We start from the raw sequence: 72,089 nt of genomic DNA on the forward strand, positions 1-72,089 counted from the left end.
AAGACGTCTATGGAAGTCTAAAATATGAACATTGTTGAAAAAATTCTCCATAGTAGGAATTGGATTTCTATCTAGGGATAAGTTATCCAAGATTCAGTCATAGTGGATTTGATGAGGGGCTTAGATAGTTGACATCCCCTACGTCTTTGTTGTAAGCAGCATGTAATGTTGTTCGATGCACTGAACCCGATGTTGCTTATATTTTTTGAGCATAACAACAGATGTCGAGTGTGCACTGATGAGGCAACATACAGCTGATGAAAGGTTATCTTTGATACCTGAATAAGAATGAAGAGGATCTCTTGACGCGCATTGATGGAGAATATATTCTGGATGGCTATAGCGTTAGTAGCTTTCAAGATCATATGAATAATATTTAATCTGAAAACGAACGTACATTAGAGATTTATGATAATGTGGTAATATTGGAAAAGTTCCAAATGGTATACCACAAGGAACCTTATCATGAAAAATTGAATGTATGGAAATTTTAAAGTTATAATTGGAAAACGGTTAGGAACGAAAAACAACACCCGATTGTTGGGTATGCTACCTAGCATAGCCGCACTAGCAGGCACCTTAGAGGATGACAACTACTCTACACACAAGATAAAAGGCCCGAGATCTCATCACAAGCCCAAGAAAAAAATCTTAGATACCATCATCTGCTTTGAGTAATGATAGGAAGATGTAATGTGCAGTTAGACCGCAGGAAATCGGCAGAAACAAAAAGTAGACCCATAAGACCTAGCCGATATCGCAGATTGCTCATAATCAATTTAATATGGAAACATGAGTAATTGGCTTTAAGATCACGTGGGAGATTGTTGGGATGGGTGACCAAAAGCCAATTGGATTTGTGGTTTTGAGAATTATTGAAGCAATCTTTATTTAAGTAATGTTTACCCGACGAATATGGTAACTATTCTTCGTCACACATACCTGTTGTGCTTACCAAATTACGTCAAGCACTGCTTTGATATCACAACAGATGCCCACTGACCACTTTAACAACCACGCAACAGTTGGACTGCGGATGGGATGGCAGTCATGAAACCAACTGCCAAGGGTTGGGTTTGAAATGTTCCAAGTCGAGGGCCTCGAGACTGGGCATCGAGATTCCTACTGAGACTTGCATTAAGAGTCGCATTCATTTGATGAGTGCCGTGTTTCATCAGCGACAAATGTGGGATGTTTATGCGATCTTAGTGGGTCGATTGGCTAGGTGTGGAATCGATTGAACTTACTCGTCGGGATCATTATAAGGAAGCCTTGAAGGCATGGTTGGTATTACTCGAATCCCCGACTTCGGTAGTACAAAAGTAGTCCTCAGACTTGAGAATCATGACAGTCACATGCATGCGATGATTGCATCTTTGTTTTGTTTGAGAAGTGATCGTGTCTCAGATATGGTCATCATAAGCCTTGTCTAGTGCAGTCAATGTATGTAGTGAGGATGGTGAGTTCCTTAGAAGAGGATCCGTTCCCTGTCAAAATGTGATAGAGGTATTTCCTATGCACTTGGAGATGCGTCTAAATTGTATAAAGCTATGGCCACAGTCGTTGCTCGAATAGGAAAAGAGGTTACTATATCGAGCAATTTGGCATAACGCGATCTCAAGTATTAAGCATAGACGCCTAGTATAGGATGGGAACCGACGCCCAATTTCATGCCATAAACTAAGGCCAGGAGATGGTAAACGGAAGGACCATAACTATATGGACTTGAGAGCCTAAGAATTCACATTGATATTCGCTTAGTCTCTAGTACCACAGACCGTTGCTAGACAGCCACCCATGGTCACGGGCTTTCTTGATCAAGGGTTGATCAAGAATTATTAATTAAATTGAATTTAATTAGTAATAGTGTTTGACACTGACCCAAATCTAGCTGAAAGGTGAACTAAAAAAGTCACACACGAATCACTTACAAGGGACGAGGAATTAATTGAGAATTAATTCCATAAGTAATTGGATTACATATAAATAAGACGAATCCATTAGATGGATAAGCCCAAGAATAAACTAATAGGAATAATTTATGATGAGCTTGCCTTTATTATTTATGAAGTTGGACTTATTAATTAATAAAGACTTATTGGGCTCATATATTCAATTGAATTAAATATATAATGGACTTAAGTAAGTGGGCTTTAATTAAATGAAATTTAATTAAAATTATTGGGCCTTGTATTTTAATTAATTAAAATCGATCCAAGCCCCTTAATTAAGTTGGTGGAAATGATTACAAAATAAAATTATTTACTAATAAATTAACTTTTGGAAAGTGCCATGTTAGTCATTATTTATTTTGAATAAAGGATTTTATTATCTTATAGATGATTAAATGAACCTACACATATTTTAATGCATCCATACAAGGTAAATATATGTGTATTAGTTATTTGGAATAATTAATGAAAAAATACATAATACACAAAACAATTTCCTACACCCTAACTCCACCTCTCGGCCGACCCTCTTGTACACACACTTGGTTTCTATTTTTCTCCCTAATATTTTTCTAGCAAAGAGGATTGAGGGATCCCAAATTTCGGTGGGTGTGGCCGCAACTTTAGAGGGCTTCTACACTGAAACCTTGCGTGAACGGGTCAAACAAAGGATATTCGAAATAAATCAAATCAAAAGTTAATTCTTGATTTACGATTTATGTATCTCTCATTTTTCATTCAATCATCGCCCCATTTATTTTATTGTTATATTTGCATAACTACATCTAACGCTCGGGAACTCCAAGGGTACACCCCTTGAAATTCTAGTTTTATTATGTTTCGTTTTAATTTATGTAATTTTATATTACCGCTTCCGCTCGCGCGTTCCCGGGCCGATCCAGTCGCATTTTTCACGGTGCTTTCAAATAGTGGTTGCGACAACTTTTCCCTGCCCTTCTTCCTCTTCCACCGTTCGACACTCTTGCCATTCGCTTTGGAGGTTGAAGCCTCTTCTACCAATACCGCCAACATAGACTTGTTGGTCATCACCTCATATTGGGCCAACATATTAATTAACTGATGAATAGACTTCTCAAGTCCGTTCATGTTGTAGTTAATAATAAATGGGTCCTAGGACAGAGGAAGCGACTGAAGGATCACGTCAATGTACGTGTCATTGTCAAGCCCAACTTTGAGGTCTTCGAGCTTCTCCACTAGGGATAGCATCTTAACCCCGTGACTTTGTACAAACGATCCTTCGGCTATCTTGGTCCCGGAGGATACTTTTGTGGCGCCATATATAATATGCCTATTAAGAACTACATAAACTTCCTTCATGTGAAGCATTATCGAGAGAACATCATCCAGCCTATCATATTGCTTTTAGATGTCACTAGACATCGAAGCTAGTATGATACTGCGGACCTTGCGGTTGTCATCAAGACACTTCTCGAACGTGACAGGTTCTTCGGGCGAGGATCCTTTTGGCAAGGCCGTCGGGAGTGGCTTGTCCAAGATATAGTCCTGGTTCACGAAATCTAGGACAATCCTCATATTTTGCAGCTAATCATTGTAGTTCATGACTTTGAATTTGTTAGTCTCCATTATCATGGTTAAAGGGTTCTTAGATATTTTCTAGAAAATAAAAAATTAAATAATAATCAGCAAATGATTGAAATATTATAAATTAAGGGCCTTCGCATTAATGTACAAAAAAGTCACATGATTCTCTCATGATCAGCTTCTGATTAGGAGGGACAGTTACCGATGAAGTATTTGGGACTTCCCCTTATATCGTTGCGACTTACTCTTTTGGACTGTATACCCCTGCTTGACAAACTTGATCAGCGTATCAAGGGTTGGAAAGGTACATTTTTATCATATGCGGGACGAGTACAACTTATTAAATCTATTCTTACTACTCTTGGTGTATATTGGGCCTCTGCTTTTATTTTGCCTAAGGGTGTCACTCGGGAGGTAGAAAAGCGACTGAGGGCTTTCCTATGGAAGGATTCAACTTCTCGTGAAAATGCGATGGTTGCTTGGGATTGTGTATGTCGACCTATTAATGAAGGTGGTCAAGGCTACCAAGACATCACTGCCCTCAACCGTGCTCTTATGGGAGTTAAACCGTGTCAAGTTATTTGGGGTAATAGGGCATATGTCTGGGTAGATTGGATCTATTACACGAGACTGTGAGATACTTCTATCTGGATGGTATCAGATCGAAGGGGTTCATGGGGCTGGCGAAAACTCCTCCATCTTTGGCCCCTCATTCGACCGTTTGTTGAGTATGTTATTGGAGATGGGGCTATGTGCTATTTATGGCAGGATCCTTGTCATGAGTTAGGCCCATTTATTCGACAGTTTCCAAATGTTCCTAGCCTCATGAATACATGGCTGACAGACAGAGTTGTTGCAGGTGATTCAACTCAAACTTCGCTTCCCTTGGCCGAACCGCTCGTGGCCTAGCCGATGGAGGGGCAAGCACCTGATATATGCGTCCTATCATGCCTTACTTGGTTCCTTGATTTATCACATCTAGCGTGAGCGTAATCTTCGACTTTTTTATGGGAGCTATCGTGATTCACGGACTTTGGGTATACTTATTCTTGACGATGTGCGATAGAGGATTCTTACTGTTCAACTGCCTTATGCTGTTGCACATGCACATTTTATCGTTTATGGAGGATTCCTTGGTTTGTCGAGGAATCTACCTAACTGATGCTTGTTGTATCTGTACTTATGTACCCCCTTTACTTAATGAAATTTACATTTACCGAAATATTATGAATTAAGCTTAAAGACTTGGTCTTTAGTCTTTCACTCTCCCACTATTTATACGAAAGCCCACCACTCTCAAGTTGGGTTTCAGGAATAACATTTCCTAATAAGCTTAGGATCCACAAGCGAATTTGCCATGCCCCACTTTTACGATTCAAATGTCAAAGGCCTCGTGGGAGGTATCCAATACCATTCTCATTCCATGAGATTCCCAAGATCCTTTACCTCACCTTTTCACATGATTCTGAGACTCCAAGTGAATCATGTTACTCGGTGTTAAGCCCCACCCATTAACCAAATCACATTTCATTCGTCGTCCCCCACGACTCGTGAGACAGGAAACGGTGAACATGTTCCTTTGTACACAATAATGGTGCAGCTTTCCTCTATCCCAAATGTATCACGACTCATGAGACCACACTTGGGTATCGGTAGCTTCCTCACCACATTGCTGTGGATGGAAGGCTTGGACGGATCAAAACCATTTCGATCGAAGTCCATTATAGGCCTAATATTTAACTTGGTTCAACCAAGTGAGAGTTAATATTAAGTTTTTAGACCGAGACCTTATCACATATTAACACTGCATGCACAAATATAAAATATTTAAAGCATTAAGAAAACGCATCGCATGCAATGAAACCTAGCAACCCCTGTTGGATGATCAAGAGCCCAACCTATGTGACTCACTGAGCCCGCAGTGAGTCTAAGGACTGTCTAAGGTCACCCTATGCTATTACAATAGTGATTTACCCATCAACATATAAATGGGCCTTCAAACTCCTTCCTTCTTCGCGGGCCTTTATCTCCATAGGCTTGCCTTTACATAGAAATTATATAACCTCACCGAAAACCAATGTTATTATCATTACAATTGAAATAAGAAATCCCGATCAAAAATCGGGGAAGTACATAGGGGGATGAGAGCAAGCCATATTGTTCCAAGGCATAAAAAGAGAGAGAGGAGAAAATAAATCACAAGGATACACAGACCCACCCAACAAAATAAAAAGCCATACATGCAGTCTAAGGCTCCGTGATCATCCACTAACATTCAACTACCACATAATCACAATTCATCATGCTAGATAAAAAAAAAATGAACATCCCAAGAAAAACAACATGCTATCCAATATCAAGACAAATAATTTTATGCAGAAAACAACAAGTTTAATACTTGCAATTTAAAAGGATCACAAAGTTTCATGCATCCAAGGTATGCAAACCAACCAAATTAATTAAAGAAATTTATTTTTAGAGAAAATCTAATATTATCCAAAATTAAACTAGAAAAAATAAATATCTTTAAGAAAATAGATAATCCAATTTTTCGAAAGACCCGGACGTGCGAACAAACGGATGGCATTAGTCGGGCTAACTCACTGGTAGCCCCTGCCAACGTGGGCACGTCTTTCCGACCTGCAGTAGACGCTTGCCGTGCATTAGGTCATTGGCTGCCGACGTTCAGGGCCGGGAGCCAAGGACGACGGCCGTTTTCACTGGGCTGTCGGGATCATTTTCGGGGACGCGGACGGCGAGCAAGGCAACGGCCGCTGACGACGGACACGGACGACACGTGTTAGGTTTTCGTTGTATCACGCACGGCACCATCCCTTTCCCGTGGCGGCGGGACTTGGTGCGGCGCGTGGATGCTCGTCGGGCACACGTCCTGTGGGGGCGCGCGCACACTCGCCCTGTGGGGGTCGGGCGTCGAGCCAGATTTGATTCGGGACTTGTCCATTTTTTTGGGACACGAGCGAAATAAGACACACGAGCTGCGGGTGCGGGTGCTCGCGCTTTGGTAGCCTCTGAGCCGTTACGGACAAAAGAAGGAGGACCGAAAAAATTATAAAATCCAATTTTTCGGAAGAAACGGTAAAAAACGGCCTAGCAAAAAATGGAATACGGAAGAAACGGTAAAAAAAGGTAAAATATTTTTTTATTTCTACACATTATACTAAAAATAAAAGTAAATATTTTACCAGAAAATTCAATTTTCTTAAAATACTTAAATCATCCAAAAAATTACAAAATTGAAAAAGTTAATTTTCTCATATAATTATACAAGAATAGGCAAAATAAATAACATGCTTCAAAAGCAATAAAATCATGTTATAATGCTTATTCACATCGAACCGAGCAATGATACCACTTGAAAGCAACAAAAATCCGAGTGGATAGGCCCGTAATGCGCAAGCGAAAGCCGTAAATAAAAATTGACAAATTAAAAATCAAATTAAATAAAATCATGCTTCCAAGGGTGTACCCTTGGATTTCCTTGGCATTCGATGTAGTTAATTAAGTAAACAATAAACTAAAATAGTGCTTATGGTAAAATTAGAACTAGAAGATGCAAGAAACGTAAATCAAGGATTACCTTTGCTTGATTTACTTCGAACTTTCTTTCGTTGAAGCTCTCTAAAGACACGTCCACACCACACCGGAATATGGAATCTCTTAATTCAATTTGCTGGAAAAGAATAAGGGAGAAAAGATCACACCAAGTGTGTAGAAAAAGGGAGAAGCCGATTCGGAGCTCTAGGGAAGGAAATTTGTGTTGTGTTGTGTTATGTAATTAGTTATTCAAAATAACTAATATATATACCTTGTATGAATGTACTAAAATATGTCGAGGTTCATTCTACAATCCAAAAGGTAATATATTCTTTATTCCAAATAAAGAATGGCTAACATAGCACTTTCCAAAAGTGATAATTGCTAGTCAATTTTTCAACAAGCTTAATTAGGGTGTCTGGTCGATTTTATTAAGATAAAAATACAAGGCCCAATTAATTTTAATTAAATCCAATTTAATTAAAATCTACCTAATTAAGTTCATCATATATTTAATTCAATTAAATACATGAGCCCAATAAGCCTTTATTAATTTATATGTTTGACTTATTAAATAATAAAGGCAAGCCCAATATAAATTAATCCTAGTAATTTATCCTTGGGCTCCATCCAATGGATCTCTGTTATTTGTAAGTAATCCAATTACTTATTGAATTAATTCCTCGTTCCTTCTTGGTATTTTGTGTGTCTCTTTAGGTTCACCTTTCAGCTAGGCTTGGGCTAGTGTCAAACACTATTATTAATTAAATCTAATTTATTTAATAATTCTCGATCAACCCTTGATCAAGAAAGCCCGTCACCATGGATGGCCGTCTAGCAACAGTCCATAGCACTAGAGACTAGGCGAATATCCATGTGAACTTTTAGGCTCTCAAGTCCATACGGGTATGGTCCTTCCGTCTATCATCTCCCGGCATTATTCTAGGGCATGGAATTTGGTGTAGGCTCCCATTCTGGACTAGGTGTCTACGCTTAATATTTGAGATCGCGTTACGCCAAATTGCTCGACATAGGAACCCCTTTTCCTATTTGACCAATAAGTGTGGCCACAGGTTTATAGAGCGTGAACACATCTCCAAGTGCATAGAAGATACCTCTATCGTATACTAACAAGGGACGGATCCTCTTCTTGGAATTCACTGTCCTCGCTACATACCTCGACTGCACTGGTTAAGAGTTATGATGATCGTGTCTGTGACATAGTCACCTCTCGTACAAACCCAAGATATAGTCATTATATGCACGTGACTATCGTGATTCCTCAAGTCTGAGGACTACTCCCGCACTATCGGAGCCGGGATTCGAGCCATACTGACCAAACCTGCAAGGCTTCCATATGAAGACCCCGCGAGTCAGTTCAGTCGATTCGACACCTAGCCAATCGACCCATTAAGGTCGCATAAACATCCAACGTCTGTCATCGATGAAACATGACACTCATCAAATGAATGCGACTCTTAACGCAAGTCTCCATAGGACACTCGATGCTCATTCTCGAGGTCCTCGACTTGGAACATTTCATACTCAACCCTTGGCAGTCGGTTTTAGGACTGCTATCGAATGCGTAATCCAACTGTTGCACGATTGTTAAAATGGTCTGTGGGCTTTGTTGTGATGCTTTAAACAAATGCAAACATATATGTAATGAGCATAAAAAATGAAATGCCAACAGCGAATACTTATTTTATTCACTGAACAGTATTACATAGAATCGAGTTATTATCAGAATGAATTACAAGTATGCCAATCTAATTGGCTTTCAGGTCACCTATTCTAATATTTGTTGTTTGCCATTCGCCAATCTTTATCAAATAATATTAAATTGATCAATATGGTAAGTCTATCAAGTAGGCATTGTGTTTCGTTTTGCTTACCACTGATATAGAACAGGATTTCAATGTCACAACGAAATATCCACACACTGAAAGGTGAAACCCGTGGAGTTAGGTTGTGCATAGCTTTGGCACCTATAAACCAACTCCAAAGGGTCAGTGTGAAACATTCAAAGTCGAGGATCTCAAGATCCTACAGAGACTTGCACTAAGTACTACAGCCGTGTTTCGTCAGTAGAAGACATAAGTCGTTTGTGTAGTTTTAGTAGGTAAGTTGATAAGGTAGTCGGCGGACTGATTTGACTCACTGAAATTGTCATATGGAAGCCTCTTAAGACTTGGTCGGTATGACTGGGATTCTCGATTACGATAGTACAAGATTAGTCCTCGGACTTGAGAAATCACTGTAGTCACGTGCATACTAAGATTATATCTTGGATATGATGAGCGGTGGCCATGTTGTGAGGCATGGTCACTATAGGATTTATCCAGTGCAATCAGAGTTGGTTCAAGGACGGTGGATTCCAAGAGAGGATCTGTCTCTTGTTAGTGTCCGACAGAGAGTCTCCTATTCGCTCTAAGATGGTTTGAAATGTAAAAGTCTTTTGCCAAACCGATTGATCGATCATGGATAGGTTTCCTAGATCAGATCAGTAGATGAAACACGTCTCGCGTATCAAGCATAGTTGTCTAGTCAAAGATGGGAACCGACGCCCAATTCCATGCTCTAGACTAAGGTCGAAAGACGGTTGACAATAGGACCGTACTTGTATGAATTCAGAGCATAAATGTTTATGCCATGTTTCACCTAGTCTAAGTGCCAAGACTGTTGCTAGACGGCCACCCATTGTCACAGGCTATTTCTAATTATGGGATAACCAGAGATAATTTATTAAAATTGATTTAATTATTTGTATTGGTCACACACACCCAATTCTAGCTGAGGGTGAACCTAAAGTGTCACACCCTACCACTATAATGGATGGAATTAATTCCAGAAGAGTCGGATTAATAAATTAATTTTGGAAGAGAATAAATTATTGGATCGTTTATTTAGACCAATGCAACGGATGAATGACATGAAGTTTAATTAATTGGATTAATTAAAATTTAAAGTTAGCCATTAAAATTAATTGGATTAATTTTATTGGGCTTGGTCCGATTTGAAAATTGGATTTATAAATTAAAAGAGAGATAATAAAAGGCTTGGATCCTTTACTTGGATTAAATGATATTTTAATGTTGAGCTTATAAATTAAACTAGGTTTGATATAAAATTCATAAGATGTGGTCTTGATTTAATTTTAATTAGTCAAGCCCGGTTCTTTAAAATGCAAGCCCTAGGCCTTGGTTAGACCATGGCTAGGTTAACTCCTCCTTGGGTGTGGTGTGGACAAATTGGTGCTTTCAGGTGCATCAAAATCAGTCACAAGGTGGCTTAAAAGTATTACATGATTGTTAGAGTCTTGCTAGGTCAAGACTCCATGGTGTAGTGTGACTAGGTCACATATAAAACACTTAAAATCAACCCTAGCCGTCTAAGAAGCTGCATGTAGACCTCACCCATGAAATTTTACTCTCTCCCTCTCTAAAAACTCTCTCATGATCTTAGAGATCGAAACAGAAACAAGGATCAAACGTTAATCAATAATGTTATTGATTCTTGTGCTTCTGTGGTGGTTTTGCTAGTACAAAATCCCCACATCCTTTTAGTGGTCATCTGTTATTCTTTGGAGGATCTCCAGATCGAGATCTTGCCATGGACGGATCCAAAAATAGAAGCAGAGGAATCAGCGCATGTCGCCGAACAAGAAGGACAACGAGGGTAAATTCCATTTACTTTTATGCTTCTCGTTTTTGTTATATTTTTCTATGGTCCTTGTTTTCTATTTTACACCGAACGCTCGGTAAAAGATCAACGGTACACCTCATTATTGGGATTTAATTGTTTGCTTTAATCATAATTATTTTACTTTTTTGCGCTTCCGCGGCGCTTCCTGGGCCGATGCACTCCCTTCAACGTTAGGGACCTTCTAAATTGACAAAGGCCTCCATTCTAAAAAAATTACTATATAGGGCTTGCCAGGAGACTTTCTGAAGTAGTATTATTAGAAGCTTATTGAAGAGATTGTACCATTATTTATTTGGCTAAATACCCGAGGTATCCAAGATACTTTTATATTTATTGACAACAACAAGCATTCTTCACTAACAGAAGCACTACTTTGTCTGCTGGGACACAGTATGTCACTATTTCAATTTTTGTATGTGCGGCCACTGCGTGCCGTAGATCATATTTTAGATGAAGGGTGTACGTAAAATTCTAGAACCTACCAACACGTATAAGTATTGGCTCTCCCGCATCAGGTACAATTTTTGCTACCTAAAATCTTAACACTCGTTCTCTATGGGACCTTGAGCCCCATATTAACTTGAACGTTGGAGAGCCATCATTGGAACCCATGTTGATTGGCCTTAACACTCTCTTGTTTTGCAGAATTTAGCACACCTCTGAAAGCATATTTCGAGTATTAGGAGTAGTATAGACCTTAAACATTCAATATAGTGATATACTTATAGCAGATACCTTACTAAATGTTCTATGTATAATAATATTTTATATATATGCATATAATTTTATATAAATGTATATATATACATACACACTGACACACATATATTGCTATTTTCTCCAGTTCTTTCTCTAACATATTTTATATTTATATCATATATAAATAGAGTAATGTGTATCCAATTTTGACGTGAATAGATTATCCTTCTCATATATAATGCTGTTCTTAGGGATAAGAACGTTAGACAGATAATATACTTGAACCTAAAATTGAAAAAAAATTATCGATCATCCTCACTTATATATATATATATAAATAACCAATAAAAGACATATTAGAGATCAAGGTAGAAAATGCAGATGTCTATATATATATATATAAATTTGCTTATATGTGTATGGTATGTATATATTATACATGTGTATGTATAATAGATATAAATGTATTTCGTATTAATTTTTTTACAAAAATTATATATATCAAAAAATATCTTTAAAAAAGTAATTAAGAGTGACCATTCTAAAAGTGAAAATTTTTGTAGTTCAACAAACTTATAACATATTACTGGATAATAAAATTTAAGTAATGTGATCGTAGAGTAATTTTATTAACTCAAAGTAATATATCAATCATCAAAATTTAAATTTAATGACACAATTAATTAATTTATGTACATAATAAGTAATATTAATATACACTTTAGTAAAATAAAATAATATAAAAATACATTTATGTTTTTATGATAAACTAGAAATTTTCATGTTTCTTCTTGATGTAAGAAATTAAGTCACAGAGTAAACATTTGACGAATCAACAAAAAAACTTGAAGGAAATACAAAATATTTCTTTTTAGAGTGTTCAATCTAAATCTTTCGAGATCTTTTAACGCTAAATTAGGCTGGTTGGACAAGCATTTAAAGAAGTATGGTACGCAAGTAAAGAAACATTACCTATAGTTCAAAAGCAAGTTTATAGCTTCTACCATTTTGGTGGGAATAATAGTTGTAAAAACGTTGTAAGTTTAGTTCTTCAAAATTGAAAGTATTTGAAGCAAAATTTAAAAGTGAAAAAAAAAAAAAACAGTTGAAATTGGACTATTTTGATAAACAACTTTACACTTATATTTTTTTCAAATAAATTGCAGAAGTTGGAAGGGATCGCTAGTTATACATTCGGACGTAAATCAACTTAATTTTTAAATAGTACAAAATAAAAATTTCTAAAGTATTTTTTCAACGAATTTTCAGCAATATACTAATAAAAATTTATTTTATGCTCTTGCAAACACCTTATGTATATTGAGGCAATCCAATATGAACACATACATATGCATTTTTTTCCTATATATGCACTGTTGGCAAAATTGTATTTTTAGTTAGGAATCAATACTTTTAGTCCTTTAAATTAAATAAATATTAAAATGATTCCAAAATTCACAAAGTCGGGCATATTTAGTCCACTGCTTTATGGAATTTTTAAAAATAGTATCAAAATGGAAAAATCTAGATACATTTAGTCCTCTACTTTATGAGATTTGTGGGAATAAATGTGTCATGTTTTCCCAATTTTTCGACCATTTTGAGAATTTCGTAAAGTATATGACTAAATTTGTCGGGTTTTCCAAATTTTATAAGCATTTTAAAAATTCTGTAAGATAGAGAATTTAAAGTGTTGAACTCCTATCCTATGGAACTAAAACTGTAATTTGGGCATGCACTATTTTGTAATTCAAGAAAAGAGAGACTAAAACATTCCATCATAGCTTAGTTGAATTTTGTAGAAATTTCAAGTTAGAAGACAACATCTCCATTCTCAAATCAGTATGGAGAAGGATTAATCATCATTCGTCAACAAGAAAAATATAATGGAAGCTAGTGTATAAATACAAGAGAAAGGAATCTAGCTAACAAACTAATAACCAACCAAATCTAGGAATAACAGAAAAACTCTAACAAATAGATTAATAATATAGAAAAGGACAAAAGAGCAAAACTGTAAAGAAAAGACAAAAAAAAGGACGTAGCTAGCGACCTACAGGCTGAGGTCGTAAGTGACCTGAAGAGCAGCGATGCAACCTCGAGGACTTCCACATTCTTCACAGCCCCCCCCCCCCCCCCCCAAGCTGGAGCCAAGGAAGAGAGGCCCAGCTTGGGAAGGAAGCGAGCAAAATCTGCAGCAGTGAGGTGATTTAGTAAAGAGATCGGCGACCTGAGCAGAACCGGGAATGTGAGAGGGAGCAATGAAGCCAAGTTTGAACTGATTGTAAACGAGGTGGCAGTCGATCTCTAGATGTTTGGTGCGCTCGTGAAAAACAGGGTTGGCCGTAATGTGAAGGACAACCTTGTTGTCACACCAGAATGGGATCGGGAGCAAACTAGGAATGTCGAGGTTGCGGAGTAGGAAAGTGATCGAACGGAGCTCGCTCACGGTGGAAGCCATGCTACGATACTCCACTTCGGCATAGGACCTCGAGACCGTGGCCTGCTTCTTAGTCTTCCAGGAGATGAGAGATGACCCAAAGAAGATACAAAAACCAGTGATGGAAAGGCGAGAATCCAAGCACGACACCCAGGATGCATCAAAGTAACCACAAGTGGTTCTGAGCCAGAGGAAGGGAAGAAGAGACCAGTGGGGGATGTACCTTTAAGATATCGAAGGATGTGAAGCGTAGCAGAACAGTGAGAGGTGCTAGGTGATTGTGGGAACTGACTGAGCTGTTGAACAGTGAAAAACATATCAGCAATTTGTTGGTGAGCGCAATGTTCCACTGAATTAAAGCTTGCTTGATTCCTTATAAAGACCTCTATAATATGTAGACATAGCCAGGCGCACATCAGGTAAGCCCTCAGGTGAATCCATGTACACATCCTCATCCAGAAATCCATGAAGGAAGGCATTGTTTATATCCATTTGGCACATGAGCCATGAGCGGGAGGCTGTCAAAGATAAGAAAATTCGGACAGTAACGGATTTGGCAACAGGAGAAAAAGAATCAAGATAGTCAACTCCGTCAATTTCCCTATAACCTTTGGCCACATGGCGGGCCTTGTAGCGATCTAGCGATCTATCTGGGTTCAAATTTAATTTGTGCACCTAACGCGACCCGATAGGTCGCTTCCCCGGAGGCAATGGTGCAAGAGTCCAAGTGTGGTTAGCAGCCAAGGCCGCATGCTCCTGGTTCATGGCATCCACCCAGTTCGAATCCTTGCACACCTGAAGATAAGTCTTTAGCTCCTGTAAAACAGATAAGTTGGCAAGAAAATGTATATGTGCAGCATTAAAGGATGTGGGATGGCAGGTAGAGTGAATTGAAGAACAATGACACACATAATCCTGAGGCCAAGATGGATTAGAGGTGACTCTCTGCGACCTGCGAGGTTGACCAGGGGAAACAGGAGCTATCGATGTATGTAGTTGAGGAGTGTGGGAGATGGAGGAAGAACGACTTGGACTGCGACCCAAATCAGGAATGGAGGAGGAATCCCAGTAGCGAATAGAGACGGGAGGTTTTGTTTGGAAAGGAAATGAGAGTTCATAGAAAATCACATCTCTAGAAGTGGACAATGTTTTTCAACCGATATCATAGACCTTGAATGACCTTTTTTAGTGACAATATCCAAGGAAAACGCATCTAGTAGCTTGCTCATCGAATTTGTATTTGTAAGGTCGAATCTTGGTTGCATACCACAAACACCCGAACACCTTTAGCTGAGAAAGGTCAGGTGATTTGTTATAGAGAACCTCAAATGGTGACTTCCAATTGAGTATCGGTGTAGGTAGTCTATTTATGAGGTAGGTCGCTATGAGGATAGATTCTCCACAGAAGTGTCTAGGCAAGTGTGACTGGAAGAGTAAGGGGCGAGCTACTGCGATGAGAGGTGTGACTGGAAGAGTAAGTGTCTAGGCACGTTTGTGCTTACGTTCAACCACCCCATTCTGTTGTGGTGTGTATGGATAAGAGGTTTTATGTATTATACCATGTGACCGGAAGAGAGATTGACAATGAGAATTGACGAACTCAGTCCCACTGTCCTAAATGATGACCTGAATGGATTTTTGGAACTGAGTTTGCACCATTACGAGGAAGTTATATAAGACTTAAGGTGTTTGTGATTTATATTTAACAAGAAAGGTCCACGTTGCTCAACTATAGTCATCTACCAGGGTGAGGAAATAATGGCAACCAGTGAGCGAGCTAATGCGATAAGGCCCCCACAAGTCAATGTGTAATAGTTCGAAAGGGGAAGATGATCTGGTAGTGCTAATCGAAAAAGGCAATCTTTGCTGCTTTGACAAAGGACAAATGTCGCAATCATGATTAAAAGAAACTGAACAATGTTTTATTTCAGGAACATGGATATGTTTGATTGCAATGGGTGACGGATGACCCAACCTTTTTGTGCCACAAAAAGCAATCACTATTGTTGAAATACAGAGCAAGTAGTGTGAACAAAATGACGAATGACATTAGGATCGAAGTAGGTCGCATCTAAGCGATATAGATTTCTAACTTGCTTGCCTATCGCTATGACGTGCTTAGTCTTGTAGTCCTGAAAGAGGCAATAAGATAGGTGAAAAACAACTTCGATCAGTAAAGACGAACAAATTTTGTGGACGGACAGGAGATTGAACTGAAAAGATGGCACCAAGAAAACATCTATGAGTGACAGATCGAGAAGTTCCATCGGGTAAGTGGACAAAGGTCGGATGAGCGAGAGGAGAGAGATTATCAAAAGTGCAAGTACTGCCACATATATGATTAGTTGCCCCCGTATCTATGATCCAAGAGGACAAAGAGGTATGCGCAGAAACAGTAAGATCTTGATTTATACCTGCAAAGTCATCAATGTGTGCCAGGTTGCCTCGTGTAGGAGGCTGCATGGTATTTCGCATCAATGCAAGCAGCTCCTAAAGTAGCTCCTCTTTCGTGATCGTTTGTGCCAGATCGCCCTTCTCATTTGCGACCTACAGGCAAAACCTCTGTTGCCGCTTCCCTCCTTCTTCCTTTTATCTATGAGCTCTTTTCAGGTGTCCAATGCAACTTAAAATAGGTGCTCTAATTGTGCCCGGTTCTCTAACAATGCGTGCAGTACAGTGATTGCTTGTCAGTACCAATTTTCTTCCTCTCAGGTCGCATTCCACTCCTCTCAGGTTGCATTTCCTGCCTTATATGTAAGGCTGTGCTTTCAACCTCAACGATCTCCATCTGGACCTTTTTCTGCTTCTCCACAATTTGTCTAATAGCGTAGGCCTTGTTAATGGAAGGAACCAGCTCCATGACCAGCAATTGATGTCGTACAATCTCAAAAACATCGTTGAGCCCCATCAGAAATTACATCAGCTGTGTGAAAGCAGCTAAGTCCTCCACTGCCTTCCAGGCCCCACAGGTACACCCGTTGCATGTGCACTGAGGCGTTGGGTTCAGTTCTGCCATTTTGTCCCACAATCTCTTCATATTCGTAAAATAGGATGAAAGGGGGAGATTACCCTGTGTCATAGAGCAGATTTCTCTCTGAATTTGGTACAACTGAATTTGCTAGAATTTATGGTGTAAGTAGAGGATATGGCCGAGAGGAGGCGGCGAAGCAATAGGAAAAAGGTGTGTAGAGCTACAAAATATGTGCATTATATATGGTTTTATATTTAGAGTGTTTTGTTTTCTTTTGGGAGATAAAAAGACAAAAATAAAGATAAGTAAATACGTGTTAGAAATAGTATGTCAGTTTGGATTTATATTTTAATATAACTTATGTAAAATAGTTGTTGTAAGTTTGGTTTTGTATCTTGGAATAAAAAATTCACTGTTTATTGTGAAATCATGTCTCTTTTATGTGAATTTATAATTAGGGTTAGTTACATTTTAATATCAGAACTATGGTTGTTTTACACTTTGACATTTAAACTTTTTTTTTTGATCAACTTACCATTTTAACTTTATGAAATTTTGCACTTTGTAATTTATAACTATTTCTCAACCATTTGTTTTGTAAAAAACAAAATCACATGAAATGCACATGTGATACTTAAAGGTTATATAATGTGATATTAAATACATATGAATAGTCTGTAATATTTTATCCGCAGAAAGATCAATACAATGACGATCATATATGGCAAAGTGCAAATTTCGCAAAATTGAGATGGTAAATTGACACAAAAAATAAGTTTCGGTGGCAAAGTGTAAAAATAGACATAGTTCATATGGTAAAAATATAATTTACCCTTTAAATACTAAATATTGTTTTACTTGTAGGTGGATTGAACTGTATATATTAATATATATATAATTTTGTATGAAAAATCATACTCAATTTATGTTTTATTTCATAAATAATAAATATATATTTAATAAATAATTTTATGCACATTGGTAACGGGCTAAGAATTTATTTTGACGTTCTATTAGAATTACTAAATTTAAATAGACTACTTCAACAATATATCTGATGAATTTATTTAAATAATTTAATATTATAATGTTTTTATGAATTAGTAAAAACACACAACCAAAATTAGTTATTTTAAGGCCACATTATTTAATAAATAGTATATACTTAAATTAACTGTAGCATGTTAGAATGGATCTAAGTTAATTACACCATATCTATAAATATGTGAAGATTTGAATAGAATAGAGTTAATAAATTGTATCATACTGTAGATTTTAACAAATACATGTAGTTACTGCTATCTTGATGGCTCAACTCATTCGTCTATCAATTTCTCGGTATTTCGGAAATCAATAATATCCAGGTTTAGTATAGTGCCATATGGATGTAAGGGCTGGAGCATGGTCGTCGCCCAAGGTGTATTTCAGGCACTCTTTCTGGATTTCTCCCTGGATTTTCCTTTAGCCTGGTTCCCACAAACATTGGAGTGGCATTAGTGTGGATATCCATGCTTTCCCTCATCGGTTGATTCTGTGGATGATCATTAGAAGGCAATCAGCTATTATAGTCTGAAAGAGATTAGAGGAATCGCATCGGTAAATGCCCCTACCCTCCACCCATCGAATGAACTGTGCAGGGAATCCACATAAGTGTAGAACTGCTAGGAGGAAATCCCATTCTACTGTGTCATAGGCTTTCCGAATGTTCACTTTAAGCGCACATCGTAAAGGCGAGACAGCAGATCGGCTAGGAAAAACTATTAAGATACACTTTATCGGAGATAGATACTTCGAAGGAAGTAGATCAGAAAATGCTAGAGAATATGCACAGGCTCTTTTCAGCCTTGAATTAAGAAGTATTTGCGCAATAGATGAATATATCTATTGGTTCCGCAAGTATTTCATCCAGAGTGGAGTAGCAACAGAAGTAGCAGCTCCAATGTTTTTCGCAAAAATATGTAGTCAATGGAGGGAAATGTTAATCCAGTCATGCAAAGTACCTAAAGGACAGCTACATTCAGTGGCGCGAAGAATGTCTTTACTCAAAGACAAATTGAAGGATTGTTGTTATCAAGCATCCATCCAGAAAAACATGAAAAGACTGAGAGGTAAAATCAAACGAACTCCTCTCTATTGTGATAACATTGATTTTCCAACTATTATAGGAAAATCAAGCGAGCCGAGGAAAAGGAGGAAGCAAAATAGTGACTCCTACCCTAGGAGTTCCAAAAGAACCTTTTCCCGACGGAGATCATGGTTGTCCAAGTCCAAAGCTAGAACATATAAATCTTGACAGAGAACAAGACCTACAAGGGTATCATCTCAAGGATCTAGACGAACAGATGCAAGATCCACTGGAAGAACCCCTGCATGAAGAACTTTCAAACAAGCCCATACCCGAGCCAATCAAAGTTTCAAAGACTACAATTGCTGGACTTGCGGAGCAATAGGACATATATCTCCCGCTCGCAGAAACGTGGTGAGTTGAGTAAATTTGAAGCCACGGATGATATTCTAGATGCAGTTTACTATGGCGATATGGTACCCATGTACCAATTCGAAGATCTTCCATCAGAAGAAAGCGCCTACGAGGAGGAAATAGAGACTGTTTCGGATGGATCTTCAACCGAGTCAGAATAAGTACAACAAGGGAGATGGGCTACAAAGTTCCGAAAGCCTATCAGGGTTCTTTTCCAGAATGACGATGTCAAATAAAACCATGGAAAGACTCATGCGACAAGATTCCAACCTCAACCCATACGATGAATTTAAGATTAGAAGAATCGGGAAAGTCCTGAACCAGATAGGATTATACCAAAGGAAGCATCACATAATCTACAAAGTATGTTCAGGAGAGTATTCTATACCAATGGAACTTACTGAAGAAGAAATTCTTGAAGAATTACGTAAGCTTAGAGAAGAAGTAGCTATTACTATGAAATGGATCCACATAGGAACTATTGAAGTAGTAATAAAAGCGACTTTTAAGGAAGGAATTGATTAAGAATATATTTATCAATAATGGATAGAAGAATCAATAACCTAAGAGACGGTTGTCTTGGAACAATGATAGGTAATTTGTATGTATGAAAATTAATATTTGGCATTCATCATAGGATTGCATACAACCTAGTAGATCAAGATTTTAGTAGAGTCTTAACCCTTCATCAAGATTTCAAAAGACTAATGAAAGAAGGTAATAGACCATGAAAGTATTCTGCTTGACTATGCTACACAAAAGCAAATCTCCACTGCATAAAATCGAGAAGATTCAAGCAGAAAGTAGAAGTTGTTGCATGCCTAACCACATAAGCATCATACCATCATCTTCATTTAAAGTGATTGTAACAATTAGGCTCGGGCTGGAATACCTTCGAAAATTCCTCATCTCGTACTTGCAACTTGTTCTGCACACGAACCTTGATACGTGACAAAGTTTCACCAACATTGATCATCAATAAAAATGGCTTGCCAAGAGTTTTAATTGGCTGCCAGAAGCAAAATGAATATATAAGATTTAAAAGGAAGAAAATGAAAGAGATGCACTTGCAGTTGAAATAGAGAGGTAGAACGAGTACAAATATCTGAGGAAAACTATGAAGTAACGAATTGAAAATACTACCGTCTGGTTTTGAGCATCCTCATGCATGAAGTGACACACATGAATCAAACATTTACTTGGGCCAAGAAATTTCTCTTCCTCTGGAATCTGTAATGAGAAATTATAAAAGTGGAGAAATTATTGATATTAAAGATGAACATATGGAGAAGCCAATTTTATAGGAAAAAGTGTCGTAGCCTATCAAAGACACAGTACTAACATGGAAAGCAATTAGCAAGATATTTTTATTATGTGTATCACCTAAAAAACGAAAGCATTTATATACATAGACACACATATTTATAGAGATAGAAACAGACATCCTCTGCTCGTAAAGTCCAATGATTGTCATTTATTGCTGCGATCTTATCACTATTAGGATATATCTGTAGGAACTTGGAGTTTCAACAACTTAAAAAAATAAGCATAGAAGGCTAGACATAAGGAATTTCTAACATCCATTTGGAAACACAATATACAATTTACTAAGTGAAGACCACATGGGCAAAATACAAAAACCTAGCAAGTACTGAGACTCAACTTCCAAGTCAGAGTGCATATCTCCGACACGTCCAATTTGTGTGTAGTCAACCCATACAAGATTTTTCAGCATAAAATAAATTGATTTTAACTAATTAAGTTGGATTACTAAGTAAAAGTTTAGAAGAATATTATTTTGGTATTAATATTAGTAAACTAATGAATGAAACAAAAAGAAGATGCAATAATTCAGCACCTTATAGATCTTGTGCGATAATACTTCCATCAACCTGAGCCCTGCATTTGGACGAGAAAGTTTCACCTGTTTAACTTAAACATTGCAACAGTTAAAAATCATATAACGCTATGTTATGCGACAAATCTTAGAATTCTAGGAACACACACACACAAACTCCCAGTAATAACTTGTCTGCTATATTACCTTCTCCTTGAGATGCTCAAGCACATCACCCATAGTGCTTTCTCTTGGCAACCTAATACTGTGAGTTTCCAGCTATATATGTAAAACAAATAAGATATTTAATGTTTGCTAAATATATATGTATGCACTTGTATAGGAGCATAAAGTCCAATTATGAATGAATACTCACTTCAGAGTTTGCCGCATAGCTGAAAGCTGGTTTGAGGATTCTCAAAACTCTTGCAATTCTTGTAGAGGTATATCCACTACTTCAAAGTACAGAATATCAGAAAGATGAACAAGAAAGTAATGCTTTGTTACTTTCACACCCTCATCAAATGAACCCTGGCTTCGAGTTGTATGAATGCGTATTTGATCGTAATGCAGCAGCATCTCTAACAAGTTTTCTATTCCTCGGTATCTTAGAGGATGAGCTTTTGGTCGCTGAGAGTAGATATTGTGTGATGTAAGCCACAGTTTGGACGGATCATCGACTCTGAGTTGCTATGCTACTCTCTTAACAACTTCATCATATGAATCAAGCTTTGACCTTCACAATTAGTGAAATTTGAATAACAGCATTAAGTGGATCAATATTACCAATCATAACATAGGAAATTACACTCTAGAATTAAAAGTCCGTATTTTATTGAACTCACAGTTGTAAACAAAATTCATCCTTTTCAGGGCTTTCCAAGGAGCGAAAGTGGATAACCTGTAGAATTACAAAACAAAAAAGTCAGGATATATTAGATGAAAGTAAGAAGCATCACTTCATTGCTTTAACAAGAAGGTAGTTATGGGAAAAAAGAATACTTTTAGAATTAGAACCACTATTTTGGAGTCATTGAAAGGAAATAGATGTTATGAATGGGGTACATTGAGTAACTAATAGTGTCCAGGTATGCACATGCACATGCACACTAAGATAATGGGAATCAAGACCAGGTGCAAGAGAAAGAGCAAAAATTTTAAAGAGTCGTGGAAGATATTATGATGAGATCACTCGATAATATTATACTCCGATATAATTCATTGTTTCCCCGAGATGACAATGTACAAATTTTATATTTTGTATATTTTTAAGCAAATAATAGCATCAAATACCAAAATACTTCAATAGGTAAAACCGTTTGTAGTGAAACAAATAATACAGGCTAGGAAAGTAATTAATTTTTCTTTCTTCAGGTAATAAACGTATACAATAGTCAATATGAGGAACAACATGGACAATGTGATAAAAAGTACCATTTCAAGGAGGAGATATGCAAAGAGAGAAAATAAAAGAGAACTCGAAGAGCAATAAAGCACACAAACATAGGCATCACACTAAGATAACGAGAAACAAGGAGCAAGAGAGGGGGAAATAGAAAGAGCGAAGAATTTCAAAGAATCATGGAAGATAATATGATGAGATCTATTGGGAATTTATCCACAAAGTGATGAACCCAAATAAAACAATAACTACTGAGATAATGGTGGATTTGAAACCCTTATACAATAATTTCAGATCAAATGAACCTCGACTTAGAGTTGTATGTATGCATACTTGGTCGTAATGCAGCAACATCTCTAATAAGTTTTCTACTCCTCGATATCTCATAGGATGAGCTTTTGGTCGGTGAAAGTAGATATTGTGTAATGTAAGCCGTAGTTTGGAAGGATCATCGACTCCGAGTTGGTAGCGAGAAGGATCATCGACTCCGAGTTGGTTCGCTACACTCTTAACAACTCCATCATATGAATCAAGCTTTGACCTTCACAATTAGTGAAATTTGAATGCAGCGTTAAGTGGATCAATATTACAAATTATAACATAGGAAATTACACTCTAGAATTAAAAGTCTGTCTTTTATTGAACTCACAGTTGTAAACAAAATTCATCCTTTTCCGGCCATTCCAAGGAGCGAAAGTGGATAATCTGTAGAATTACAAACAAAAAAAGTAAGGATATATTAGATAAAAGTTAGAAGCATCACATTATTGCCTTAACAAGAAGGTAGTTACGGGGAAAAAGAATACTTTTAGAATTAGAACCATTATTTTTGGGTCACTGAAAGGAAATAGATGTTATGGAAGGGGTACATTGAGTAACTAATAGTTCCCAGGTATGCACACGCACATGCACACTAAGATAATGGGAATCAAGACCAGGTGCAAGAGAAAGAGCAAAAATTTTAAAGAGTCGTGGAAGATATGATGATGAGATCACTCGATAATATTATACTCCGATATGATTCATTGTTTCTCGGAGATGACAATGTACAAATTTTATATTTTCTATATTTTTTAGCAAATAATAGCATCAAATACCAAAATACTTCAATAGGTAAAACCTTTTGTAGTGAAACAAATAATACAGGCCAGGAAAGTAATTGATTAGGCTTTGTTCAGGCAATTAAAGTATACAATAGTCAATATGAGGCACAACATGGACAATGTGATAAAAGGGACCATTTCAAGGAGGAGATATGCAAAGAGTGAAAATAAAAGAGAACTCGAAGAGCAATAAAGAACACAAACATAGGCATCACACTAAGATAACGAGAAACAACGAGCAAGAAAGGGGGAAATAGAAAGAGCGAAGAATTTCAAAGAATCATGGAAGATAATATGATGAGATCTGTTGGGAATTATCGACAAAGTGATGAACCCAAATAAAACAATAACTACTGAGATAATGGTCGATTTCAAAACCCTTATACAATAATTTCAAATCAATGAAATAAAGAAAGAATAACAAAAAAATAGCGATATGGAAAGCAGTAAAGTAACCGGCTCAGGAGCAAAATCTGGCAACCGAATGCCCAAGCGCCACCACCGGCCGATAACCCTCATGGTTGCAAAAACCCCACAAATCCACCACGACACAAAGATCCACAAAGTGACCAGTTAGGCTTCATTTAGAATAACTCAAAATTCCACTAAGAAGTGTCTTTCACACTCAGCAAATATTCTGACAAAGTACTTCCCAAAAAAAGGGGTTTTAGTTGTGTATTTGTTCTATCTTTTAAAACCATAGAAGACCAATATGTATATACATAGATAGAACACAGAGAACAGAAATAGAAAGAGGTGACATGATGAGAGAATTTCAAGAGCATTGGAAACTTGAGAGGAACAAAACCAGAGATAGAAAGGAGGGAGAGGATGAGGCATCGGCTGAATAGTGGAAAAATAGGGTTAAGTAGTGATTTAGGGTTAAGCAGAAGTAGGGTTGGTTGGGTCACGTAATGGGCCAGCCAGCAAGTGGGTTGCCATCCAAGTTGGGGGGGCGTGGGCCAAAAAATCCAACAATATCATTGGATAATATAATATTATACTCCAGAATGAATCATGCTTTCTTGGAGAGACAATGTACATGTTTTATATTTTCTATAATCATGAGTTGAATAATTGCATCAGATATCCAAATACTTCAATAGGTAAAACTTTTTTATGAAACAAATAATATGGGCTAGGAAAGTAATTTAACTACGCTATCTTTAGGTAGCTTATACAATAGTCAATATGCAGCACATCACTGAACATGTGATAAAAGGAACTATCTCAAGTAGGAGAAACACGTAGAGAAAAATAAAAGATAATTTCGAGAGCAAGCAAGAACGCAAATGTCTAATATGGCAGTGCAACAAATGGGTTGTACATCTTAAGAGATTTGCAGCATATGGTGCTTGCAATAGCATGCTCCAATGTGGCAAATATGAGTCTCATCTATGTTAGTCATCTTATTGCTATTTTTAAGTATAAAATTCAAGTAAAAACATATATTGGATAAGCATAAACTCGAGACAGCTAGAGATATGATTTTCAGTCAAATGCAAAGCTACTATATGAAGTCTAAAAAATTATAAATAACTATTGATATTACACTACAAAGGGGACCTATAGAAGAGAATTTGAGTGAGAAGTAACTATTTGAAAGAATAACAAGAACAACATCTATTAGAGATATGCTCTCAAGGTTAGAAGGAAGTATGCACGTGCATGCTCATCTGCACCTAGGTCCAAATGGATGAATGTATAAAGTGAGTTTTGACATAAATGCGCATCCACATCTACGTCGGGATGGAGGAACACATGAAGTGAGCTTGACGTAAATGCTTATCCGTATCTAGGTCTGGAGGGAGGAACCTGAGCTTGTCGTAAATGCTCATCCACATCTAGGTTTGGAGGGAGGAAAACATGGAGTAAGTGTGACGTGCATGCTCATCCGCATCTAAGTTTAGGGGGAGGAAGGTGAGAAAAAAATGACCTTGTCTTGCATGGTAATTTGCGTCTAGGCCTAGATGGTGTAAGTGTGACGTACATGCTCATTCGCATCTAACTCCAGATGGAGGAAACTGAAAAAGTAGTGAGCATGATGTGCATGCTCTCCCATGTTTAGGTTTGGAGGGAGGAAGGTTGAGAAAGAAGTCAGCTTGACTTGCATGCTCAACCATGTCTAGGTACGGAGGGAGGAAAGCAAGAGAGGTTTCATATTTCTCTAAATTTGAATAACCAAAAAATTGCAATAAAATTGAAATTTGTACATGGTTTTCAGTCTCATCAAATGAAACCTCCTTCAAAAGATTTTTTGGTTGAAGGTCAGAGAATAACTAGGAAACACCCAACATATTTAACATATTCCTACAAAACAAGTGTTGAAGTTGATCATCTCCATTTGCAGCAGCAATCTGAGCAGCAACAACAGCTAAACCAGCAACAGCAGCACCTTGAGGAAGTAGACGCAGACATTGGCATTTTGGATGCTGGATGAGACGTTTTAATTAAATCGCATTTGGGAAACACGTCTTCTTTATTTTGTTTCTTCTGTTACTTATGTGCTCTGCCTTGTCATTTATTCAAATTGTCATTCGGCCAACTCATTGCCCATATAGATGCGGAGCTACAGGCCTTAGAAGCCAACCATACCTGGAAAGTCGCCCTTTTGCCGCTGGGTAAACGCACCATCGATTATAAGTGGGTTTTCAAAACTAAGCTACGTGCAGGCGGATCATTGAAGAGGTACAAAGCACGCCTTGTAGTTAAGCGCTTCAACTAGATTGAGGGCATCGACTATACAGATAGTTTTTCGCGAGTGGCGAAGTCTGTGACTGTGCGTATTTTTCTTGCCATTGCCGCTGCTCATGCTTGGCCTATTCAGCAGTTAGACATTAACAACGCATTTCTACACGGTTATCTTGAGGAAGACATATTCGTGTTGCCCCCTAAAGGATATGATGTTCCTCTTAACTTGGTGTGCAAATTACAGCGATCTTTATACAGCTTAAAGCAGGCTTCACGCCAGTGGAATGCAGAGTTCACTTTGAAGCTTGTTGCTTATGGATTCGCTCAATCTGTCCATGATCACTGCTTATTTGTCAAGCCTTCTTTCTCGAGTTTTATGGCTTTACTTGTCTATGTAGACGATATTCTCATTATAGGTCCCTCTCTTCATGATATTCATCAGGTAAAGCAGTATCTTCACAAATTGTTCACTATTAAAGACATGGGAGATGCGAGGTACTTTCTCGGACTTGAAATCGCTCGTCGTACTTCAGGTCTTTATGTGGCATAGACGAAATATGCGATGGACATTATCAAGGACATTGGGTTGGCTCAAGCAAAATCTGCGTCTAGTCCATTTCCCTCTGGTTTGAAGCTAGCTACTATCTCTGGTCCCAATTTCTTGCATCGTGATTCTTATCGAAGATTGGTTGGCCGATTACTTTATCTTGGCTTTACACGACCGGATATTTCCTACTTAGTACAACAGCTTAGTCAGTACCTAAATCAACCTTGTGACTCGCATTGGAAGGTAGCATTGCATGTGGTTCGTTATCTCAAGGGATCTCCATCCAAAGGACTGTATTTTCGAGGTAGTAATTCCTTAGCTCTTCGTGTATTTTGTGATGCCGATTGGACGTCCTGCCCGGAGTCTAGGCGTTCTCTCACAGGATACTGTATCTTCCTCGGTGATGAGTTGGTGTCGTGGAAAACCAAGAAGTAGTCCACCGTTTCTCGTTCCACTACTGAGTCTGAGGTTCGACTGTTTGTGAACTTCGTTGGATATCATACATTCTCTCTGATTTCAACATTCCTATCTGACTGCCTATTGATTCATTTTGTGATAATAAGGCCGTGTTAAATATTCTAGCTAACCTGGTCTTTCACGAGCGTATGAAACACATCGAATTATACTGTCATCTCGTTCGAAATACCTTCAAGGATGGTTTTAATTCTCCTTCCTTTGTTCATGGTTTTATGCAATTGACTGATGTATTTACAAACGCTTTACCCTTGAACATGTTCATTTCTCTTACCTCCAAGTTGGGCCTGGTGTCTCTCGATCCCCGTCCCACTTGTGGGGGGGGCTGTTGAAGTTGATCATCTACATTTGCAGCAGCAATCTGAGAAGCAACAATAGCTAAACCAGCAACAGCAGTAGCTTGAGGAAGTAGACGCAGACATTGGCATTTTGGATGCTGGATGAGACATTTTAATTAAATCGCATTTGGGAAACACGTCTTCTTTATTTTATTTGTTCTGTTACTTATGTGGCCTGCCTTGTCATTTATTCGAATTGTCATTGGGCCAACTCATTGCCCATATTGTTAGTTTGTTACATTGGCAGTTAGCTTACGTGGACGGTATATATAAGTCAGGAGAGTCATCGATTTTATTGTAACAGAAAATTTACAGAGACAGTCTGCAGAAATGAAGAACTTCTCTTCCTCCAAAATTGTTTTTGCCTTGTTTGTCTTCCTCAATATGTAATTCAACAACAAGAATACAGGGGGAACAGAAAAGGAGGATTGGACATCTTCTGACTGATGTGTTTACATTAAAGAAAAGCTCAAATATGAAGAACTGCTAGTTGTGCAAGAGGCAATTTCGAAAAACATTAGTGAGCTATTGAAATGAACTATATGCTGAAAAGGTCCAAGTTAGACCAATATGGATTATGTTCGATACTTTAGGAAAAGATATTCCCACAGTCCAGCAACACGATCAACATAAGAATGAAATATGAAATGTGAAACGTATATCTTGTAACTAGAATATAGTGATTCTACCTAAGATGCAAATGCATATAGATAAATATTACTAATTCATATGAACACAATATTTATGAAAATGTACTTGAAGGCTATACTGGTATTCAAAGAAAGATGGAATATCCGGGCAACGAAATAGCTTCCTTGTTTGAGCAGGCAGTGACTTCTGATACCAGACAATGTCCCCATTCTCTAGCTGCAATAAAAGAAACCGGAAAGTTATCAAAATACAATCTTTGTCCTGACAAGATACTTGTGCTTGTGATTTCATATACCTAGTTAGAGGTAAATGTAAGTCCGGTGTCAATGTAGGCACACATGACTGTGGGCTCAAACTTTATCTCCTGAGAAGCAAAAAACACAAGATATCTTCACCATTTAAAATATATTTGGGCATTTTGTGAAAGATATCTTGAACATTTAAACATTATATGTGCATTTTATGAAAGATATCTTCATCATTTAAAATGGATATGTGCATTGTATTAGCTCCATTTGAAAGATATCTTCACCATTGTATTAAAATGAAAGTCCTTGTAAAGAAATTACATGTAATATGAGTTATGTTCATCTCCATGACATTTGACAGATGCAATAATAGCTCCATTTAATGAAAACAGTTGCATGTGGGTTTCATTTTAAGTTGCAGCTAACATCAATCTATAAGGATTGTTACCAGGATGTAGAAATAAGCAAATAAAATCTCTTCCATTTATATATTGGAACAAATCTCGAAGAGTTCTATTTCTTCATCAGGAGCATAGACTGCAAGTTGATTTAACTTCTCTAGAATATCTGATGGCTTGTCATAGCTCTTGACAAAACTTCTTCCAGCATATCTGATATGAAATGAGAATAGATTAAAGGCCAATACCATTATTTTATATTTACTCTTTAGGGAATTACTCGTATCTATCCTTTCTATAGATATTTACTCCACATAGAACCTCATGGGAAACAAGGGAGCAAGAAAAATATCTTAACTCCCTTTTCTCGCGCTCATAAAGCTTAAAGAACAGTAAAATGTCCCACTTTCTTTATCAGGGAGTGGGCCGATGTGTAAATCCTTAATCATAGTACATAAATTTAATAAGACCAATTATGTAAAGAAAGGCCTTCAAAGCTCATTTACTGCATAAATTTGGAATTACTTGTGCACGCTCTACTTCTAAAAACAACTGCAGCTCATCATTGGGATTCTTACTTGATAACCTCTTTAAATGGCTGACCTACAATCATGTAACAATCTGAAATGAGGAAGACCACCAATCATACAATCATGTGGCTGACATTCAAAATGTTAAGTGTCTTCAATTTAGTACACATGTAAGTAACTCCGAAGTGGAAACGGTGTTGATTAAGATCAAAGGTAGAGCCAATCAACAAACTCTACTCACGCTCTCCATATATGTTTCTATCTGCAAGTTTTCTCTTCTTTTTAATACCTATATAGTTTTAGTTTTGCAAACATTTTATATAAATGGGATGATTATACAATCCTTCATTAAAATTTGATGTAATTATACATAATTATACAATACATTTAATAACAATATATATTTTATTTTCATCCAATAATTAAATCACTCTATTAGTCAAAATTCATAGAATATTCTTATATATTAGTAAAAGATATTGAATGGAAAACTATATTTATCCGCGAATGACTTACTACTTATTGCACGTCAAACAAATTTTTCCTAGCAAAACAACCTTTATAAGGGTGAAGATATACCTCCTCACATGCATTAGCATGCGTGAAGATATATAAGAGCAATTTAAACAGAAATAAATTATTTGACCTACAATAAATCAATAATAAGTCAATCAAAGGTAAATATGGATTTTCATTCAATTTTGTTTTGCTAATATCAGCACATTTGGTGAATTTTGATTAACGGGGAGAACTATTTGTTGGATGAAAATAAAATCAGAAGTACTAGATGTTATTTTTCAAATCACATAGAGTCTGTATAATTATACCAAACTTAAAGAAAAGGTGGTCTAATTATCCCTAAATAAATACATATTTAATACTATAATGTAAAATATATTTAGAATTGTGTTCAATGAACATCTTATTTTTTGAATTCTATAAAATAATCTGATAATTTAACTTTTATATTTACGAAAGTTATGATTAATAAATGACTTATTATTTTTTATGTTGTTGTATACATTGAGATATAATACTACTTGTTCTTCTATTTTATTTTACATAATTAACAAAATAATAATATAAATTGCTATAGCAATATCTTAATTATTTCATAATCAGTTTGGTTTTATTTTTAGAAAATTATCTTTTCAATTACATATATATATTATTAAACAATTTTGTTATATAATTAATTCAGAACAAAAAACATTTGTAAGAAAATCTTCTTTATAGTAATGAAAAATTCCAAGAGATACTGAATATATTTATATGTTTTATACTTTATTAATGAAATATGTAAATTAGCAAGTTATGTATAAATAATTACATAATTTAATTTGTATATTTACACATCTTTGCTAACTAAACTAATGTATTTTGTATAATTAGCATAAGTAAGAAGTTTTTAAAATTTTATATTTCATAATAATCGATTTGTAAAAATATTTAAATATTATTACACATTCAATTTCATATTAATTGCCATTATACTTTCATAATTTGTTAACTAGTTTTGATTAAAAAAAATGTATATATATAAAAATATTTTATGATTAAACATAAGGTAAATCTTTCTTTTGTTTGTGTAATATGTTTAATAAATTTTCTTAAATACATTAATGTTTTAAAGTTATCTTCCCAATCAAAATTTTAAATTTTCTTAATAAATAACATTGAGTTTGAACTTAGTCTTTCCTTTTCAAGTTATGTGGAGCCCGAATAGTTTGAATCTTAAAATTTTGTCGAACTCATACCCTTACAATTACCCAAAAGAAAATAGAAAACAAGAAGTCAATACTATATATTACCCAACACGGCTCGAATTACATTTTCTATTATAATTCTTGTTGCATCTTCTATTTTGTTTCACATATACATATCACGTGTATAAAGATTATGTTATTAATTTTATCTAAGGAAAAGGTTTAATACACTTAAAATATATATGTGAAACTAAATAGAAGATGCAACAGGAGTAGAAAATCCAATGTGAACACAACCAAGAAAAACCGCATAATGATGTGGCAAAAGTGATAAAAAAATATAATTAAGAAGCATAAGATGTTTATGGTGTAGGACTCCTCTAGGAGTGTCAATGGCCGATTAGGACGATGAGTTTTATTTTGGCGCTTTCCCTATAGCCAGAAACACTGAAAGTACACTAGTGCAAGAAATTCTCTAGCAATCTCCTCCTATCAATCATCTTCAATTTTAGCTAATATGAACATAGTACAAGTATGGGAAAATAACATTTTTCTTCCCATAAAATAAAGTCGTCCACTTTTGGTCTCATTGGTTATGGGACTATCACATTTGGTCGCTAACTTTAAAACTTGGCAGTTTTAGTGTTATGGCACCTTTTCATTAGATAATTAACGAAAAAAACTACGTGATAGTTAAGTGCATGGAAACAAAAATGTTGTATTTTTAAGTTCGGACTAGAGTGAGAGTCATGTAACCAAGGGACCAAAAGTGTAAAGGCCCAACGACCACGTGTTTTCATTAAAATATCTAACAGAAAGGTGTAATGAGATCAAAAGTGTTACTTTTCATAAGTTACAGGGACAAAGGTGAGAATTCCATAACCAATGGACAAAAAGTAGAAAGACCCTAAATTACGATAGGAAAAAAATTATTTTTCCAACTTAGTACAAGTGACAAAAGAGTCAAAAGAACTACAACTTTACTTACATTATGGATATTTAAGGAATAGTAGAATGCTAAATGGTTAAAATTACTAACGTATTGGACGAAATATGCTATTTTCCTAACAAAATAATGTACTAACGTTTTCTTTTTCCCTATTTATTAGAGAAATGAGATGACATTGTTGGTGCTCGATAAATTGTGTAATGCAAATATGTACAAGAGGCATTTGGGGTTTGAGGATGATGATTTTGGTGGAATTATATTGTTGACATGAGAAATAGTTAAGATTGCTTTTTTTAACATTCATTAATGGAGACAATATTTGTATCTTGTATTAGGTTTCTTATAGAAATCTCGAGAGTGAACATAGATGATATAGAAGAATATTGATTAGATTATCTTATTCAGATGATCAAAGAAAAAGTAAATTTTGAAGGGTGATTCCATGTGAAGAGTATTGATAGATTGACCTTTTGGTTTTAGTTTGTACCTAGAGATAAAGTACTTTAGATCTAACTATTTCTTAAGCCAATTGTTTGATTTTATTCATCATGGAAAACTCATTTTTCATTAACCATAATTGATTAATATACCTATGCAAGCCTAGATGAGTTCCCCGATCTGAATGGTATTTGAAATTTATCATTAATTGATGTGAATTAATCCACAAGTGAGTTTCATATAAGCTGTCAAATATAATATATTGAGGTTGGACTGATAAATCAGGATAACATGCTATACTTATACTATAGTTTGACAATAACATCTCAGACTAACATTGATACCTGCTGGTAATATTTAATGTTCGGACCATCAAATAGGGTCACACTGGGTCAGGAAACAAATTTTCGAAAAATGTTTAACTTTAAATCATTTGTCATAGAGTATCATTGTATGTTAAGTGAAGGATGACCAAGTGAGTGTTGGAATAGGTGACCAAAAAACTAATTAGATTGACGGTTTTAAGAACTATTCAAGCGATTTTTATTTAAAAAATGTTATCCCAACGAATATGGTAAGTATTCGTCTTTCGTACATGTTTCTATTATGCTTACCAATTATGTGAAGCTCTACTTTGACGTCACAACAGATGCTCAGAGTCCATTTAACAACCTATTTAGTTGGGTTGAGCAATGAATGGAGGACATAAAACCAACTTCTGAGGACCGGCTTGAAACGTTCCAGGTCGAGGACCTCGAGAATGGGCATGAGAGTCCTACTAAGACTTGCACTGAGTATTATATTCATTGGATGAGTGTCGCATTTCTTGGCTACAGACGTTAGATGTCTATGCAGTTTGAGTAGGTTAGTTGACAAGGTGGTCAACTAACTAAACTATCTCAAGGGGATAGACATATGGAAGTCTTGGAGGTTTGGTTAGTATGACTCGAACCCCAGCTCTAAAAGCACGAGAGTAGTCCTCAGACTTCAGGAATTGCGCCAGTCACGTGCATACGATACTCTATTTTGGAACTGTGCGAGAGGTGATTGTGTTGGATACGTGATCATCATAAGCCTTGTCCTGTGGAGCCGGGGTATGTAGCGAGGACGATGAGTTTCAAGAAGAGGATTCGTCCCTTATTAATATGTGATACAGGTATCTCCTATGCACTTGGAGATGCAATCCCGCCTTATGAACCTATGCCCATGTTTGTTGTGCTTACTATTTACGTTGAACGACATTTTAACGTCACAACAAATTCCCACAAACCAATTGAATAACCCATGGAATTAGGCTACGCATTCGATGGCAGCTTCGGAATAAACTTCTGAGGGTTAGTTTTAAACGTTCCAAGTCGTGAACCTTCTGACTGGGTATCGAGAGTCCTATAAAGACTTGTACAAAGTATTTCATTCATTGGATGGGTACCATGTTTCACCGGCGACAAACTTGAGATGTCTATACAATTTTAGTGGATTAGTTGACAAGGTTGTTAGCTGATTGAAGTGACTCGTGGGTATCATCATATGAAAGCCTTGGAGGTTTGGTCGGTATGACTTGAATTCCCGACTGCAATAGTATAGGATTAGTCATTGGACTTGAGAAATCATGCCAGTAGCAAGCATAAAATGGCTATATCTCGGATCTAGCGAGAGATGACTGTATCTTCGAAGTGGTCGTTATAATCCTTGTCCAGTGTAGTCGGAGTATGTAGTGAGGATAGTGGATTTCAAGATAGAATTCAGTCGGTATATGATGGATATATCTCCTATATGTTCCGAGATGGTTTAAACTTTCTAAGTCTATGGCCATAGCGAATGGTCGAATAGGAAATGATTTCCTTTGTCGATCAATAGAGTAAATGAATCTCAAGTATTCAGCATAGTAGCTTGGTCCAAGATGGGATTTGATGCCTGATTTCATGCCCTAGACGAAGGCCGGGAGATGATTGATGAAAGGACCATACCTGTATGGAACCCGAGAGCCTAAATGTTCATGCTAACATTCACCTAATATCTAGTGCCATGACCGTTGCTAGACGGCCGCCCATGGTGATGGGTGTTTCCAGTTAATGGTTCATTGAAAATAATTAATTCAATTAGATTTAATTAATTAATTGTATTGGACATAAATGCCCAAGTCCAGCTGAGGGTAAATCTAAAGAGTCACATGCAAATCATTATGGAGTTTGTGGAATTAATTTGGAATTCATTCAAGAAGAAACGAATTAATTTAATTGGATTAAATTAATTCAATGAGAATATATAAATGATTGGATCATTTATTTAATAATCTATTTGATGCAGAGCTCAAGAATTAATTAATTGGATTAATTAATTTTTGGCATAACACCTTTAATTTAATTGGATTAATTTATTAGATTTGACATAATTAAATGATTGGATCAACTAATTAGTGTTTGGGCTTGGACTTATTTAATTGGATTAAATGAATCATTGGATTTTTTCTGGCTAAAATTAATCTAATTAATTATTGTCCGATGAATTTTGGTTGGGCTCCATTTAATTTGATTGTATCAAACTGGATGCATACTTGAAGTCCAAGCCCATTTGAGAGTCGTTGGAGCAAGTTAAAAAGGAATTGAAACTTCTAACCATGATCAGCATAATGGAGTAGTTATTTCATCATGCTTGGAGGTTGTACGCATGTGTATATATTGGTTGCCTTTAATTTTTTTTATTTCACGCTATCGCCATGTTTTCGGGCCATACCGATTTCTTTCAGTCTCTAGTGTCATGGACCGTTTTAGACGGCCACCCATGGTAGCAGGTTCTCTTGATCAAATGTTAATCAAGAATTATTATTTAAATTAGATTTAATTAATAATAGTGTTGGACATTAGTCCAAGTCTAGCCGAAAGATGAACCTAAAGAGTCACACACAAATCACTGAGACAAGACAAGGAATTAATTTTGTAAGTAAATGGATTACTTACAAATAATGGTCCATTGGATGGAAGGCCCAAGAATAAATTAATGGTTTTAATTTATATTGAGCTTGCCCTTATTATTTAATAATTTAGATCCTATTAATTAATAAGAGACTATTTGGGCTTAAGTATTTAATTGGATTAAATACCTAGTGGGATCAATTAAATGGCCTTTATTAAATTGGATTTTAACTAAAATTCATTGGGCTTTGAATTTATTTTTAGTAAATTCGGTCCACTCATTGATGTCTACTAGCAAAATTGATGAAGAGAAAATCTCACTTTGAAAACTGCTAGCTCGGTTATAATTAGACTCTTCTCTATTTGGAATAGATTGAAGAGTTGCCTATAGATGATGAAATGCATCTAAACACATTCTTATTCATCGATTCAAGGCATACATTAGTATTATGTATAATTGTTTAGGAAATAATTCACTACAAAATGCAACAACAAAAAAAAAAAAAATTCTCTCCTCTCCTCCTTGTTTTCGACTGCCCCCTCTCTTCTGACCAAGGGTGAGATTTTGGTCTTTATTCCTTCTACCAAAGGGATCAAGGTCTCGTTCGTTTCGGTGTGGATCATCTTTGGAGGATTCTTATGTTGGAATCTCGGGTGGACAATTAACGAAATTAGCCAATTGGAAGATTGAAATTTTAAGAGGTAAATTTCAAGCTTATATTTATGATTCTCCTCTTATTTTCAACCTTAGCCTCGTATGATTATTTCTTTATTATTGTCTAATTTTTTATACTAAATCAAACTCCTGGGAAAACCAAGGATAGACCCCTTGGTACGATTTTCATTTATATTTTATATTGTTATTTTACGTGTCTCGCTTCCGCTAGCGCGTTCACGCGCCGATCTAATTGCTTTCCTTTCAAGTGGTATCAGAGCCAAGTTCGATGTGGAAACTATCGGTTTTATGTGATAAGCATGTTAGCGTGTTTTAACGGTTTTTTGAAGCATGTTTTAACTGTTTACTTTATTGATAATTATGTGTACAAATTAACTTATTTAATTTGTGATTGTTTGGATGATTTAACTGTTTGAGACAAGTTGGATTTTTCTGTAAATGCTTGGTTAAATTTTTAGTTTAACGTGTGGAAGAAAAAAAAAAATTAAAAAGCACTGCAGCAATGCACTGTTGGCCGGCATTCCACACAAGCCATCTGTGTGCACGAGCGGCTGCAGGTCGGCGGCGGCTAGGCCTTTTTTTTGCCGTTTCTCCGAAAAATTGGATTTCTTGATTGTTGCTTATTTTCTGAAAATTATTAATTTTTAAGATTTAATTTTGGATTAAATTGGATTTCTTTTAAAATTAAATTGCTTTATTAATATGATTTATTTTCGTGTAATGGATGCATATATTTTGATCATCCTTTTAATTGCAAATTTAATCTTGTGTTTTTTGCATATAACTATTTTTATGATATTGGATATCATGATTTTTATTATACATAGGATGCATCATTTTTGTCTAGCATGTTTACTTTGATTACTATGCTAGTTGGAAGACAATAGATGATCACGGAGCCCTTGGCCATATGAATGTATTTATTTATTTTGTTTATGTGGGGTGGGCTCGTGTGCCCTTTTATTTTATCTCTCTCCCTCTCTCGTTTTTTGTCTTGGACCAATAAGGCTTGCTTTCCTCCCTAATTTTGTACTCTCCTCGACTTTTGATCAGGGTTTCTTTTCAGTTGTAATGAGAGTAGTATAGGATCTTTAGTTAGAATATATTTTTGTAATAAAGCAAGCCATGGAGAATAAGGCCCACGGTAAAAAGAAGCCCAAGGAGGAGTTACAAGGCCTATTAGTATGTTAATGGGCAAATTACATTTGCAATCGCATAGGGTCATTGTAAACAGACCTTAGACTCACTGCGAGCTCAATAGGTTGCATAGGTTGTGAAAGAATCAGTATGGCCAGGAAATGCGATAGAAGCGTCAATAAAAATTTAAAATCGGCTCAAAGAGGTGTTTCCTTTAAAATTCTCGGGCGTTCGGTATTTGTCAAAAGCATAATAGCAAACATATAAACATACTGGACAAGTGGCTAGAGGATGAAATAAAAACCCTAAAAACTAAATGTAAAACTTTTACCTTTTTGTTTCTACAGATGGGCAGCAACTTGCGTTGTTCCCTTTACATTCTCCCATTCCGTTCACTTGAGAAATCAAACTAGAATGCCTCTAAGTTGTCCACACCACAAAATGTAATAATATAGTTCTCTTTTTTTCTATTGCTGGATAGGACAAAGAACAAGAAGAAAAACAACTCCAAACAAACACTATTGTTCAGTTCTTTTGGATTGTTTTATGTTCTACTTGAATCCAATTCAATATAAAACAAAAGGAGAATATTTTACAGAAAAAGAGAGAAAAATTTGTGGCTTAGGAGATAGGTAATGTTGGATGTGAGTGTAATTTTGTATATCACATACAGTTATTTGTGGCTTAGGAGATAGGTAATGTTGGATGTGAGTGTAATTTTGTATATCACATACAGTTGAATTCAAAATTCAATAACTATCAAATTTGCCTCCAAGGCCACCTATCAACCACATGCATATAACTTCCAACCACAATGAAATAACCACTCCATCATGTTTCTCATGGTGAGGAGTTTCAACTTCTTCTTAACTTGCTCCAACCTCCCTCAAATGGGCTTGGATTTTGAATATGCACCGGGCTTCCAAAGTTCATTAGAAATAATTAATTAAATTAATTTTTAACTAAATTAAATTAAAGATTTTATTTAATACAATTGAATCAATATAAGCCCAAACACTAAACAATTGATTCAATCCATTAATTAAGCCAAATCGAGCAAATTAAACTAATTAATTTAAAGATGTTAAGCACAAAAATTAATTAATTCAATTATTTAATCTTGAGCCATCCATCAAATGGATTATTAAATAAATGATCCAATCATTTATATATTCACCTTGAATTAATTAATCTAATTAAATTAATTTTTTTTTCTAGAATTAATTTCAAATTAATTCCACCAATTCTATAGTGATTTGTATGTGATTCTTTAGGTTCACTCTCAGCTAGACTTGGACTTGTGTCCAACACAATGATTTTATTTAAATCCAATTTAATTAATTTATTTTCAAGTAACCAGTAATCGCAAATTTCCATCACCATGCATGGTCGTCTAGCAACAGTCCAGCCCGAGGGCTATACGGATACGGTTCTTCCATCATCCGTCTCCCAATCCAAATCTTGGGCATGGAATTGCGGTCGGTTCCCATTCTGTACTAGACACTATGCTCGATAACTCGAGATGCATTTGCTCTGTTGGTTGATGTAGGAAACCATACCCTCTCACCCAATCGTTGTGGCTATAGAAGAGCTCAAACCACCTTAGAGCGCATAGAAGACATGACTGTCATATACTAATAGGTAACGGATTCGATCTTGGAACCCATCGTCCTCGCTACATATTCTTATTGCACTGAATAAGACTTATAATGACCACATCCAAGATACGGTCATCTTTCATCTGATCCAAGATACAACCATCATATGCATTCAACCCCAAGTCCGAGGACTAATCCCGTACTATCGAAGCTAAGAAGATCTAATCATACCGACCAAGCCTCCAAGGTTTTCATATGACAACTTCCAGCGAGTCAGTTCACTCGGCTTGACAACCTTCTCAATCACCCACTAAAATTGCATCAGCGTCCAACGTCTATCGCCAATGAAACACAGAACTCATTCAATGAATGCAATTTTAGTGCAAGTCTCAATAGGACTCTCGATACCCAGTCTCGAGGTCCTCCACTTGCAATGTTTCAAACCTAATCATCAAAAGTTGGTTTCATAGCCACTATCAAATGCGCACCTCAACTACATAGGTTGTACAATTTGGTTTGTGGGATTTGTTGTGAATTTAATATTAGAATAGGTGACCTGAAAGCCAATTGGATTGGCATGCTTGTAAACTATTATGACAATAACTCGTTTTTGTGTAATAGTATTCAATTAATAAAATGAGTATTCGCTATTGCCATTTCATTTGTTGTGCTCATTACATTTATGTTTGCGTTTCTGTCAAACATCACAACAAAGCCCACAGACCACCTTGAACAACAGTGCAACAGTTGGACTCCTCGTTGAATGGCACTCATGAAACCAACTATTTAGGATTGGGTCTAAAATATTTCAAGTCAAAAACTACAAGAATGGGCATCGAAGTGTCATATGCAGACTTGAATTAAAAGTCGCATTCAGTTGATGAGTGTCGTGTTTCATTTGGGACAGACGTGGGACGTCTATGCGATCTTAATGGGTCGATTGACTGGGTGTTGAATCGACTGAACTGACTCGCGGGGATTGTCATATGGAAGCCTTGGAGGCTTGGTCTGTATGACTTGAGTCCCTAGCTCCGATAGTACGGGATTAGTCCTCATACTTGAGGAATCACGGCACTCACGTGCATGCAATGACTGTATCTTAGATTTGTGCGAGATGTGATCGTGTCTCAAATATGATCATCATAAGCCTTGTCTAGTACATTTACAGTATGCAGCGAGGATGGTGAGTTCCAAGAAGAGGATCAGTCCCCTGTAAAAATGTGACAGAGGTATCTCCTATGCACTTGGAGATGCGTCTATGCTCTATAAAGCTGTCGCCACAGTCATCTGTTGATATGTTAAGCAATTTGGCGTAAAGCGATCTCAAGTAATAAGCATAGACGCCTAGTCCATGATCTAAACCAACGCCCAATTCAATACCCTAGAGTAAGGCCGGAAGACGGTAGATGGAAGGACCGTACCCATATGGACTCGGGAGCCTAAAGATTCACATGAATTTTCGCCTAGTCTCTACTGCCATGGACCGTTGCTAAACGACCTTCCCATGGTGACGGGTTTTCTTGATCAAGAATTATTAATTAAATTGATTTTAATTAATAATAGTGTTTGATACTAGTATAAATCTAGCTGAAAGGTGAACAAAAGAGTCACACACAAATCACCGAGAATGGACGAGGAATTAATTTCCTAAGTAATTGGTTTAGTTATATATGAGAGGGATCCATTGGATGGATAAGCCCAATGATAAATTGATTGGATTAATTTATATTGGGCTTGCCATTATTGTATAATAAGTTGGACTTATTTTTTAATAAAGGCTTTTGGGTTCATATATTTAATGGGATTAAATATATGATGGACTTAATTAAGTGAGTTTTAATTAAATTGTATATAATTAATTGGTCCTGGTATTTTAATTAATTAAAATCGGCCCAAGCTCATTAATTAAGTTGGTGGAAATAATTGAAAAAAAAAATTATTGACTAACAAAATTATTTTTGAAAAATGCCATGTTAGTCATCCTTTATTTGGAATAAAGGATTATTACCTTTTGGATGATTAAATGAACCTAGACATGTTTAATGCATCCATTCAAGGTATATATATATATATATTTATATTAGTTATTTGGAATAACTAATGCATACATAATAAATAAAGAAAATAATTTCCTCTTCCCCCTATTCATTCCACTCGGCCGAACCCCCCTCTTGTGCACACTTGGTGTATTCTTCTCCTTAATTCTTTTCTATCAAATTGAAATGAGGAATCCGAAGTTCCAGTGTGGTGTGGACGCGACTTTAGAGGGTCTCTACATTGAGGCCTTGGGTGAACGAATCAAACGGAGGAGGTTCGAATTAATTAAGAAAAAGGTAATTCTTGATTTACGATTTTTTGTTCCTCCCCATTTTTACTATACCAATAGCCCCATTAATTTTATTGTCATTTAGCTTTATTAACTACATCGAATGCAGGGGAACTCCGAGGGTACACCCCTTGGAATTTGTGCTTTCGTTGCAATTTCGTTTTATTTTACGCAATTTATTTTAACCGCTTACGCTTGCGCATTCCCGGGCTGTTCCACTCACACGTAGCGGTGCTTTTCAGTTATGTAAATAAACAAAATTCGTGAGCACAATAAATACAACTACCAAATAATGAATACTCACTTTATTCTTAAACAATGTTACAATTACACCAATTGTCAGAATAGATTACATAACGACCAATCTAATTGATTTTTTGGTCACTTATCCTAACAAACTCCAACTTGACTCTAAAGCCAATCACTCATTATCCTCGAACCTGTCTTTCAAGATGCTGAGAATTTAGCAATCTGCGACACTGGCTTGGTCAATGGATATGCTATATTTTCTGCTGATATGACTTGGTCCATCCGAACGTCACCTCTTCCCTCCATCTCTCTAAGTAGATGGTAATGTCTAAGAATGTTCTTGGATCTATGATGAGATCTCGGTTCCTTCGCTTGTGTTATAGCCCCGTTGTTATCACCGAAGATAAGCACTGGGTCGGCAATGCTAGGCACTACACCCAAATCTTGGATAGAGTTTTTTCATCTAAACTGCCTTCTTAGTTGCTTCCGAAGGCGCTATGTACTTAGCTTCAGTGCTGGAATCCACTGTCGTATCTTGTTTGGACCTTTTCCATGCGACTACACCACCATTCAGCTTGAATACAAACCCTAATTCAGACTTGGCATCATCCTCATCAAAGTGGAAGCTAGTGTCATTGTAGCCTTCCAGAATTAACTCTCCACCACCATAAACCAAGAACATATCTTTAGACGTTCTCAGGTTCTAAAGTATGTTCTTGATTGCAGTCTAGTGAGCCTCACCCGCACATGCCTGATATTTGCTTGTTATGCTCAAAGCAAAAATGACATCTGGTCTTGTGACTGCTTCTTGCACAGCTTATTTAATAACTATAATAAATCTAAATTCCTCATCAGTCTTAGGAAACTACTTCTTGGACAGCTTAACTCCATGCCTCATAGGAAGGAATCCTCGTTTAGAGTTTTTCATCTTGAATATCTTGAAGTCTTCCTCAAAATACGACATTTGGGTCATTCCTAACATTCTTTTAGATCTATCCCAGATAATCTTGATCCCTAAGATGTAGGAAGCCTCAACCAAATCCTTCATGAAGAATTGTGTGGACAATCATACTTTATTGTCGCCTAACATCTTAACATCATTCCCAATGAGCAAGATGTCGTCCGCATAGAGCACGAGGAATGCAATTGAGCTCCCACTGACCTTGTTGTATACACAATGCTCTACATCGTTCTTGATGAAATCATAATCCCGTACGACCTCATCAAAATGGATATTCCAACTTCGGCAAGCTTGTTCGAGACCATAGATGGACCTTTGTAGATGGAAAACCTTCTGCTCTTCTCCAACAGATGTGAAACCGTCAGATAGAGTCAAAAGCCTCAACTACGGATTCGGGCTGATCCATATAGATGTCTTCCTCAACAAAACCATTAAGGAAAGTTGTTTTCACTTCCATCTGCCATATTTCATATTCATAACATGCAACTATGGCAAGCATAATCTGAATGGACTTGACCATGGCTATGGGCGAATAGGTTTCCTCAAAATCGACCCAGGTCGTTGAGTATACCTTTTCGCCACAAGCCTGGCCTTAATGGTAATAACCTCCCCGTCAGCTCCAAACTTATGTTTGTAGACGCATTTACAAACCAACAGGTTTAACACCCTTGGGTGAGTCTACCAAAGTTCAAACATTATTTGAACTTATAGAGTCCATCTCGGGTTTCATGGCCACAATTCATTTTTCTGAATAAATGTCGGATATCAAATTGACCAGTTAAACATAAAAATCCCTACCTCTCAGGTTGTTGGGACAATCTGACAGACCTTCGGAGGACAGGAATATCATTAGTGGGAACTATAGGTGTAAATGATGTCACTACATCCATTGAGGTGTTGCCTCACTAGATTCCTCAAGGAGCTATTCCTCACGTTGGGTATCCACTGAAAAATCTTTTTTCAAGAACACTGCATTTCACGAGACAATAACTTGTTGTTCGGAGGTATCATAGAAATAGTACCCCAGTTTCCTTAGGATAACCCACGCACCTACACAAACTAGACCTCGAGTCCAGTTTGTTTCCCACTAGGCTCTAAATGTATGCAGGTCTACCCAACACTTGAAGTACTTGTAGGACGCAGGCTTGCTGTGCCATATCTGATATGGAGTTTGGGCCACAGTTTTAGAAGGCGCCATGTTCAACAACTTGACTGTCGTGTCAAGAGCATATCCCCATAAGAATAATGATAGTTCGGTAAAATTCATCATGGACCGAACCATGTCCAACAAGGTTTGATTCCTCCTTTCAGAAACATCGTTAAGTTGTGGCATTCCAAGAGGAGTCCACTGAGAGAATTTCATTCTCTTTTAGGTAATCTATGAATTCCCCTCTTAAATTGTCACCACCTCTAGCTTGTGTATTTAGTGGCCCACAAACGTCTTGGTCATCTTCTCTTTTAGATAAGACTTACAGGCTGGTAGGTGACCCAAATCATCTATCTCTAAACTTTTTGAGCCTACCAATCTTTTAATCCTATCGTGAGAGATGTGACCTAGCCTTGCATGCCAAATCTGCGTGTTTTCTTCATTTTTTCTTTTATATTTATTTTGAAGAAATCATTCTATCCTAACATCATCACTAACAGCTAAGTAAACTCTCCCTACAGCTTTAGCAGGAACAGCCTTGCCATCAACAAGCTTCAGGACCAATCGTCTCTACTTAGCTTTCTGCTTCTTTCCAGCTCCTGCAAATCAGTGCAGCTGTGAGCTCTATAGCCGGTATCTAATACCCAAGAAGTAGAGTTAGTTATCATGTTAACCTTAACAATAAATATACCTGCACTGGGAAGGAGCTTGGGGCACTCCCTCTTCCAATGGTCCTTTTCTCGACAATGCATACAACATCCTTCGTTAGAAATGGTGACCAGGAAAGCCATTTGGATTGGAGGTTCTCGAAACCATTTAGCAATCTTTACAAATGTGATATTATCTTAATGATTGTATCAAGCATTTATCTATGGTACCATGTGTTTGTTGTGCTTACTATTTATGGTGAATAGGATTTTAACGTTACAACAAATGCCCACGGACCAATTGAATAACCCATGTAGTTTGGTTGCGCATTGGATGGCAGCCATAAACCAACTTTTGAGGGTTGATCTGAAACGTTCCAAGTCGGGAATCTCGAGACTGGGCATCAAAAGTCCTATAGAGACGTGCACTAAGTATTGCATTCATTGGATGAGTGTCGTATTTCATCAACGACAGACATGGGATGCCTATGCAATTTTAGTGGATTAGTTGATAAGGTTGTTAACTGATTGATTTGACTTGCGAGAATCGTCATATGAAAGCCTTGGAGGCTTGGTCGATGTGACTTGAATTCCCAGCTCCAATAGTACACGGTTAGTCCTTGGACTTAAGGAATCATAGCAGTTGTATGCATATGATGGCTATATCTTAGATCTGGCGAGAGATGATTGTGTCTTCGATGTCGTCATTATAAACCATTTCTAGTGTAGCTGGATTATATATTGAGGATGGTGGATTTCAAGATGGAATCTGTCCCCTATCAGTATATGATGGATATATCTCCTATGCGCTTTGAGATTGCTTAAACACTCTAAGTCTATGGCAATAGTGATTGGTCGAATAGAAAATAATTTCCTTTATCAATCAATAGAGTAAACGCATCTCAAGTATTCAGCATAGTTGCCTAGTCCAGGATGGGAACCTACGGCCAATTCCATGCCCTAATCTAAGGCAGGGAAATGGTCGACGGAAGGACCGTACCTGTATGGAACTTGAGAATCTAAATGTTCACACCAACATTCACCTAGTCTCTAGTGCTATGAACCGTTTCTAGACGACCACCCATGGTAACGGGCGCTTCTGATTAATGGTTAATTGAAAATAATTAATTAAATTAGATTTAATTAATTATTTATGTTTGACACAATGCCCAAGTCTAGTTGAGAGTGACCTAAAGAGTCATAAATAAATCACTATGGAATTGGTGGAATTAATTTAGAATTAATGCGAGAAAAAATAAATTAATTTAATTAGATTAAATTAATTCGAGGAGAATATATATAAATGATTGGATCATTCATTTAATAATTCATTTGATGGATGACTCAAGAATTAATTAATTAAATTAATTAATTTTGGGCATAATACCTTTAAATTAATTGAATTAGTTTATTTGGTTTGTCTTAATTAATTGATTAGATCAATTAATTAGAGTTTGGGCTTAGATTTATTTAATCAGATTAAATGAATCTTTGGACTTAGATGGGCTAAAATTAATTTAATTAATTATTATCCAATGGACTTTGGTTGGGCTTAATTTAATTTGATTAAATCAAGTCTGGTCCATACTTAAAGTCCAAGATCATTTGAGGGAGGTTGGAACAAGTTAAGAAGGAGTTGAAACTCCTCACCATGATGAAGATAATTGAGTGGCTATTTTATCATAGTTGAAGGTTATATGCATGTGTGTGTATAGGTTGCCTTAGAGGCAAACTTAATTGTTAGTGAATTTTCAATTCAATTGTATGTAATATATAAAACTACACACATATCATGTATAACCAGCATCTAAGCCACGAAAGTTGCTCTCTTTTCTCTCCAAAAATGTTCTCCTTTTTGTTCTATATTGAATTGGATTAAATTTAGAACATAAAATATTTCGAAAGCACTAATCAATAGTGTTAGTTTGGAATTACTTTTTCTTCTTGTTTTTTGTTCTATTCATCAATAGAAAAAGAACTATATCTATTTCTTAGTGTGGCGTGGAAAAATTAGGGGTGTTCTAATTTGGATTCTAAAGTGAAAGGGGGAACGTAAAGGGAACAATGCATGTTGCTGCTCAACTATAGAAACAAAAGGTAAAGTTTCATGTTCTGTTTCTATGCTTTTTGTTTCATCCTCTAAGCCACTTGTCTAGCATGTTTATTTGTTTGTTATTATGCTTTTGACAAACACAGAGGACATTCCTTAGATTTCTAGGCCAATCATTATAGTTCATTCCATTAAATTAATTTGTCTAAAAAATCATGGTTAACGGATTCTTAGACATCTACTTTCAAAATATAAAGCAAAAATTAGCAAATTGATTATAACATTAAATACAAGTTAAGACTTGGTAGTTAGTCATTAACCTCTCCTACTATTTCTTCAATATCCCACCACTCTCAACTGGGGATTTGAAAAACTATTTTCTAGTGGGCTTGGGATCCACAAACACAATTCTCCATGTCACGCTTTTTCGATTCACAAGGAAAAAGGTTTTGTGCGAGGTAATCATTACCTTTCTCATCCAATGAGATCCCCAATATATTTTGCCTCCCCTTTTCACGTATCCCGAGGACTCCAAGCGAATCACATTACTCAGTGTTAGGCCTCACCCATCAACCAAATGAATATCTCAACTGTTGCCCCACACGATTCGTGATATAGGGAAACATGAGCATATTCCACTTGTTCACAATAATACTGTAGCTTTCTTCTATCCCAAATGTGCCATGACACGTGAGAGCACAAAATGGTAGAAGTAGCATCCACACTACATTATCGTGGATGGAAGGCTTGGAATTATCAAATCGTTTGATTTAATTCTATTTTGGGTCTAATATTTACTTGCACCATCCAAGTGAGAGTTCAAGTTTGTTCTGACCGAGACCTCAGCATTATAACATTTTGCATGATAAAGTTTTAATGATTGAGTATAAACGCATTCCAAACACATCATACATCAAAACTTAAAACATTTACCACATGCAAAAACAAGCATAGCGCGCCCCTGTTGGATGATCACAATCCAATTCTAAGTGACCCACTGAGCCTCCATTGATTATATGGTCAATATTGGGTGTAGCCTAACTATTACAAAATAGTAACCCATTATCATTCTAATGGGTCTTCCTCTTTGTTCTTCTTCTGTCGTGAATCCGTCCAACAAACCTAGGCCTTCATCTCCTTGGAAGCTTATATTTATTCAAAATAAATAAAACCTCATATTCCTAACTATACTTGTTACAACTGAAAATAAAAATCCCAATCAAAAGTTAGGGTGAGTACGAAAGGAGGGAGAAAGCAAGCCTTATTATTCCAAGGCTAAAAACGAAGAAGGAATTAAAATAAAGAGGCACGTAGGCCTCACCCAACATAAAAGTAAACCATATATTCGGCCAATGGGCTTTGTTATCATCCCAATTGGTTATCAATAAAATAATAATTAGCACATTTGTATAAAATATAAACATGCTAAACAAATAAACACAATCCATGTATTTAACAATTGATATCCAATATCAAATAAAAAAATAAAATATAATTAAATGCAGAAAATAACATATTAATAATGCAAATAAAAAAATGAATATCATCCATACATCCGATGTACAATTTTTTTTTGTTTGTTTGGAAGCCATTTTCAAATTAATTTAAGGCATAATTTAATTTCAGAAAAATCTAATTTAACAAAAAATAAAATTTGTCAAAAATTAGCAGAAATGTGGAAAATTAAATTTTCAAAGAATAACGGCCCAGCCGTTAAAACAGCAGACAGCCGTCTGCTGCCGGCCGTGCTCGCGTGTGTGCAGGTAGGGGCCACGCGCGCTCTCTGCAGGGTGGCCAATGACCGGCCGGCAGGCAGCAATAGTTGTAGAACTCCATTTTTTAATTTTAAAAAAATGCATAGATATCCATAATTCAAAAGCAAAATATACATATTTTTTAAATATATAATAATGCCTCAAAGCTATGAAACATGCTTTCCAAAAGCAAATTAAGCACATTATTCATGCCCAATACATAATAACATGTTAATCCTAAAGCTACAACACCGAACTGGGCTCTAATACCACTGAAAAAAGCGGTATGGCCTGGGAATGGATGAAAGCATGAAATAAAATATTTAAATCGGTTCAAAGGCATGCTCCCTTTGAAATTTCGGGCGTTCGGTATTTGTCAAAAGTATAATAGCAAACATATAAACATGCTAGACAAGCGGCTAGAGGATGAAATAAAAAGCATAGAAACAACACATGAAACTTTACCTTTTTGTTTGTACAGATGAGCAGCAACGTGTGTTGTTCCCTTTACGCTCTCCCACTCCATTTCACTTGAAAAATCAAACTAGAATTCCTCTAAGTTGTCCATACCACAAAATGGAATAGATATAGTTGTTTTTCTCTTGATAGATAGAACCAAAAACAAGAAGAAAAACAACTCTAAACAAACACTATTGTTTAGTGCTTTTGGATTATTTTATGTTCTAACTTGAGTTCAATTCAGTATATAACAAAAGGAGAATATTTTAGAGGGAAAGAGAGAGCAAATTTCGTGGCTTAGGAGGTAGGTAATGTTGGATATGTATGTAGTTTGTATATCACATACAATTGAATTCAAAATTCAATAACTACGAAGTTTGCCTCCAAGACAACCTATACCACCATATGCATATAACCTCCAACCATGATGAAATAATCGCTCCATCATGTTCATCATGGTGAGGAGTTTTAACTCTTTCATAACTTGGTCCAACCTCCCTCAAATGGACTTAAACTTGAAATATGCACCGAGCTTGATTTAATCAAATTAAATCAAGCCCAACCAAAGTCCATTGGACAATAATTAATTGAATTAATTTTAGCCCAATTAAGTTGAAAAATTTATTTAATAATCCAATTAAATATATCTAAGCTCAAAAACTAATTAATTGATCCAATCAATTACTTAAGCCAAACCTAGTAAATTAATCTAATAAATTTAAAGGTGTTAAGTGCAAAATTTAATTAATACAATTAATTAATTCTTGAGCCATCCATCAAATGAATGTAACCCAATTAAATTAATTTATTTCTTCTCAAATTAATTCCAAATTAATTCGATTAATTCCATAATGATTTATGTGTGACTCTTTAGGTTCACTATCAATTAGACTTGGGCTCATGTCCAACACACTCATTAATTAAATCCAATTTAATTAATTTATTTTCAATTAATCATTAATTGAAAATTTTCGTCACCATGGGAAGCCGTCTAGGAACGATCAATGGCGGTAGAGACTAGACGAATGTTGGTATGAATATTTAGGCTCACAATACCATACCGAAGCGGTCCTTCCATTATCTGTCATCCTTAACTAGAAACTATGCTCGATAACTCGAGATGTATTTGCTCTATTAGTTGACATAGGAAACCATTCCCTACTCAACTAATCCTTGTGGCCAAAGACTTTAAGAGCTTGAAGCGCATAAGAGACTTGACTATCATATACTGAAAGGTAATGGATTCTATCATGGGAACCACCGTCCTCACTACATATTCCAATTGCACTGAACAAGAATTGTAATGACCGCATCCAAGATAAGGTCATCCTTCGTCAAATCCAATACACAACAATCATATGTATGCAACTGCCTTGGTTCCTCAAGTTCGAGGACTAATCCCATACTATCGGAGCCAAGAAGATCTAATCATATTAACCAAGCCTCCAACACTTCCATATGACGATTTTCGCAAGTCAGTTCAGTCGGCTTGACAACCCTGATGGAACACAACATTAATCCAATGAATGCAATTTTAGTGCAAGTCTCAACAGGAGTCTCGATGCCGAGTCTCGAAACCCTTGACTTGTTCCAAACCTAACAATCAGAAATTAGTTTCATGGCCACCATCTAATGCACAGCCCAACTACATAGGTTGTACAATTTGGTTTGTGGTTTTGTTGTGATGTTAAGCATATAAACATAATTAGTGAGTACAACAAATACAATTGTCAAACAATAAATACTCACTTTATTCATAAATAATGTTACAATTACACAAAAGTTACTAGAACAGATTACATAAAGGCCAATCCAATTGGCTTTTAGGTCACCTATTCTAATTGGTTGGCTCGTGATCATCCAACAGGGGTGTGCTAGGTTCTTTTGCATGATGTGTTTATTTAAGTGCTTTTAAATATTGGATATTTATGCTTGCAAAATATTAATGTGTTGAGGTCTCGACCAACACTCAAATTTAACTCACTTGGTTGGACCAAGTTAATGTTTTAGTTCCCAAAATGGACTTGGATTAAAATGGTTTGCTCTGTCCAGGGTTTCCATCTACAATAATGTGGTGAGGAACTTATCACTACCAAATTGAGTCAAGCTGCACCATTATTGTGAATAAAAGAACTTGCTCATTGTTTCCTTGTTTCACGAGTCGTAGGGGCGATAGTTGAGGTGTGATTTGGTTGATGGGTTGAGCCTGACACTAAGTAAATAATAGGCCCTTAATGGACTTAGGTCTAACTGGTTTTTCGATCTATCCAAGTCTTCCATCTATAACAATGTGATGAGGAAGCTACCGCTATCCAAATGTGGTCTCACGAGTCGTGGCACATCTGGAAATAGAGGCAAGTTGCTCTATTGTTATGAACAAAGGAACACGCTCATTGTTTTCCTGTCTCACGAGTCATGGGGGCTGACAATTGAGGTGTGATTTGGTTGATGGATCGGGCTTCACACCAAGTCGCATGATTCTCTTGAAGTCCTCAGTATCATGTAAAAAGTTCAAACAAAATATCTTAGAAATCTCATGGAAGGAGGTTGAAGGCATTTCCTCTAATTTCGCCCATTAAGAGATCGAAAGCCAAGGCAGGCCCACCAATCCATGATAAGAATGGCCCACTGAAAATTACCAGGCTCAACCTAAAAGGGAAGCCCTGTACACTAAGAACGACCCAATAAGGAGGCCTGGTATGAGGCCTACCTTCCAAGCCCAAGCCGGGAGGAAGGGAGGCACCCTCAAGAAGTTGGACTCCTTGACCTAAAAGGACTCCTCGCAGAACATGAGTTCGCATATAAAAGGAGTCCTCCTCCAACCAAAAACGTGTCGCTCAAGTCAAGGAGGAGATAAAATCATGCCTTATCCCTGGATTTTTGCCTTCTTTCTCAAAAAGGGAGGTCACTCCAAAGTTCGTGCGAAGAGGGACTCCTTCTCTATAAATACAAGCAGTACCCCTCAACATAGATACATGTAGCCCCTCTTCAAGAAGCTGGAAACTGTCTTGCTATTTTGCTGCAACTCTCAAATCGTGCGTTTTTCATATTTTATTCACGAAATCCTTATTTTCATTTCAATTTCTCATTTCAGCATTCCTCAAGAGGGACACCTTCCATCTACCAAGAGGAACGCCTTCTTTCGTCCTTCAACAGGGACGTATTCTTCAGTCCTCCAACAAGGACGTCGTCCTCAGTCCTCCAACAAGAATGCCACTCTCCGTTCACCAAGAGGGACATCTTCCATCCACCAAGAGGGACACTCTCTAGAATTTGAAAAATCACTTTCTATTCTTGATTCAAATTGTACTATCATCATGATTTCTCTCAAGAAATCGCTTACTCTAATAAGATTTTTCCTTATATTTTATTTCTTAATATTACTTTTCTCCTAAATCTGATACTAACTTGGGCGTTGGAGTGCTAACGCCTTTTTATAGCTCCACCCTTCCGAATTGGCAATCGTTGCGGCCCAAGCTTTGAGCATAGTCCATATCAATTGGACCCATGTGTTTTTTTAACGCATCAATATTACATTGATGTAACTATCCTGTTACATTGTTGAACAGCATGGTTTAATCAAACCATCAAAATGCAGATCAAACCGTTAGATATTATCAAACTTGCAGAAAAAAATATTTGATAAAATTTTAGACTTATTAGATATACGAATGTCGAGATTTCATACTCGGAACATAAAAATAATAATTCAAAGTGATGTATCATTGAGTTAGGCCATGTGATTTTAAATCATACCATCAGGTATGATCTAGTGTATACAGTCTTATATATATTAAATTTGACATTAATCGGGTGCCCGAATTTTATGATATTGTAATTGTTGATTAAACTTTTTGATCTCATTATATATATACAGTAAAGTAATAATTGAAATAATTAAAATTGCTCAACCACCATTATTCTTATTATTATCATTATTTTTAGATTAATTCATAAGAGTCAATAAATGTCGACATAAATTTATAAGAATAAATAATTTCATAATGCATAGTATGTATCTTGATTTAAATATAAAACTCAAAAATAAATAAATAAAATCATAAGTGAATCACTTATCAATTTCAAAAAAGTATAACACAATATAAGTATATATTAAAATATCACATAAAGTTTATATGTGACATATTGAATAATTATTTTATAAAAAATATTATAATTTACTAAGCTGTTGAATATATTTATTTCTGTATATAGATTAAATGTATAAATAAAAGTTTCATAATTTATTGTTATCCAAATAAAATGTATGATATTGATTAATAATTATAATATGTCAATTTTGAGTATAAAATTGATAAAGTATTGAATATGAAATTAAATATATAAAAATTTTAAAAATAAAAAATCAAAAAATATAGAAAAAGATCCCGAGTTGATGTACAGAGGCAATTGAGCTCGAATTCAAGATCAAAATCGAGGCAGCTTGTAAGCGTTTGCCACTCGTAAATATAATAATAGGATGTAGCTATACATATATATATATATATGTAGGCATATATATAGAATAACATATGGAAATATTAGTTTTGGGAAGAGCTGTCCGTTTCATTTCCTTCATCTTTTTTTATGACAATTAATTAATTACTATCTTTCTTTAATTGATTTAACTACTTGCTAGTTAATAATTAATGAGTAGTTTAAATTATTTATGTTTTTTTTTTCGGGTTGTTACCTAGTTAAATTATTTTATTTATTCATTAGATAATGATTAGTCGATTAATTAATTTTATTATTGTTAATTAATCGAATTAGCTAGTTTAGTGATGATTAGGCAAATATAATATAGTAAATCAATTGCATTAATTATTCGGTTAACATTTTACTAAATAAATCTTGTTTTAATTAATAATCTCTAATTAGTAAGAAAAGTTGTTAATAAAAATAGTTATTAAATGAAATATATAGTCATTTATCTATGGACTCAACAGACTAATATGATAATCTGAGGGTTGGCAAACATATAGGGTTGGCTTCACTAATATGATAACTTCTGATTGAGAAATGTCTATATCATTAATTGATCTAATCAACTATATCCTTCATTTGAAACTTATGTTTCAAGAATGATTTGATTTCGGTGATAATATCTAAATCAGATCCTATTAACAGAATGTCATCTACGTACACGTACAGAATGATAATATTATCCTCTTTAACCTTACAGTATATACACTTGTCATTCTCATTAGTGAAGCCAAACGATAGAGTAGTTTTATCACTTTTTTCATTTTATTGTTTATATGCTTGTTTTTAGTCTATAGAGTGACTTAACAAGTTTGCAAATTTTGTTCTCGTTACCATGAGCTACAAATCTCTTAAGCTGATCCTTGTATATTTCATCATCGAGTTCACCGTACAGAAAGGCTATTTTCGCATTCATCTGGTGAATCAGAAGATTATACATCGAAGCAAGTGCTACAAGCAATCGAATAGTAGTCAATTGAGGTATTATAGAATATGTATCAAAATAATTTATTCCCTCCTTTTGCTTAAATCCGTTAGCCACCAATCTGGCCTTAACTTATCAACAATTTCATTAGGTTTCTATTTCTTTTTGAAAATCCACTTACACCTGACCCTGCTAGAGCCTCGAAGGAGATCGACTAATAGCCATGTCCCATTAGATACAAAGTAGCTTGTCTCGCTTTCAACAGATTCCTTCCACTATTTGACTTTGGAAGAAGTTATACCATCTTTGTAGGTTACAGGATCATCCTCGATATTGCAAGTCACAAAATCACTTCCAAAATTCTTGACAATCCTTCTTACTCCTTCTAGGTGTATCTAACTCTTCATGCGTCAAACTAGAACTACTAGGATTGACCCCTATATTTGTCATGTTTTCCGCATGCTCCGGAATAGAAGTGGAGGCAAGTGAGTCGTCTAAGGAAACAGTTTGAGGTATTCCCGCATTAGTAGAAAATACATCTTCCATTAAAGTAGGATTAGAAAATTCGACTATTATGTTGACGTTAATGCCTGAAATTTCTAATTTAATTATCATAAATCTCAAAGCATAACTTGTCTTCACATAGCCTAAGAACACTGCATCAATAATCTCAGGGCTTAATTTCTTTGTCTTGTGTTCTTGGACTAACATTTTTGCTAGGCACCTCCATACTCAAAAGTAATTAAGGCTCAATTTCCTTCCTTTCTATGATTCGAAAGAGTACTTAGATTATATTTTAGAGAGATTCTCTTCAGAATATGACAAGCCGTATTCTCTCTCCACAAAAACTTAGACAACCTAGAATTTGACAAAACACTGTTGATCATGTCTTTAAAGGTTCTATTTTTTTGTTCTGATATTCTATTAGACAAATATTAAGATGGAGGTGTTTTTCATGTATAATGCAAAAGTTTTTGCAATATTCACTAAATGCACTTGGCTCATATTTTCTTCCATTGTTAAACCTTTATCGCTTGAGTTTCTTATTGGTTTGGGTTTCTCTTTCGTTTTTAAGCAAAATAAATTTGTCTAAGGCTTCATTTTTATTACTTATGAGATATACACAACAGTTTCTATTGCAATCATCTAAAAAGATGATAAAATATCTTTTATGGTTGGTGGAAGAGGGCCATTACTTGCAGGTCTTGTACAATTTCGACGAATGTATCCAATTGAGAGTATCCCATTTATCACCTTTTTAAGTGAACTTATGTGATGTTATTTCTCCAATTATTAAGGTATCTATCTATACCTAAGGGCTCCGTTTGGTTCGTGTCATTAGGCATAATAAAATTATTTTTCATGTCTAATTACACATTTTGGTTAGTATTATTAGAGCCCAGTATTAATATCAGACCCGATCAAATGTTTAGGATTATTTTAATAATTATATGTTTATAAATTTAAAAAATACGTAATTTTTTTCATACAATATTATTAGTTAATTTGATTTTGTGTTGACTATATTTGGAAATTATATCATTTATATAAATTACAGTAAATAAATTTACATGATATTTTTTGTTAAAATAAAATTACTTAATTTAATTTTGTAGTGGATATTTTGAAATTATATTAGTTATATAAATTATGAAAAATAAATTTTAGTATTTTAATATATTTATATTTAAACATAAAACACATAATTAATGTAATTCATATATTAAAATTTATAAAATTAAAATAAAACTAAAGAACGAAAGAAAAAGATGCACGACATCATCATCTTACGAGCTCCGCCTCACCACCGTGGATTTTATGCAATTTTTTTTTTTTTTTTTTTGTTATTTGTGAAGCATGTGCATGATTAATAAAATATATTTGAAATCACAGTAATTTAATAATAAAAAATAGTAAAAATATTACTTCTTTCTTTTTTATTTTAAGCAATTGTATTTCAATAAGTAGTTTAGTGATTTTTTTTTAAAACCATTCACAAGCTAAAATATAACAATAAATACCTTAAAAATGGGTACCGTTTATAGTCTTTATACATTTAATTATGCGTTATAATCCTTTAAACCAAACATCATATTATATTATCTAATGAGATATCCCACATGCAATACCTCAAACCAAACATCATATAATGTAAAATAGGACTAATAAACATTCGATTTTCGATCCTATCTAATCCTGTCCCCCTAATCCTATCACACAAACCAAACGATCCTAAGAGATATGTGCGCAATCGAGCATGGCCTGAAGGTTCAATTGCTCGAGCTTATTTGATGGAGGAATGCATGAACTTCTGTTCTAAATACTTTAATGATGTGGAAACCAAGAACAGTCGACTACCTCACAACTAAGATGGAGATAATAGCATGGGTCAAGGGTTATATGGAGGGACATGGTGTATCATTGATAAAGATACATTGTTGAAAATTCATCCATATGTGCTCTCAAATATTGATTTAGTTTCACCATATCGCTAGTAAGAAAAAGTCTAAAAGTCATAATTTGATGCTGAAAGTTAATTCTTAATAAGCTTGTAGAATTTATTTTAAGAACATGCAGAATACGTTATGCAAAAATTAGAAGGAAAAGCCACACACAACATCGAGAGAAATCCATCATATGCATAGTTAAACTTTTGGCGTGTTGTTTAAATCTTTTGTAAGTATAGTAATAAATCAAATTAATCTATATAATTTAATTTGTAACCCTTCATGAAAGAATATAGGTTCAGAATTTGGCTAGAGCAACTACGTCAAATGTTTCCATGGGAATTGCTCTAACTGATGGCTCTATTCGACATGCAAAGAGATACAATGCATGCATTGTTGGAGGATGCGATATCATGTAAAAGTAAAGATACCAATAAGAAAACTCAATGTACATGGCGGGGTGGCTGTTAATAAATACATTGAGTTTTGCTAGTGCGAAAGATTAGAATCCTCGCTCAGGACAGTATCTTATTATGGAGTTTTAAAAGATATTCTTGAGATTCAACATAAAAAAGATACTCAGCTTTTTATGTTTGATTGTAATTTGGTTGACAACGAAATGGGGCTCCAACAAGATGAGTTCAAGTTTACGCTTGTGAACTTTAATAATTTGACGTATAATACGAATTTACCTATTGATGGGCCTTTTGTGTTAGAAAGTCAAGCTCAATACATTTGGTACATTTCTGATCCATTAGAGGCAAGCTGTAATGTGGTTGTAACAATGACCAAAAGAGATAATTATGAGGTCTTGTCAACGATTAAAGCTGAGCCATATAGCAAAGTGCAATTGGATGACAACATTCATGTTGGGTGAGGCAAGGAGTAGAAGGAACATTTGTTGATGAGACAATGATAACGGTTGAAAATGTTGAAGTGGGAAATGATATCGAAATAGAAGATGATTGATATCTGATGTAAAGTAATTAGTTTGTAATGACGATCATGTTTAATTGATGTATATACTATTTTTTTGACTACTTGCATGAATATTTATAAACATTCTTTCAATAGTTGGTCAGAAAATCCTAGTTTGTAATATTTTTATCATGTTTAATGTATACTAAATTGGTCAGAAAATCTTAGTTTGCAATGTTCTTTTAATACTTGCACGTGTGTTGATTGAGAATATGGGTCTAGGAAGTGCACGTTTTTGGCAATTTTGCCCTACTTCTAATCTAATATATATAATATTATATATATATTATACAATATATATATAATTTAATAAATTTTAAAATAATATATAAATATTTATGAGTGATAAAATATTATTTTATATGTAAATATATAATTATATTGATATTTTTAATTATATATTCTTTTAATTAAATTTTAAAAAAATTGCCTTGTAGAGGGAGGGCGCAACCCGCATGCCTCCTCACCCTATCGTCGCCCAGCAATGAGGGCGATTGTCTTCACCCATCGCAGGCAAGGACGATGCTTACATTTAGGTGACAGTTGTCGCCCCTCTACAGGGGGAGGGGAGGAGCGTAGGCGAGGGCGAGGGGCGGAAGATGGTTGGGGTTGGGGGTTTTGATTATTAATTTTTTGCTAAAACTATTATTTATAAATTATAATAATTTTATTTTATAAATTATAATAATACATATAATATAATTGTATCCAACTTATTATATGGACTATATTTCATCAACTTTGAGACTTAGTAGACTTATAAAAATGAGCATAATTATCAAACTAAAATTAATATTGAGCATATTTAATGGACTAACAAAATAATTTTTTCTATATGAAATTTTAATTTAAATATTATAAATATATTATTGATATAGTTTAATAGACCCAACTTGACCAGGAGGGCCATTTTAGTCATTGTTCCTAAAAAAATAGGCTCAAGTTGACCAGCGATAGTGTGAGTCATTGTTCATATCATACGGGTGATTTTTTATATTTAAATTTTTACAGATATTATTTAATATCTTCTCATATCACAGAGGGTGAAAATGAATATAACTCAAAAGAAAAAGGATAGTCCCGAGGCAAGTTTGCCCTCTAAAGAGACTATGCCTCCTACTGAGCCTCAGGTCCAAAAATCTCCGAGCACACGTCGAACACGTTCTTAGCAACACCTGCCCTCTTCGTCTCAGGTGAAACACTCTCCAAGCAAGCTACAGGCATGTTCTCAAGAATACTTGCCCTCCTTCTCTTAGGTTCAACACTTTCGAGTAGCTCCCAGGCACATTCTCACCAACAACTGAATTCTTCTCCGCGTAGGGCGCAGACATGTTCTCAAAACAGTTCTACTCTTCGCCGAGTAGGCCACATACACATTCCCATCAATGTACTCAAAGTAGTCTAACAACACAAAATGAAATACCATTGGAACCAAATACTGCTTTACCATATGTATTTATTTATTTTGTAATATTGAAGAATAATATGCATTTAGTGATGCTTCTATTAGTGTATTCTTGATTTTTTATTGTTGTTTTTATTAAGGTTTTCTTATTTTTTTATGGTACCTGATGATTGTACTGAGAAGAGACAAATGATTGTCAAAAAAGGAAGAGGTGCCGCTCAATTTTTGAATGGATGGGGCATGGGAAAGAAGCTAGAAGTTACACTGGATGTAAATCAAAATGTACTTGGGAGTTGATGTGAATCACTACAAAACAATGATCGGATGTATGGTCATATAGGTGTTAAATTGCCAATGAACTGTGGAATTCAATCATATACGACAATATTTGAGAGATGCGGCTTGAGAGGAGGTGGAGGTTGGACTTTTAGTGCCGTGCATATCGGGTCTTCATACTTTTATATATTGTCAAACGTGAACATTCAATTTGTATACTAACCGTTAAAACATCCTATTTTAGTATAATACCAATTTACATCCCAAAGTGAACAACGTAGTGTTGACAGATCTAAAGGATATATGGAGAAGGTGGAAGTATGAGATTAAAGTGAAGTACTTCATATGGCACATTGATGCCTCGTGTATCTATCATAGCCGCCAACTGAGCGTTTAGTACAAGATCAAAAGGAACTGGTGATATATTGGACAGATGGGGATGTACAAATAAATTTACATCACAGTACCATTTAACCTAAGAATATAAAGAAATGTTATAAATCATGACTATATGCAAGTTATTTGATAAAAATTTGTTTAGAAGAATTCAATAAATGTTCCCAAGAAGCAATGCCTTGATGTGACTGGGAGAACTTCATTTGCAGTTACGGAACAAGAGGTATGGTTTCCTGCCAACTAAATCCTCATTAATTTATGAGTGTTTAACTTCAAATTACTACTTTTTGTATCCATATTGCTTTATTTTCTTACCATGGTTTGTTAGATGATTCTGAAAGGGACGAATCCAAGCACGCCTAATATTTTGTTGGTGTAGCACCCCCTTCGCTACAAGGGCTATATCTACCCTAAACATCATACTTATAGTAATCCCTGTGTTCATACATATATACATTTGCACATAATCATCTAATCAATTTGCATACGTAATCCCAACACATCATAGTAGGTATTGTCAACCCACAACATTATATATATACATACATATCACACACCACAAGGTGATTCATCACAAGTAATCCGTACGCTTATATTCTCTCTGTACAAATAAAATGTGGTTTGTACTCTAACTGACAAAGAGGAGAAAACTGCATACTGGCCCCACCTGCCTAAGTATAGCGCGTGGACCTATTCTTCAATAGTCAGACACCTCAAAATCTACTCCTAAAAGAAAATGTCAGCAGGGGAATGAGCCTGCCACTCATTAAGCAAATAACAAGCCCTATCCATATATGTATACCACATATAACCTCAAACGAGATAAATAGACAAGATGCATAGAATATATAGTCAATTTGCTTCCACATAATCATCTTTATTACACCACATAGCTATCTCGCAATAAGATAATCAAATTAAACTTTCCTTTTCCTAGTTTGCTTACCAGAAGGTGATATCGTCTTTTTTCCGTCAACTCAATCTCACCGTCATATAAATTTAAGTGAATCCTCTTGACAGCCGGCTCATCAATCTCATTTCTCACATAGCACTTTCATTTCGCACATAGCTCTTTCATATCGCATCAAAGCTTTTTTCATTTCACATCTTTTTCATATCGCATCAAAGCTCTTTTCATTTCATTTCGCCTTATAGGCTTTTCAACACATCAAGGGGTATTCACACCACAATTATATTCAATTTCCACTACTCCCTCATTTCCACATATCACCATTCTTGTAAGCAACTAGTAACGTAAAATAATATATCCATATATTCTCATTTTCAGACATCCACAACACATCAAACAACAAACATAATATTTCAACACATTTCCTCATTCTACATTCACAATATCGTCAATCAATCAAATCATTTCATCACTCATATACTTTCAGATAAATCAACGTCAGCATGTACCACAAATTCAGATAACAGTAAAATCACAATTATAGATACATATATAGATAATACTAATTATTTACTTACCTCGGGCTTACAATGCCTTTATCTATTCAATAGATAGTGGTTCGGTCTTTTCACTTTACCCCCATATCCTATGATGAGTTATACCACACACAATTAATATATCAAGAATATCGTAATTTCTTTTAAATATAATATTGAATATCATTTGTACAATTTTTAATAATTTTTTAATATTCTATTTCTATCGAAATACAAATCTTCATTTTTTCTCTTTATTAACATAATATTTCTTAAATATAATTTTTAAATTTCTATGAATTTTCTACCAATTTATCGTTGCTATATAATTTAATTAAGCAACAATAAATAGAATTATATATTTCGTTAATCATTCCGATGGAATTGTGTAAATTACCTATAGGAATAATTAAATATAACAAATCTAATATTTTAATTACCCAACTATATTATTTTTATAGCAATTGTGATATTTAACTCAACACTATTTTAAATAGCCAAACTCATAAAATATTCCGGTTAAATAGTACACCACTCAATATAATCAATATTTAATAAATGAACTAAATAAATAATATAATTATATAAATTAATAAAAATTAAAATAAAACTTAGATCCCGCTGCGAATTGCCAAACAGAGAAGGAAATTGCAAATTTATAAATGTGATATTGTGATAAATGGTTCACATATATATATACGTAGTGGGTGGGGCGGTGGGTGAGGGCCCACCCCCAAACCTTTTCCTTCCTCTTTTTTTTTTTCTTTTCTTTTATCTTTCTTTTATATATATATACATATATATTATTTACTAATATATATATATATACATATCATTTACATATATATATCATATTATTATTTTATTAATTTAATAAGAGTTTTCTTAAAATACCCATCACGTCCCTCCTAAATTTTTTTAATTAATATAAATTTTTCAAAATATTATAACGAGCTCCAATATAATCCGTTCGAGTTTTATTATATTCCAATTATGGAACATAATTTATTTATTAATTAACTAAATTTCATAAAAATTTACCAATTATTCCCCCAATTATATATTATAATATTTGGGGCGTCACAGTTGGAGTCTTGCTCTTGTGAAAAAGGGATTGAGGATGATGACACATTAGATTTACATATAAGTTTATTCCTTCGACTTGCATTGTTGGAGTATTATTATTATTGTATTGGATTTAGATTATTGTTGTTAGATGGTCTTGGCGATGTTGGATTTAAATGACTGTTATTGGTTGGTTAATATGGCGATGTTGGATTAATGATTGTTGTGGGATAGTGTTGACGATGTTATCGGATAGACTTGTAATGGGCTTGTTTTATTGGGTTTATGATATTTGTAATGTTGAGTATACGGTCATTGCTATGGTGTTGTTAATTTTATGGCCATCTTTGTGATACTATGTTGCAAGCTTGAGAACAAATATATCTTTATATCTACATAAATTACTGTTGTCTTCTGTAGGAAAAAATGTGTTTTTGTAGTAGAAAAATAGAGTTTCTACTATAGAAATTCTATTTTTCTGCTGCAGAAATTTCTGTTGTTTAATGTTCATTATTTGTGTTGTTTTTTGTTCCATAAATATCTAGTTTCTATACTATGTGATCAGGGTAAATTATCCTTATACCTAATTCGGGATACATCACAAATGATGATCGGATATAGATCGGAATTATCTCCAATAAAGGGGACAAAATCCCATTAACTGCTCCCCACGAGGAATTTATGGACGCAATAGTCATGGGATATCAAATTAGCTACAATTTGGGTTGCATGACTTGGGCAAAATCACCACATATCCGCACTTACGAGTTTAATTCTAGATGGGGCTATAAATATCATTTAGAGAGCTCCTGACCGGGTAACGTAAAATTCACTCTAGAACTACTTTTATTCCAAATATCTCTCTCCAGCAAAAATACTGACTTGAGCGTCGGAGAGCCCTCGTCGGGAAATCTCCCGACTGGCTTAACCTTCTTTCTGTGTTCTCAAGAATTATCCCGGAGTAAGTTCGGATCGAGGATCGAGGTCGCGTAACACGACCTAGGCTCGGAGGAAGTTCCTAGGACAGTTCATTTGGCACCGTTTGTGGGAATCTAGTTTTTGAGAACATGGAAGGTGAATCAGGCAGAAATATCCTTGGATTGGACACAGCGATGGGGACTACGGAACCCATCATTCAATTGACGAAACTGGAGCTACAACAACTGATGGAAGAAGCGGGACGAAAAGCTATTGTGGCATACGAACGTAGGACAACCACGCCCGTCGAAAGAGGTCCCCGGAGCAAGCTATTCGAAGAAAGAGAGCCAGAAAAAACATCGGGAACATGTGGAAAGGACCAGAACAAACACCTACCCTCAGAGGTGGGTTCGAGCAGTCGAGACAAGAGCCAGACTAGGGGGCCTGCGATCTCGCGTGCCGAGGTCGATAGCATATCGAGGCAGATTGTCAAGTTGGGAAAGCAAATTGACGAATTAAAGAAGAAGGGGGAGATCGTGTCACAACACAGAAACTCGCCATTCTGCAACCAGATTTTAACTGAGATCGTACCCCCGAACTGTAGGATGCCCGATCTCCCTAAATATGATGGGACAAAAGATCTATTGGAACATCTAGCGGCATTTGATATGGTAATGAACCTTTACGGGCAATCGGGCCCAATTAATGCTAAATTGTTTGTTACCACTCTGACAGGTAAAGCCCAAGAATGGTTCATCACTCTACCACCTGGAAGCATCGAGTCACACGAGCAACTCACGCAAAAATTTTCATTCCATTTCGCCAGCAAACGAAAACAGAAAAGGTCTGCGATCCACCTATTCACCATAAGACAACAAGACAATGAAGCACTAAAAAGTTTCATGGGGCGTTTCAACAATGAGACGTTGGAAGTGCCGGATCTAAGAATCGACATGATAGTGAGCATTTTGATCCATGGATTAAAGAAGAGAGCATTTGCATCTGCATTAGCACGCGACCCCCCGTCGGATGTCGAGCAGCTTATGAACATGGCGCAGAAGTACATAGATGAAGAGGAAATGAACGCCTTGAAAGATGGCGAGTGGAGAATCGATATGGGAAGAGATCGAGGGCATTATGAGAAGGAAGAGCGACCACCAAGGCATGAACGGAACAGAGAACAGTACCAGCGCAAATATCACAAATACACACCCCTCAACACAACGAGAGCGAAGGCGTTGCTCATGGTCGAGAGAAAAGACATACTCAGGTGGCCAAAACCCACAAGGGTAACCCCAGCCAAGAAATATTCAAGCAAGTATTGCAGATTCCACGGAGAACGAGGCCATGATACTGAAGAGTGCTACCAACTTAAAGACGAGATCGAACGTCTCATTCGCCAGGGATACTTCAAAGATCTAATAGCAAGAAATTATCAGAACGAAGGTCGTAAAAGTAGATCGTGGAGTCAAGGAAGACGAGCAGAAAATGGTATAACTGCAGGTCATAATGTTCGCGAAAATGCTCCTGTAAAGGGTGTTATACACACAATAGCTGGAGGACCTGATGAAGGGTACTCAAGGAGAGCTAGGAAAAAGATGGAACGGAGAATGGGTACAATCGCCAATAGACAAATCATGAACATATCACCAGAACTCGATATCACCTTCGGGGCCCAAGACTTGAAAGAGAAGATTGGGGATGACAACGACCCAATGGTAATCAAAATGGACATAGCCAACTTCACGGTCTATAAAGTCCTGGTGGACAATGGAAGCTCGGTGGATATTATCCTTCAAGAAGTGTTGATCAAAATGGGCCTAGGCGACGCCAGGCTAGGCCCTATGAGGTCGCCGCTGGTCGGTTTTGGAGGAAGCGAGGTGGATTCGTTGGGTACAATCGAGCTACCCATTTCCATTGGTGACGAGCCTAGAAGGAAAACACTAATGGTAAAATTTCTCGTGGTTGAAACTCCTTTCGCTTATAATGTTATTTTGGGTAGACCTGGGTTAAACAGTTTCAGGGCCATCGTATCTACCTATCACCTGAGGATGAAGTTTCCCACCCCTGGTGGGATAGGAGAGGTCGCCTGCGACCACATAGAAGCCAGACGATGCTACAATCTCTCTGTGAAGAAAGAGACGGTGGATAGGAAAAGGAAGTTTGGGGAATCTTTAGTGAACAAGAACGAAGAAAGGATAGCGCCTATTGATAAGCAAAAAGAGATCGAGTTAGTTCCAGGGGACACGTCGAAGACAACAAAAATAGGTTCAAGACTGGATAAAGGACTCGAAACAATGATGATCACCTTTCTGCGCCGCAACCTTGACATGTTCGCATGGAGCCCCTCGGATTTTAAGGGAATCAATTCGGAGATCATCGTACATCGGTTAAACGTAGACCCAAGTGCTCGACCGGTTCAGCAGAAGAAGAGAGCATTTGGGATCGAAAAAAACCGTATCATCCAAGAAGAGGTAGGTAAACTACTGAAGGCTGGATACATATCTGAAGTTCATTATACGAAATGGTTGTCGAACGTAGTAGTAGTGCCGAAAGCGTCTGGGAAATGGAGGATGTGCACCGACTTCACGGACTTGAAAAAAGCGTGCCCGAAAGATCCGTACCCATTACCAAGGATAGACCAATTGGTTGATGCAACAGCAGGATTTGAATTGTTTTCGATGATGGACGCGTATTAGGGCTACCATCAAATCTATATGGCAAAAGAGGATCGCATCAAAACATCTTTCATGACTGAGCAAGGTATATTTTGTTATAACGTGATGCCGTTTGGTCTAAAGAATGCAGGTGCTACGTACACGAGGCTCGTGAATAGGATGTTCGAAAAACAAATAGGGTCTACAATGGAGGTCTACGTCGACGACATGCTGGTCAAAAGCCAGCGATCCGAGAAACACCTGCGCGACCTCGAAGCTACCTTTGCTATAATGAGGGCGTATGGAATGAAGCTCAATCCGACGAAATGCACCTTCGGAGTTGGAGGAGGGAAGTTCTTAGGCTACATGGTGAGTAAACGAAGAATTGAAGCAAATCCTAAAAAGATCGCAGCAACCCTCGAGTTGAAGTCGCCAAGCTCAATAAAGGACGTCCAAAAGTTAATCGGTAAGATCGCATCCCTTAGTAGATTTATTTCTAAATCTGCGGATAGGAATTTACCTTTTCTTCAAAGTATTAAGAAAATCGAAAAACTTTGAATGGACTGACGAATGTGAACAAGCGTTCAAACAACTCAAGGATTACTTGAGAAGATTACCATTGTTGGTAAATCCTCGACTTGAGGATACTTTGTTCTTATATCTGGCTGTATCCGAACACGCGGTAAGTTCGGCTCTGGTAAGGGAGGAGAACAGGATCCAGAATCCAGTTTACTACATCAGCAAAATGCTGCAAGGGGCTGAGTTACGATACAGTATGATCGAGAAATTGGTCCTCGGTTTGGTAGTTACAGCACGAAGATTGCGACCATATTTTCAGTCGCACAAAATTACAGTACTGACGAACCAACCACTCAAGAACATTCTATCTCGCCCCGAGGTTTCAGGTAGATTGGTGAAATGGGCAATATAGTTGGGGGAACACGACATTGACTACCAGGCTAAGACTTCTGAGAAAGGCCAAATCCTGGCATATTTCGTGATGGAACTATCAAACGAGAATACCCCAGAGAACGGATTATGGATGCTGCACGTGGATGGATCGTCAAATGCTAGTAATGGTGGTGCCGGAATTCTAATACAAGGGCCCAAAGAGGTAGAGATAGAAGTAGCAACAAGATTATCGTTCCAAGCAACTAATAATGAGGCGGAGTACGAAGCGTTGATCCTAGGATTAGAACTAGCCCATGAGACAGGAGCGAGAGCCTTAGAAGTATATACGGATTCTCAACTGGTGGCGATCCAGATCGAAGGGCGTTATGAGGCAAAAGAACGAGCCATTTTTTTGTACCTCAAGAAAGCGAAATCGTGGATGGAGCGATTCGGCAAATGCACTGTCCAGCAGATACCAAGAGAAGAAAATGACAGAGCGGACTCCTTATCCAAATTTGGAGCATTATTATCCAGTGTAAAAAGTCGCAGTATCACAGTAATGGTAAAGGAGCAACCAGCGATCATCGAGACGGTAGAGATAAAAGCCGTAGAACAACCCTATACGTGGAATGATGAATTAATACTCTTTCTCAGAAAAGGAATCTTGCCGGAGGATCCCGCGCATGCGAGAAATATAAAGCTGAAAGCAACAAGGTTCACTATGATCGAGTCGGAATTGTACAAGAGAACACCCGAGGGACCTCTTCTCAAATGTTTAAAACATGAGCAGGTAGAGTACGTCTTGAAGGAAATTCATGAAGGTAGTTGCGGGAATCATTCAAGGGCGAGGTCGCTGGCACAGAAGGTCGCTAGGCAAGGGTACTTCTGGCCTACCTTAATGAAGGATGCGAAGACACTAGTGCAGAGATATGAGAGTTGCCAAAAGTTTTCTTCTCGTATACATGTTCCCGCTAAGCCTTTAGAACCAGTGCAGATCACATGTCCATTCGATCAATGGGGGATCGATATATTAGGACCCCTATCTCCCATCAAGGCCCAGAAAAAATTCATCATACTTGCAGTCGAGTATTTCTCCAAATGGGTCGAAGCCGAAGCAGTGGCTAGGATATCAGAGAAAGAGATGATTAACTTCATTTGGAAAAATATTATCTGTCGGTTTGGGATTCCTAGGGTACTGATTTTGGATAACGGCACGCAGTTTCAGGGTAAGGAGATCACGAGTTGGTTAAAAGAATTAAAAATTCGGCAGAACTTCACATCGGTCGGTCATCCCCAATCGAATGGGCAAACGGAGGTGACCAACAGAACTGTCATGCAGTATTTAAAAACCAGGATCAAGTCAAAGGGATCGTGGGACGACGAACTTCCAGGTGTCTTGTGGGCATATAGAACGACCCCGAGGTCGTCTACAGGTGAGAGTCCCTTTTGTTTGGTTTACGGTTCTGAGCTATTATTCCTGCAGAAATCGGTGAGGAAACTCAAAGGATCGCACAATATGACCCGGAGGAGAACGACCAGGCGAGGGCTTTCGACCTGATCATAATAGACGAAAAGAGAGATGCTGCATACGCCAAGATACTCCACCATAAGACCTTGATGATGAGACAGTACAACAAAAGATTGCGACCGAGAGAACTCCAAGTAGGCGATTTGGTCATTAAAAAAGTCGAAGTCTCAAAACATGTAGGAAATCTGGATCCTGAATGGAAAGGCCCTTTAAAGGTGGTCGAAATCCGAAGAAAGGGGTCATATATATTACAAGACACCAAAGGTCGAAATCTCCCACGACCTTGGAATATTCGAAACTTGAGGAAATTTTACGCATGAAAAAGGCCGAGTCACAGAAGCTTGAAAAAGGCCAAGCAAGGATGCGACAGAATAAATTATGAATGGTTAAAAAAGGCTAAAGAATGTAATCGGATAGGACGATCGTATCAACTACCTGAAAAAGGTTAAATAAAATTGCGATCGTAGACAAACGATCATGTTTACATAAACGATTGCCTATTTGCAAAATAAATCAGATATCTAAGCAATAAGCCTGAAAAAGGCTTGCAATACCCAAGAGAGAATAGATTGAAAAAGGCCATGAGTTCCATCATTTCAAAACAAAGGCTCGAGTATTCAAAATGAAAGTATAAATGCAAAATATTACCTGTTCTCGATTTCATCTAATAAAATAGCGAATTCGTCCTCCCCCCCCCCCCCGGGAGGACTATCTTCTTCAGGAAATAGTTGCATATTACCATCTAAACCCGGGTCGGGCTTGGACAAATCAAAATCGGGAGCGTAACCTTGCAGAGTAGATACTTGAGCCTTTCACCGCTCAAAACCTTGTACTAGATAATCTGCAGCTCTGATCTCCAAAGCAGTATCGAAGGCAGGGGCTTTAAGGAAATTACGAGCGCCTTGAATGCGAGCTTCGTGAATGCGATTCGTAAAATCGTTCGAGCTTAAGAACTCCTCGCGACCCTCTACTTTCCCCGCCGAAAGACCAGCTGTGAAATCGGCTTCCTTGCCCAACTCAGTGGCCTTCGAAACTTCAGAGGCCATCTTCTCCTCTAGCTCCTTAACTCGAGTCTCCAGAACCGCACGCTGAGTCTCCAAACTCTCCGTTGGAGCTGTAACCTCCCCGATTTGATCCGCATATCGTTATTTATGCGTTCAGAAGCGAGCTGGTTTCTCCGAAACCCAGCACACTTCAAAGAGAGGCTACGGACAAAATTGGCAGCCTAAAAAAATAATAAATACAGGTCAAAAAGAGATGAATAGAAAGATATGCAACACAAAACAATACCTGTATGAGTCAATGAGCAGCATGCTCCTCCAAACGAGTGAAGGGGCTTTGGATTACGGCTGCTTGATCGTAAGGCAGACAGGTCGCATTGTATAATTCCCATGATTCCTGGCCAGACTGGGACCCCAACACCGAACTATTAGGGGACACATTCCAATATGGGACAAACTTCTCTCCAATCTGCGCGGCCGCGAGATGATTGGGAGCTCTAAGGTCCTCGCGAGCCTTACGCCAGCATTCCGAGACATCACTTAACATCTCCAAACCCCGGCGATCCCCCGGAGCAGCGGAAACCGACGGCCCCACGGCTAACGATTGAGTTCGAATTCTTGTGTTGGGCCCCATGGGGCTCTTGCCCCTTCTCCGACGACGAGTTATCAGACCCCTTGGGTTGGATTCATCTGTGCGGGAACGATTGAGTGATTCTGATCCCGGTTGGACATCTCGGGGACGAATGCGCGATCGAGTGTCCTCACTTCTTATCTCGATCGGAGGGCTTCTAGGTCTCGAACCGTCCAGAATCATGGAACCCTCGACAGGATGAGGAGAGGTCGCGGATGAAAGCACGGCAGGTGCAGCTACCTCTGCATTCGATCGGGCTCGGGCAGCTCGAATTCGTTGAGTGAGGCGAGCTTGGCCAACCATGTCGTCTACAGTTCAAGAAGGCATATGGTTAGCAAAACTTTCGACCTTTAAATGATGAAGCAAAAGAGAAATCTTTCACCTAAGGAGCCCTCAACCGGAATAGGAGCAGGAGAAAGATGCGCGAGTCGGAGGACTTCCTCTACCAAGATTTTCTTCGGACCGTATCGATAGGAGGAGAGGCTTCTAATCTGATCACCTTCTAACCTACCCCCTTCGACTACGGGTCTGGGTTTCTCTAACACCCATTCGCAACAAAAGGGCCACCCTCGACCAGGAGGAGGATGAACGAAAATATACCTCTTTTTTCAAGGACCCACATTGGAGGTAAGGGGGGGCAAAAAACCTACATTCTTTGCGAGCGGACAAATAGAAAAAACCATTATCTGCTGATCTCGCCGATGTGGTGAAGGAGTATAGGGACCAGAAATTGTCAAAACTAGGCTCATAACGTTGAACCCTCATTATGATGATAAAAATGATTATGTGGCGGATCGAATTCGGCAAAAGTTGCATAGGGCATAATTCTAGAAGCTTGAGAATTTGGGAAACATAGGGGGCAAGGGGCAGCCTCAAACCCGCATCAAAATGGTTTAAAGATAAAGAACAGAAACCCCGAGGAGGGCGATGCATGCGATCGGCGGAATTGGGGATCACGACCTCGAAACTAGGAGGAACATGATACTTCTCCCTTATCAGGTGAACCTGCCGTCTAACTGTACTAACTATGTTCTCCCATGGTCTAGACTCAGGAGCGATAATGGGGGCATTATCAGAGCCCGATTCAGCATGAAGGGCGCGATGCAACTTATGCTCTAACCTAGCCCTAGACGGACCTTCATCGGGTATATAGGGCTCAATCCTATGGGAAATGGTTGCGGGAGAAGAATGAGAACCAGAATCAGAACTAGAAGAAGACATTGTACCTGGAAATACAGAAGATCTATGTCTGAACAAACGAGGTTAGGCGAAGGCGATGACTTGAAGAAGAAGATGCCGGTAAAACTTCATTTGAAACACGTCTCGATATATACGGGGAAGAGCGAATTTCAATTTCAAAATTAGCCGCACTTTGAACGACGTGTGGCATCAGGTACCTGAAGAGGCTCTATCGCTATGACACGTGGGTCACCTTTACCGAGGTCATTAATGCCCTGAAAACTATTCGATTTCTGCACGCTATTTAACATTGCGTCCAGAACTGCGGGGGCTAATGATCAGGGTAAATTATCCTTATACCTAATTGGGGATACATCACAAATGATGATTGGATATAGATCGGAATTATCTCCAATAAAGGGGACAAAATCCCATTAACTGCTCCCCAGGAGGAATTTATGGACGCTATAGTCATGGGATATCAAATTAGCTACAACTTGGGTTGCATGACTTGGGCAAAATCACCACATATCCGCACTTACCAGTTTAATTTTAGATGTGGCTATAAATATCATTTAGAGAGCTCCTTACCGAGTAACGTAAAATTCACTCTAGAACTACTTTTATTCCATATATCTCTCTCCAGCAAAAATACTTGAGCGTCGGAGAGCCCTCGTCGGGAAATCTCCTGACTGGCATAACCTTCTTTCTGTGTTCTCAGGAATTGTCCCGGATTAAGTTCGGATCGAGGATCGAGGTCGCATAACACGACCTAGGCTCGGAGGAAGTTCGTAGGACAGTTCATTATGTGATTCTTATTTGAATAATGTAATACTTCTTTTCAGACACATTTTACTCGGGAGTTGTTTAAGAAGTCGGAGTTAGAAAAAAACAGAGAATTTAAGGAGCAAATTATTAAGAATGCGATGGGAGAGGAGAAGCACAAAAAATTGACAGATTGAACAGAGAAGCGAAAAATTAAAAATGCAATTGCATGCATAAGTGTTGCACACAAGATAGAAGAATAAAAATACTTAAGGATGGACTCATGGAGGAAAGAGAAAAAATAAAACAAATGCAATATGAATTCAATAACGAGAAAGAGCAATTAAGGTTGAAAAATTAGAAGTTAGCTTCACTAAGTCAGAAATTGGAAGTACTCATAAGTCAGATCCCTAGTGTATCTTCTATTTTAACAATTACTACTCAAGTAATTAACTAAAAGCTATTTATTAATATACACATACATATTTACATATATATAATTTT

The 72,089-nt window shown here is 36.6% G+C and overlaps 1 protein-coding gene and 1 long non-coding RNA gene across 2 annotated transcripts; one reads left to right on the plus strand and one right to left on the minus strand.

Moving 5' to 3' along the window:
• Positions 1–22,915: 22,915 nt before the first annotated feature.
• LOC148784399 (uncharacterized) lies at positions 22,916–24,515 on the minus strand. The gene is made up of 3 exons (XR_016063808.1): positions 24,163–24,515; positions 23,253–23,308; positions 22,916–23,144 (listed from the first exon to the last, which is right to left on the minus strand). It is a non-coding gene; the product is annotated as an uncharacterized LOC148784399 (long non-coding RNA).
• Positions 24,516–63,082: 38,567 nt separating this feature from the next.
• On the plus strand, positions 63,083–65,632 carry LOC148784400 (uncharacterized). The gene has a single exon (XM_088876811.1). The coding sequence runs from the start codon at positions 63,083–63,085 to the stop codon at positions 65,630–65,632; it is 2,550 nt and encodes an 849-aa protein (XP_088732937.1).
• The last annotated feature ends 6,457 nt before the right edge of the window (positions 65,633–72,089 follow it).

The sequence above is a fragment of the Sesamum indicum genome, linkage group LG13 (genome assembly GCF_026168435.1).
Source record: "Sesamum indicum cultivar Baizhima isolate 11 linkage group LG13, ASM2616843v1, whole genome shotgun sequence".
NCBI lineage: Eukaryota > Viridiplantae > Streptophyta > Magnoliopsida > Lamiales > Pedaliaceae > Sesamum > Sesamum indicum.

Coding starts and splice junctions, on each gene's coding strand:
- LOC148784400 (XM_088876811.1), top strand. CDS start 63,083: ATGGAAGGTGAATCAGGCAGAAATATCCTTGGATTGGACACAGCGATG.